The sequence below is a fragment of the Ranitomeya variabilis genome, chromosome 2 (genome assembly GCF_051348905.1).
Source record: "Ranitomeya variabilis isolate aRanVar5 chromosome 2, aRanVar5.hap1, whole genome shotgun sequence".
NCBI lineage: Eukaryota > Metazoa > Chordata > Amphibia > Anura > Dendrobatidae > Ranitomeya > Ranitomeya variabilis.
Window position 1 is genome coordinate 458935998 of NC_135233.1, and position 72089 is coordinate 459008086.

Genomic DNA, 72089 nt, shown 5'->3' on the forward strand with positions numbered 1-72089 from the left:
TGGGGCAGATTGATGGAGACACTGGGGCAATGCTGGAGACACTGGGGCAGATTGCTGGACACACCGGGGGCAATGCTGGAGCACACACTGGGGCAATGCTGGAGGACACACTGGGGCAATGCTGTAGACACTGGGGCAGATTGCTGGACACACTGGGGGCAATGCTGGAGACACTGGGGCAGATTGCTGGACACCCTGGGGCAATGCTGGACAACACACTGGGGCAATGCTGGAGGACACACTGGGGCAGATTGCTGGATACACTGGGGCAATGCTGGAGGACACACTGGGGCAGATTGCTGGAGACACTGTGGCAATGCTGGAGACACTGGGGCAGATTGCTGGACACACTGGGGCAGATTGCTGGACACACTGGGGCAATGCTGGAGGACACACTGGGGCAGATTGCTGGAGACACTGGGGCAATGCTGGAGACACTGGGGCAATGCTGGAGACACTGGGGCAATGCTGGAGACAATGGGGCAATGCTGGAGACACTGGGGCAATGCTGGAGGACACACTGGGGCAATGCTGGAGGACACACTGGGGCAATGCTGGAGGACACACTGGGGCAATGCTGGAGGACACACTGGGGCAGATTGCTGGAGACACTGGGGCAATGCTGGAGACACTGGGGCAATGCTGGAGACACTGGAGCAATGCTGGAGACACTGGGGCAGATTGCTGGACACACTGGGGGTAATATGCTGGAGACACTGGGGCAGATTGCTGGACACACTGGGGGCAATGCTGGATACTCTGGGGCAATATGCTGGACATACTGGGGAAGATTGTTGAACACACTGGGGGCAATGCTGGAGACACTGGGGCAATGCTGGAGACACTGGGGCAATGCTGGAGACACTGGGGCAATGCTGGACACACTGTGGGCAATGCTGGACAATTGGACATACTGGGGCAGATTGCTGGACACACTGGTGGTAATATGCTGGACACACTGGGGCAATGCTGGACATACTGGGGCAGATTGCTGGACACAATGGTGGTAATATGCTGGACACAGTGGGGCAGATTGCTGGACACACTGGGGCAGATTGCTGGACACACTGTCTGGGGGCAATGCTGGACACACTGGGGGCAATATGCTGGAGTCAGACACTGGGGCAGATTGCTGGAGACACTATCTGGGGGCAATGCTGGACACACTGGGGCAGATTGCTGGACATACTGGGGCAATATGCTGGACATACTGGGGCAGATTGCTGGACACACTGGGGGTAATATGCTGGACACACTGGGGGTAATATGCTGGACACACTGGGGCAGATTGCTGGACACACTGGGGGCAGGACTGGAGGCATGGGCAGAATGTAGACACGGGGCAGGATTGGATCATGGGGCAGGATGGATACGATGGAGACAGATGGGGCAGGATGGGGAGATCATACGGTGTAGAATGGATACTCGTGAGGGCAGGATGGGAGAACATATGGCTGGAGCCAGGAATTAGACACACTGTTTTAAATGGGGGGGGGGGGGCGGTCCTGTTACTGTGTAGAGTGACACTATATCGCCTTTTTTTCTCCATGTGGTGTAATGCAGAAATTGTGAAAAATTAAGTAATGTGTTCTGCAAGCAGAGCTCGAGATAACTGTGTTATTTCCTGCAGAGACGAGCCCTGGCTGGAAGAAGTGATGGCGATCTGTGCTGGATGAAAAATGAAGGACTTCACCTAGAGACGTCACTGGTGAGTCAGTGTTACCTATACACTGACACTATACACTGTATACTATATACAGAGGTCTTGTGTACAATGTCATCAGTGATCACTGTATAACCTCCACACAGACAGTGCATACTAAGTACAGATCTCCTGTGAATACTGGCACTTATGGTGATAGTATTGTGTTTTTTGTTTTTTTGTTATTATTACTGATCAGTATTGTAGTATTCAGTCACTATGTGGTGGTAATATTTGGTCTGGAAATGGTGTTGTGGTATTTGTCTCTTGAATGTGCTATTTGGTCACCAAGTGGTGGTAATATGTGGTCTTGACATGGTGCGGTGGTATTTGTTCCTTGTATGTGATATTATTCGATCACTGTGGTTGTAATTTGTGGTCTGGTCATGGTGCGGTGGTATTTGTTCCTTGTATGTGATATTATTGGTCAAAATATACCTAAATTGTATTGCAGATTTTAACAAATATTTAATAGGTTACAGTAGAGTAGGGCCCGGCCATTTTTCTGGAATAATCTGGTTCGGGTATCACATGACCCCCGTCACATGACCCCCGTCACATGACCCCCGTCACATGACCCCCGTCACATGACCCCCGTCACATGACCGGGGGGGGCCCACAGTGTCTGAACAGCCCGGGGCCCTGGCTACCCTTAATCCACCCCTGGTGAAAATTACAATATTTCTGCATTTTCTGCATTCTGTGTGTCATGTGTAGGGCCAGGATAAGGGGTTAGCAGAGCAGGAGAAGCATTGTGGAGGTGGGTGCACAATTTATGGATTCAAAATTAAAATGTATGGAATGGGGAACAGTGAACTTTTCCTTAATTAATTTATTTTAGTTACTCTAAATCACCTTTAACCCCATTATGACCTGAGTGACCTTTAACCACTTTATGACCTTAATGTGTTGTATATTTTTGTGGCTGGTCCACGTGTATGGAGCGGGCACAGGAGCAGAGGCCTCTCCTTACTCAGCAGGTTCTGGCTGTGTTATACAGTCTCCACTTACAATAGCAGCAACTGGAGCGATTTCCAGTCGCTGCTGTTTAACCATGTAGATGTCACTTTTTATTTTATTTTTTTTTTTTACAAAATTCTGAAAAATAATTAAAAATAAAAAGTTATGGCTCCTGGAAGAAGGGGAGGAAAAAAATATGAAAGCGAGAAAAAAAAAAAAAGATTAAATAACAAATATAAAAATAATTTTAATAATTTTGGGGGATTTTACTCCACTTTTAACAACCGGGAAATGAGCGAATATTTACAATGATACTAATTAATTAAAAATAATAATGTAAATATTGCGGGGAAACCTTCACATCACTACAGGAATACTTCATGGAGGGAAATGAAGAGTTTCAGGTAAACACTGCTCTGACTACACTCCATTTCCCAAAAGAAGGGTTGTCAGGCCTGGTAAAAGTAATTCACCAGATAGCCAGGAACCCTCCATGTACAAACAAGCATCATTTCCCAGAAGAAGGCATCTCTGCAGCGAGTTCTCTTCACCTAGAGACTTTCCATTCCACTCTGGAAACTGCAGAGTTAAAAAACAGACGCTTCTAAGCAAAGGGTTTTCCTTTCACTGAGGAAGTGTGCCCTTATAAGGGCATGTACGTCATCGCACTGGGTAATCCTCGGAATGCACCATCTGCAGGGGGAGATGGGGAAGGTCAAATTTCTTACCGTGCTTCTGGGACCAGACTATAAACTTTATAAGTATCCTAATTGATAAAATGATATTTATAATAACGCTGGAAATAGTCAGGGGCAATAATCGGGGTATTATAATAATCTGATGACTGTTTTTGTTTTTCGCTCTCCCCTCTACAAGTTTGGTATTGCCCACTTCATTAATTCGAGGAGTCCCCATTGATAAAAATGAGGCAGCGTAGATCCGTGAGTCAGTGCGAGCGTGACAGAGCGACAATTCACTTCCAGACAATGTACAGAGACTTTTCTGGGACTTTCCCTCTCCAGGATTTAGGGTGCAGCAGGGGCAGCCACAGTCCCAGTGACCCCGGGACTACACAAGTGTTCGGGATGGGTCACAGCATGAGAGCGACACCTCCGGAGGAGCAGCAGCAGGTGAGGCCCAGATTCATGAAGGGGAAAGTGACTTTACTATGTGAAGATGGATGTATACAGTGGGGGGTACATGTGTCAGTCGCCCCCAGGAATGGCAGCAGGGGGCACCTGCTATATCCATAGGTATGATGTAGGCTCCACCATATAGTCCAGTGTATGAGGAGGAGGAAAATGTCGCACAGAATAAGAGACAATTGTAACTGATGCAGTGACACAGAATCCATGACCCTCCCCCACCTGGGAGGACAGGTAAGTAGTGATATTAACCATTCCTGTACCCAGAGCCTGTGATCAGAGTATTGAGGTCCATGTGAGCACCTGAAAAGTTGTTTTTTTTATTATTTTTATTAAATATTCTTCCAATTATATGATCATCAAAGGCTACCGATTCTCCCCCCCCCCCATCACGTGGCTCTAGTAACAATCCCCCCAGCTCCAGGCTTATGTGGACTCTTCGGTCCCACTTTACTTTCCATTTTCCTCATTCCAGAGCCATCTTTTTTTTTTTTTTTTTTTTTTTTTTTTTAATTCAGTGGATAGAGTTGTGATTTTTTTTATGTGTATTTTTTTTATTTTATTTTTTTCAGTACGATCTGTCATTTTTCATAACCGTTTTGGCTCCATGTGACTTTCTGATCTTTTTTTCGGGGGGGGGGGGGGGAGGAAAAGCAACAACAAAGAATATCAGCGATTTTGACGATTTCTTTGTATTAGTTTAATAATTTATTTGTATTAATTTAGGCATAAACATCATATGGCATAATAAATGTCCTGATATTTTATTAGTTTGGACAGTTACGCACGCTGCGATACAAAGGATGGCAGACGCAGGGTTGGAAGGGTGCAACTTTTTAATCGATATTGTCACAACTGACAGCGGTACCTAAGGGGTTAAACTGCAGTGATTGGAGTCACACTAGCAGTATTTGGTCAGTATTTTACATCAGTATTTGTAAGCCAAAACCAGGAGTGGAACAATCAGAGGAAAAGTATAATAGAAACATATGCACCACTTCTGCATTTATCACCCACTCCTGGTTTTGGCTTACAAATACTGATGTAAAATACTGACCAAATCCTGCTAGTGTGACGGCAGCCTCAAGCTCAGGCACAGATGTGAACCCTATCCTGGCATTCAGCTGGGCTCTCCAGGTGCTGGCATCATCTCTGCCCACTGGTCTCTGCCTATTTGCTGCAGTGAACTTTTGCCACACATCCTTCATGTGACCGCTGCACCCGATCACTGGCCCCAGCAGTTACATGCTGGCCTCACAGTTGAGCTCAGTGATCGGCTGCAGCGGTCACATGAATGATGTATGGCATGAGATCGCTGCAGGAGGGAAGCAGAGACGAGCCGTGACCAGAGGAGCAGCAGAGGATTGAACTGGTGAGTAAATTATTAATTTTTTTTTGCTCTTCCCTATTTTATCATAAACCTCCAATAACTCTTTTTAAGGGGGCTTTGGCACGACCAAAAAAATAGTAACAAAATATATATTGTCACCTGCTGGTGCCCCCTCTGCGCTACCGCTGGTCTCTGAGCCCTCCCCTCCATTGGAGCCAACATGTGACTGCTGCATCCAAGATTTGAACATTGCATCACCACTATGGGCAGTGATTGGCTGCAGCGGTCAGAAGTCTTTACAGCTGGAATCTTCTGATACATATTCTGTGTTACCAATTATGCCAGCCGAAAGTATAACAGAGGCAATCAAATGGTTATTGCATGTCCTGACTTGCCCGTCACCTGCCTGGAACTATGGGGCAACAATGCTGAGACAATCAGGATAGGAAACTGCAGACCTGGTGACACTGACAACTCACCGTGACCCCCTCATTGTGTGGTTTTCCATTGGCGTCTATGGGAGTTCTCATAGTTGGGCGATGTATACACATAGACTCAGTTGTAGCGCCCCTCGATGGTCTTTCAGTTGCCAATGACATCGGGGGACCTTTCTCATTGATTGAATTTGCACCCAAAATTTTGCACAATTTGCAACATTTCCTAAACCAAATTGCCCGTGTTTGTACAACATTTATCATTCCCTTTTTTTTAAGTACCAATGCCAAAGCCATAAAATTAGGGTTGGTTAACCTTTTGGCATGAATTGTGACATATTGATTAATGCATTTCTGTCCAAAAGGTGCAGAAAAGTCCCATATTGTAGATGAGTCAATGAAAACTGTGCTGATTGCGCCAAATTTATAAAAGTGTTATACGTTTCTCTTCCTTATGTCGTAGCTTGCGCTTTCATATCATAATAATTGAAATATAAAAAGGAAAAAATATGGGCACAACTGTAAGGTTTTCCCAAAATTGTAAGTGATAACTTGCTGATCTCGAGAATTGGGCTTCTGAATTGCACTGAATTGCATTTCATCATCTCTCCTGATGTCTCTGATGTACTGACTATTAAATTGTGTGACTTTCCTGTGTAATATGATGTTCATGTGATGGCAAATCATCATGTCCTAAGTCTGCACCTTATGTCCATAAAAATCACTTCCCCTAATCTACTGCCATCCACGCTGATTATCCATTGATCTACAATTTAATTAATTAGCATCTATTATTTTCTTGGAAAAGGTTTGATCTCACAAGGGTCTACCTTGGAGCCTTGGGCGCTCAGTGAATAATTGCTGACGTCATTCATGCTTTGTACAGAACGTCCTTCGTGCGTTCGGTGCATTTAGTCTTTAACAGGAACTATTACTCCTGATTACGTAAGATCTTCAAGGTTAGGTGTGACACAGGAGCACGTCAGTAGGTCTGCTACCCTGAGCAGAGATGCCCCATCCTTCTCTCCACCAACATCATCTGTGACTGGAGAGGATCAGGAGGCTTCCATACCCATCAGATGGTGGAAGGGTTCAGCCAAAATCATTTCCTCTTATCTAAAGTTTATGGGCGCCTTTATAGACATTCATGGTCAGTTTGGCCGACTGTATAAGGAGAGGTAGCCAACTGTCGGACACTCCTCCGGAAGCAGGGTTGGACTGGACCACCAGAGAACCGGAGAATCCTCTGGTGGGCCTTAGCTTCTCCTTCAGAAGAATTCATAGTGCAAACCTTGCAATTGCTATGGGGCTTTTAAGTAGGGGAGAAATGTGGGCCCTCAGAATCAAATCCTCCGGTGGGCCCAATGTTCTCCACTCTGACACTGCTTAGAAGTACAAAAGATCCAGTGTTAAAATTCAACTTCGAGAGAGAGAGAGAGATATTCTGGAGCCCTTCATAGACATCGGATGGTCAACCAGATTAGTTTGGCCAACTTATGGGTCTATGAACCTTTAGTTTCATCCACCCCAACAACATCCAGAACATAATCATTTTTAGGATTCAATGTGGACAACACCAACCATTTATTTCAAATGAATGGTAAAGGTTTGGTATGAATCCTTCGGAGGATAAGAACTCACCATGACCACCTTGAAATTCCCCTCTGTTCGCAATTGAAATATTTTAATCTGATGGTCGCTGGTCGCATCAATGGTGACCTCATGAGATCTCTGCTACGCCAGTGCCATGAAGGTTTCTAGACTTCGACCTGGCCACCACCAAGACCCACCAGGCCATGAGTATACTTAAGTGGTGGGTCTTGTGTCCATCATGTCCAGTCCTCTTCCCTGTTAGCGGGAATGTCTTTACCAGGGAAAACCGTTGAGATGTTCTCAGATCAAGTGACCAAAAACGGGGCATGGATGATGAAACATGAGCCAATGGAAGCTGTGCTCACATAAAAACCCCTCTGGTCACCTAATCTGATGACTCCCCAACACAGAAGGAAGGGGAGCAACCTTTTCCCTGTTGAAGCTGCAGAAGACAGCAATACTTTTGGAAGTGATGGAAGCAGCTGAAAATTTTTAATAGAGATGCAATAGACAAATGTGAACTGTCACATTCCAAACCTTTTTCCAAACTGAGCAACACCTTTAGTTGATGCACCAACTGATTTGCTTTTCTGGGGGATATTACATGCAGAAATCATCCATGTGTTATTTAAAATGAATATAAAAAGTTAAAACCACAAAATATTAAGAATAAACCGTAAATGTAATCTTCCAGTAGCACTGACCCGCCCACAATGCACTCCTAGCCTGATTTGCATATGCCTTCTATGTTAGATTTCTCATGATGGGCTGAGATCTCTACAAAAAATATAATTTTTTTCTTGAGGGTAAAGCATCCATACAGCCATACTACTAATTCCATATGTAAAAAAAAAAACGTACTGAATGTGTCCCTTTAAGAGGTTACACATAAACGTGCAATGTTACATCTTTCCACAAAAGTCATCCAGGTCCTTAATTACATTTATTTAATGACTCCTTTAATACTGCATCCTTCAGTAGCGAATTCCAAACTTTCAGTCTTCTTACAATAGAGAAAAACGTAAGCGGTCATGACGAAAGATCTCTACATTTTCTTTTGATATATTTTTTATATTTATTAGGTCGGCTCTAAAATTGGGCTTTTCTGGGAACTGCATTGCTCTTTGTTTATGTCTTTTTTAGATTTATTATTCCATGTGCAGTCTACAGTAGTTTTTTTTATTTTAACCTTTTATAGATTTGCCCTTTCAGCAGCCACCTGACACTGGTTGCTCAATGTCATTTTCCATTTTATTTTTTTATGCCTGTTTTTTTTTCCCCTGATTTGGCCCCCAGCAAATTTAAAGAGTATTCGTCGTTTATTTATATTCCATAAATCAATAGTACCTTTAAAAATAAGCAACTTTGTAATATATCTTATCAGATAAATCTTCTTCACTCTCCTCCTGGAACTGATCGTTTAGTCTAAATTCCGGAGTAAAATCTGTATTCAGTGAACGCAAATTTTCCCATTACTGTGACAGAAGATGGCAGTTGGTGCCCATAAAGGTCTATGGAGAACTGTGCAGTAGAATGTCTGGGTCCGCCTCTAGCTCCTCCCCATCTCCATAGAATCTTAAAAGCACCAACTGCCATCTCCTATCTCAGTAATGGGAAAATCTGTCTTCGCTGAATACAGATTTAACACCCGATTTGAGTATGAAAGATCAGTCCTGGAAGAGAAAGAAGCAGATTTCTCTGATAAAATGTATTAAAATTTTGCTTATTATCTATCATGTGTACCATGATTTACAAAAGATAATTAATACGACGGTTATCTTTGAGGGCTCATTCCTAAGGCTAGATCATCAATGTTAAAGTAGTGGACAACCCCTTTAAATTGATCGTTTTCTACCTTAGACTCCTATTTTCATTATTAGCGTAGTTTTTAAAGAAAAGCTTATTCTTAGTCATTATGTTGTAACGGTTGGTCCGAATTTCGAGATACCTCCCTATTACATGCAAATATAATCTCATTCTGATAGAAGACCCTGCTCTGTCCTCACAGTCTCCAGCTTTTGTGGGTTTTGTCCCCTGGTACAGTCATGTGCCTAGGTCCTGTACTTATTGATATAGGTCATTTATTAGAACATCCTCTTTTATGTGATATTTTATTGATTGCTTCCCTAGAATCTAGATATACATTATCCATAATCTCCTCTATATCCCCAGAAGTGAATATTGGTTCGCTCGCAGACTGCCCAGGGCTAAGGCTGTGTCATACATTTGCTTTTGCTCTGTGTGGTTTAGTCATTTTACCTAACAGGATATTATATCATACAGTACACTGACACATACTTTTGATGTTTCATATTTATTTATTCATTCATGATTTAAAAAATAAATAAAAAAAATATATATATACATACATGCATGTAACAGTCTGCAATGATTGCTAAGAGAAAGGTATGTCTGAATGTTAGGAAAGCATTGCATCTCTGCGCAAACTTTGTGCTCAGTGGGGGAATACGGTGACTAATGCAGCACAATGACTACAACTCCACTAAGTCCAAGTGTGTAAAAGTTCACTAGGTGATTAGTGGCTGCTAAATATTGTAGCAAAGCCAGGTAGGACAGGGTTAAATCCTTGCGCTGCAGGTCTTCATTAGATACACCTGGCTAGCTTTGACTAAGATCCAGCTCATGCTTTCACCTGAGATCTCTCAGTCTGTTGGGGATGTTGAGGAGTGTGTTGAAGCTGGTGAGTGACCAGCCAAAATGTGAGCTGCAGCTGGGAGAGAAACAAGCCAGAGTCGCTCTCTGAATGGAGACTGCACGAATCAGCTAGGAAAGCTGAGCAGTCTGTGTGCTGGAGCTCAAACGTAAGGTGATACCGAGACTGGTAGGACCTAAAGTGTGGTCCGGGAGAGAAAGGACTATAATCTGTTCTGGAAAGCTCGCACTGACATATATGTGCCTACTGAATGAACTGTTTATTTGCTGTGATCCCTTTGTGCCTGGAAGAGGCTGTTTTTTTTTTTGTATTGAATCCCTTGGAGTTTTATGAAAGCAATAAAACTGCACATGATTGGATCAAAACACCTAATGCCTGCCTGAGAGCGTGACTCTCGTAGCGTAGTGTCGGACATTTTGTGCATATACACTTTCTTCATAAGTGTTCAGATTTGTCACATATGACTCTTAATGAAATTCTTGTCGTTCTCTTTTACAGAAATATCCCATCCATACGTCGTCTGGTCCTTTCATCCCAACAATAAATGCAATAACTTCAAGCCAAGACCTTAACTGGATGGTACAACCAAGCGTCAGACCACTTACCCTACCACCCTACCATAGTCCGCGCCATGGGGTCATCAGAAGCATGGGCGGAGCATTAAGCATGGGACGAAGAAGGCAAGGTGACCATGTAAGTCACTAAAATGGTTAATATAATGTGCTTGTCCAATTTTAAATATAATTTTTAAAGGTGTTTTTCCAAAAAGGCAAGTTATCTCATATCTATTGCTGATTAGTCGGAGTCCGAACACTGAAACTTCCTTTGATTCCAAGAATAGGAGTCTGGAACGAGTCAAGACTAAGGGTCTGGAAGGAGGCAAGACTAGGGGTCTGGAAGGAGGCAAGACTAGGGGTCTGGAACGAGGCAAGACTAGGGGTCTGGAACGAGGCAAGACTAGGGGTCTGGAACGAGACAAGACTAGGGGTCTGGAACGAGGCAAGACTAGGGGTCTGGAACGAGGCAAGACTAGGGGTCTGGAACGAGGCAAGACTAGGGGTCTGGAACGAGGCAAGACTAGGGGTCTGGAACGAGGCAGGAATAAGGGTCTGGAATGAGGCAGGAATAAGGGTCTGGAACGAGGCAAGACTAGGGGTCTGGAACGAGGCAACACTAGGGGTCTGGAACGAGGCTATGGAGAGACCCATTCTGAATGGAGCATGCTTATGAGTACACAAAAGGTTAAAAAATTGATCGTTAGCCTGATTTTTTTTCCCTAAACTATCTACACATGTGACGGAAACAGTTGACGGGCGACTCATAGACCTGTGGCATGAGTCAGAAGGAAAAGGAGCTAGGAAATGAGGGCCAAACCACAACTTGAAGCGGGATAAGCATTAATGGCTGACTCACCGGGTCACACACACTGCCAATCCTTCTATTCATAAAGAAATCAGACATCATTCACTCCAGGGTTCACAAATGCAGCACGACCTATGTGCAGAGCGAGGGCATCGGCTGCTGGGTAAAGGTGCCATCTTTCCACCCAAATGGCCTTAAAAAGTTTAGGATGAGGGCAGGGTGGCTTACTAGCGAAATAGGATAATGGGATCTTATTTTTAGTATTGTTATCAGTAGTAGTAAAAGTTGTATTTCTTATCAATTTTATTTATTCTAAAACAGATGTCACAAGAAGAAGAAGAAAGGCGAAGAGTGCGGAGAGAGAGGAATAAGATCGCTGCTGCCAAATGCAGGAACAGGCGCAAGGAGCTGACGGATTACCTACAGGCGGTAAGTACACTGAGAGGAGGCCTAATTCAGATTTAGCTTAAAAACAGGATAAATATTGTTTCACGCTGGGCGATTTTAGGCAATCAATGTGATGGAAACATGACTATTGTAATTTTTTTAGTCTGTTGGGCGCCAATGTAGTCCATCAAGTGATGGATCCCGCACTTCTATTCATTTCATCGATTTTCTGCTGTGACAAAGTAGAACAATGGATTTAGAAACTCTGATGTCAACATAGACAATGCCTATGATACGGAATTTGGAGCTCGTAAACTTAAAAAAAAAAATCAGATGTTTGTGGAAACTTTCTATGATGGGCGGTGCTCATCTTGAGCGTTTCCCCTTTGTCTTGAGAAATATGATGGAAGGGTAGAAAATACCAAATGTGACAATGATTGCTAAAAATTAGGAATTGTTTCTCTTCTATCATTTTAGGAGACCGATAAACTAGAAGATGAGAAGTCATCTTTACAAAAGGAGATAGCCGAACTGCAGAAACAAAAAGACAAGCTGGAACTGATCCTGGATGCCCACCAACCTATCTGCAAGGTGCCTCGAAATCACCTACCGGCCCAACATTCAGACTCTTACAAGCTCCTCAAGGAAGAGCCACATGAAGAATCGTCAAGAGGTCCCAAGGTGAAGCTCCCGAGAATTGAGCTCAGCAGCACGGTTCTGGAACCAGAAGCTCTTCACACTCCGACATTGATGAAAACTCCTTCCATCACACCCTTTACGCCAAATCTAGTCTTCACCTATCCCGGACCTCAGGAGTCCTGTTCCACGGCCCACCGCAGGCTCAGTAGCAGCAGTAGTGGTGGCGACCAGAGTCCAAGCTCCCTCAGCTCATCCTCATTATTGACTCTTTAAGGAAACCCTTGCCGAGAGGTTACGTTCCCAAGTGTTACACTAGAGTTTTAGAATTGACTTTTTTGCCAGTATGAATATTGTCGTATAGGATCTAATTCACTCACTCTGTAAAGCATGATATCACGCTCTCTTAAAGGGTTTTCCTATGCTTCCTTTAAGGGATATGTCCGATGCGTGACCTTTTCTTTTTACATGGTCACAAGTTTATTCAGTAATAGAGCTATATTAGACCACGGGGGTCACAAATGAGGGCAGAGCCAACATTTAACTGCATGAATGCGGTAATAAAGTTATTAAAAAAGAAAAAAAAAGTCGGCAGAGCCGAAATTAGTTTATGTAGTTGTGGGTGATGTGTAAAAGTAAGAGCAGAGCTGGTCTACTGTGTTAAAGTATATTTTTCTATGATTGCTTGAGATGGCATCTGTACATTTTGATAATGTACATTTATGAAGCCCCTCAGTGTTGTTTTCTTGTTTTTGACCTATTGTGCACTTTCAACTCACAAAATCTACATTTAATACTGTATGAAATAGATAATATATATATTAAATAGAAAACTGTTGTATTTGTGTAAAACGTGTGATACAATTCTTTGGGATACTTCAGTACTGCCAAAGCCTTAGGACACTAGTGGAGCAAACATGTCCTAACGAGCGGCCAAAGTTACAAACTAATGTCTTAAAAGGTGTCATCCAGACCCCTCGGATGTGGCTATTTCTCGCTCCTCTTTATGGTCAGGAAAAAGCATCAATGCTCCTCTACTCGTCTCCTTCTTGTAATGGTTGTTCCTTCATCCAGGTGGGCTGGACTCTTCCACCCGGGACAATCATTACTGACTGCAGCTTTGGCAGGGGCTTCTTGATCCATTAAGGAACCCTTCTGAAAAGAAAATCTTAAAAGGGTTGTCCAGGACTTTAATATTGATGCTGTCAATTTTGATGGCCTATCCTTAGTTCAGTCTTTTTCAAGTTTTCTTCAACCACTTCAAAAGCCACAAAGTGGTTAAATGAATTAGCCTGACCACTGTTAAGGTGGCTAAAGCTTGAAGCAGCTCAATAGTTTATATCAAAAAGTCCAAAAAAAAAAAAAAAAAAAAAAAGAAAATGCCAGCAAAAAGGTAGAACAAAACAATCGAAAAGATATCATCATCTATTGGGCTATTCAAACATCCAACATAGGGGCCACAAAAATGATGGACGTTTTCAAAGACTACTTGTTAGGAGACACTTGGGAAGCCTCTTGCTTGGGACTGTCTACCATAATTTTAATGAAAGTGAAAAACAGATGGTAGTAATGGGCACATAGATATAAAATTGAACCACAACGTGGATAATAAAAAAAAATAAATGGTCACACGCATAGGATGAAGGATTTATGGGGTGTTTACAATGTCCAACCTAAACTACCAAACATACAAGCTGATCATTGGTCATCTAATACAGGCTGACTGTACTTCAGAACGATCGTTAACAGCATCTTTCTGCGCATATAGAACAACATTGTTCTCGGCAGCACATGTCCTACTTACACAGGACGATGTGCTGCCGAGAACGATGATTTGTAAGCAAGCCTGAAAATCATGTTTCACAACGAAAGAGCGTTTTGCTTATTTGTTGGGTGATTGGAAACCTGTTTGTACAGGCTGATAATTGGTAAATGAGATTTCTTTCATACCGGACATTTATCTTTTGCCTGTGTGAAATTTTCAGCAATTTTGCTACAGATTCTAAACCGAAAACACATGAAATTCAACCAGTAAATGCAGCCGGACGGGAGCATATACTTGTCCTGACCATTTGGTCACAATTGTCTGCTAGTCACTGTAACACAGTGTCAGACGGGAAGATCATGAATGATCCCGGAACGTCGCTTGCTCCATTTTGCCATTGTGTTCACCATTGCAGAAACACGAATGTAACACATGAGATCACCGCTGATCTGTAAAGAGATTGCTGAGCTCTAAAAAGCACAGAGGCTTTATCCCAGGATTATGGGGGGTGAATGAAAACACTGAATGTGAAAATGTGGGTCGTGTGACCGTGGATTACTGGCATCATTGGTAAGATGGCATGAGAACCGTAAGGTCCCTCCCTAGATAATGGGATCAGGGTCAGACAAAAGCGTAAAAAAAAAGAAAATAGAAAAAAAAAGAACATCTTGGACCTTGTGTACAATCCATTTGAAAAAATTTGTTGCAAAAAAATGGCATACAAATACAATAAAAATGAAGAAGTCACAAAAATAAGTAAATGATCATTTAAGGCTTCTGTGTCCTGTCATTTATTAGACAATTATTTTAATTAATATCTCATTTTTGGGAGCCCGCTGCTCCTCTCATTAAAGGGGATGTTCTGTACTTTTATATTGATGCCCTAACAGTAGGGCGCAGTAAATCGGAGCGAGACCGGAGTGCAACGCATGGACTGGCCGGCGGCTCTCCTGACCTGAGTGTGACAACTTCATGTATTTCTGTGCAACTGGTTAGGACAACCGCCAGCCAGTCCGTCCGGTCTCGCTCGCTCTTTATACGGCCGTCTGACTGCGCCCTTACCATGGGTCATCAATATCAGATCAGTGGGGGTGTGACACCCGGCACCCCCACCGATCAGCTGTTGCCAGTGCTGGATATATAGAGGGGAACAGCCACTGCATGGTGGCCGTATCTGGGTACTGCACATCTGCCCACTATTCGATTGAGTAGCGGTGGGTCTGCAGTACCTCGCTGCGGCCACTATATAGGTGACGGCGCTGTGCTGTGCCGCTCTGCAACTGAGCACATTGGCACTGGGAATGGCTGATCCCCCACCAATCTTATATTGATATTCTATCCTAAAGGCCTGTCCATTAATATAAAAGTACTGGACAACCCCTTTAAATAGTAAAAGCCTGGATTAGGCTGCTATTTACACAACCATCATCAATAAGTGGCTGAAAATGTAGAAATAAAGAAACGGAGAGGTCGAAGCACCACTTGACTTGCTAGTTCCTCCATTAAGGAAAATGCCGTTTGCATGTACGGCAGATGTTTATGTGAACAAGACCTAATAATCCTTTGTATCCTGCAACATAATATATCTAGCCACTAAGTGGCGCTGTTCTTCTAGAAAATCTGACCTGGTTCTGTACAGAGAAATTACTATTATTGATAGTCACTTTATGAAGAAAAATTACTGGTTTATGAAAATTTACTTTAAATTTAAAGTTCTGTAATAGAAAATGCCCCGCGCATCTTGGAAGCATGAAAGAGAAATTTGCCTTGCAGTCATGAGCTGCCATCATGCCCCAATAAATACCGACCGCCACCAACACATTCACCTCGCCGCTGATAGTGCACACGGAAGATGGAGCATGATGAGAACAGGGCACTAGCATGGAAACACTAGGCAGTGGTTGGTGAGGAATGTTGGCAATAGTATTGAGTCTTTGAACTTTATTTCGGTTTCACAACTTTTATTTTTTTTACTTGGTAAGCCAAATAAATTTCCTATTTTAAATCATTCATGTTTGTTAGAAGGGTCCTCCAAAGACGCAGGGAACCTCAGTGATCAGCTGTTATTTTTTGTGGGGAACCTATCAGCAAGTGTCCAATTTTACAACAGCACCCCTATAGGAGAAGTTCAGTATTGCACTGTTCTCATTGAACTTAATGGTGGAAAATTCTTAAGACCATGTTCTAACAAGTTTATGTTTAAAGTAAAAAAAAGTTAAGAAAAGCAACTCAAGAAGGTGCAGGTTTCATGTTATGAGCCAAAGATGCATCAAAAATATGACGGGGCGTCCTTCTCTCACATATTTTACTGCAATGCAAATCAGTTTAAAACTTTTAGATTCACTAAAACTCCAGTCTTAGTAAAACTCTCACTAAGAGATAATGGCAGGTCTGTGTCATTTCATGAAATATCTACAAAAAGGTTCTTCACTTACCTCCCGTACGTATGGCCAGCTTCAGACTCTGACATTTCTGTAAGGGTCCCCTGATATCAGTCTCCTCCTCCGTACGATTCATGAACTACCCACTCAATACATCTAAGCAAATATATCACACAGATGATCGATTGGATTGATATCTGGGGAATAAGGAGGACAACTCATCACCTTGAATTAGATGCCTTATTTGTTCCCATACTGTATGGAGCAATATATAGGGCTCGTTATCCTGTATTGAGCACTATATGGGGCTCATTATCCTGTATGGAGCAATATATGGGGCTCATTATCCTGTATGGAGCAATATATGGGTCCCATTATACAGTATGGAGCAATATATGGGTCCTATTATACAGTATGGAGCAATATATGGGGCTCGTTATCCTTTATGGAGCAATATATGGGGCTCATTATTCTGTATGGGGCACTATATGGGGCTCATTGTCCTGTATGGAGCAATATATGGGGCTCATTATCCTGTATGGAGCAATATATGGGGGCTCATTATTCTGCATGGAGCACTATATGGGGCAATATATGGGGCTCATTATCCTGTATGGAGCAATATATGGGTCCCATTATACAGTATGGAGCAATATATGGGTCTCATTATACTGTATGGAGCACTATATGGGGCCATTATATACTGTATGGAGCATTATATGGTGTCTATTATACTGTATGGAGCAATATATGGGGCCCATTATTCTGTATGGAGCAATATATGGGGCTCATTATCCTGTATGGAGCAATATATGGGGCCCATTATACTGTATGGAGCACTATATGGGGCCATTATATACTGTATGGAGCATTATATGGTGTCTATTATACTGTATGGAGCAATATATGGGGCCCATTATTACACCGCCGGCTCCTATTACAGGACCGCGCAGGTATCAGTGAGACCTTTACCAACAGGTGTTCTTTCACATGGTAGTAAAGGCAGAAGGGATGGGGGGTCCGGTCCGTCCGGATATTATACACAGGGGGTTTGTAGTGGATGTTATACACAGCGGAGGCAATGGGGCTGGATGGAAAACTGGAATTCAATTATTAAAGTGTGTGTTACAATACTTTTTTCTAGAAAGTGTAGATGCTTAACCTTGAGGGGCGTAACTAAGTGACTACCTGGTATTCTCTAGAGCCTCTGATGGTGAGGATAGGCTGGGCCGCTGGTAAACACCAGGTACCACTCCAGGGCAATGTCCGGGACTGCAGCAACTGATCGGAGGGTCAGAGACTTGGGTACTAGGTACAGGTGGGTGAGACACAAGAGTAATCAAATGGTCTGAGGTCGGAGCAGGCAGCACAGGTTCAGAATTCGGAGCCGAGATCAGAATAAACGAAAAGGCTGAGGTGAGACACAACAGGAATATTCCAATACAGGAAGCTAGAGACTGAGTTACTAGGAACCTAAGTTCAGGCGAGGAATGGATGGCGGAGTCACCTGATATATCATCTGCTGGCCGGAGAAGCAGATCTCTGCGGGACAGAATGGATACAAATTTCTGCAGAGTTCAGCACCCCTTATGACTACAAACAGTTGAGCTGGAAGTTAGCACAAGGCAGCTCAGAGAGATGGTCAGGTACTGGGTGGAGCAGAGCGAAACACGCGGTGAGTAGGGCAGCGATTAGAAGATGTGCGAGTGGCCGGCGGCGTAGGAGTATCAGACTGCTTTTCTATGCTGTCACACAGTGCCAATGGTGCTTCAAGCCTCGCTGGTTACTTGGCATGTGCTGCCGGACAGCTACACTTTTTTATACAGAGCTGTCAATTAGAATGTCCTGAACAACCAGGATGTCTCAGGATACACAAATATGAAGCTGAATTGGTACAGTTTAGACAGAGGAAGAACAGTTTGGCATTACAGATGTCATCCGAGTGCAGTCTGATTTTTTTTTACTGACCCATAGACTTGCATTAAGTCCCCTATAAACCTTAGACGGCTGTCAGCTAAACAATGACATTCAGTAGGTATTTATCGCGGCCGTCTCTCATATACAGGAGCACTCTCTCTGCTGAGCGCTCCTGTGTTCACTATGAAAGAGCAGCTGCCAGACATATCTGCCGGTGGCTTATCTCGGGGAGAGCAAAAAAAAATGGCACTGCAAAATCAAACTTGTTGAATCCTTAACTCCCTCGACAATCATCTGTCAGGGGTCACCATACATATTAGACTGTCGGCCAAACCTGCTGATATTGACTAAATTAGTCTAATGTGTACGTGGGGAGTTAATGATAGGTCAATATCATGGTACAGCACAACCCATTTCCATTTTTTAGAATGTGATTTCATAATTTTTTTCAGAGTGGCAGGAACTCCCTTTTCTGATAAAAGCAACTTCTTCTTGTGCCATCATGCCTCCCTTGCAGTGTCCCAGACGCTGATCTGTCCTCATTGTCTTGAAGTTCCTTCCTGTATGATGTCACTCAGATATTATCATCTTTCCCCGCAGCTGCTCATTGTCTATGGTATGGCCCACTACTGCACCTAAATACTGGGCAATACCAAATAAATATTGGGCAACACGAAGGCAGGCAAGATACATTGATCAATGCTTCCTTGAGTGTTATAAGGAGTCATTAAGAGAGTGTCTGCAAATTGAGATCCTGATTTGGCCTTTATCCTAAGTCATATTGCAAGGCTCGTTAAAGGGCCGATAATGACTTTTAGGATCGCTGCTTCCAACAGGTGGCACTATAGAGCTCCAGTCCTCTTCCTTTCTGAAGAGGCAATTTGCATATTACATTTCCCAGAGGAGCATTGCATGATGAATAAGCCTCCTTACCTTGGCATGCCAGAGCCAGAATGTCACTTTCCACAAGGCGAAACGTTACCCCTTAGACCTCTATGCAGATGAGGACACCATTCCTGAAGCACAAGGATGCTGCTCTGGTCACTAACGATGGTAGAAATCTGGTCGCTGACCATGTGCTCTGAGGAGGGTGCACGCGGGATCTTGTCAATAGATGCGGAGATCCTACAGATAAAGACATTGTGCACACAGACTGATACATGCACAGACGTGTGAAAACTCAAATACTTGACTGTCATAATCATGGACCTTATATTGTTCTTCTGTTTGTGTCTGCTCCTTAGAGTATGTTCATATCAAGCCTTTTTTTGACCGCATCTATCGAACATCTAAAATTGTCGGGCAAAGCACTAACAAAATCCTCAAAAGAATAATCCTATTCATTTCTATGGAAAAAAAAAACACTTTGCTGTTCATATGTTCAGGCTTTAAATCGTGCATGTGACTTCTTTGAAATGGCTCATGTAGAAAAATGCTTCAAACTAGGCACTAAGGAATCAAAGCCTCTAAAAAGACATACTAATAGGGAATTTTTGATTGTGAGCCTCAATAATGTTATCTGTAAAGTGCTGTGGAAATCAATGGCGCTACATAAGAGAGTAAAATAAATAAATAAAAAACATTTCAGGAAAAAAAACTGCAAAAATGCTTGAAAAAGTCTTCATCAAGAAAATAAAAACTCCTCCAAAAACTCTTCAAAGAAGGAGAGTTTCCTGAAGCGGTTTTCCATTAGAAAACTCAGTTTTTGACAGACTCGACAAAAAAAAAAATCAGTGTGAACACAGCCTTTTCAACAATATCAGAAAAATCACCTTCATTTGTTTACATAGTATAAAAATAGAGGGTTCAGAGATGAGGTCTTCATCCTCTAAAAAAGGCAAAATTACTGGGAAACTTCTCTTTAATAAAGCCACCGCCCATGCAGAACAGATTTTTTGTGTTACAGATTCAATTCCCCTTTTGTGTATAGAAGACCATTTATTTTCACGGTAATCTGAGTTGCTTGTCTCAAAGAGGTTTCACTGTGTTCTAATGTACGAGGAGTCTCGAAAGCATAGAAATGCATAAATAAAAATAAAATGGTTTGGCCATGTCACCAACTTGAGAGCCGCCATGTTGGATTAAACTTCAGTAACTCAGTATGCGTAATTTTACTTATTCTTATCCTAAAACAGTGATATCCCAAACAGAACATGTTGAGATGATCCTCATTTTTCAATGAACAAAGCACAAAGACCATGAAAGAAGATTTCAACCAACAACACCCAACCAGGCCTCTCATCACCAAGTGCTAAACGTCCTGCCAACGCTGGACAGGATAGGGAACAAGAGGATTTATTTGAAGCTGTTGTGTCACCAATTTTGCAAATTCCGTCTGATGGCCTGAGTTGTCTTTGGTCAGATGTTGCAGCTTATGAATTTTGTAAGGGTGTCGTATTGGCCGGTTTCACACAGCAATGCTTCATGGATGAAGTACGAACTGTCCTAGGACATAAGAGGCTGGTGCTTTCAGGTCAAGAGGTTCTTGGCCAGTCTATCCATCGCAGTTACTTCTCAGACCATGAAACACGGATGTGTAACCACCCTTGTTAAAAGAAAAAAAATTGGCTGGCCTTAGGCCCGACTGACAAGTGGACTCTTTCTAAAGGAAGCCTGAACTGCAGTTGCTGTTGCCTCCACTTCATCCGTAAGGGTTTTTGAGTTGTCCAGATTTTGTTTATCGGCAACAGAACCCTTTTCTTATAACGTGGCAAGAAGTTTGGCAAATTAACTTTAGATACTGGGTCACCTGTTTGGGTGGTGTTGGTTGAAATTTTCTACCATGACACATCTTCATCAGAAATGTTGATGATCTCAAAAAATTCTGGTTAGTCTAACACCCTTCACATAATCTGTACAGAAGAAAAACACTCCTTCAACATGAGAAGGAATTGCTGACTTGTCTGGGTTTGTCTGCAGCTGGGTGCGCTCAGCCGTATCCTGGACAGGTTCAGGAAAGTCCTTGTCATTGATTTCCCATCAGGAAGTATTAGAGTATATGCATGGTATATAGGTGGGGAGAAAGCTTGGAAAAAGTGGCTTTAAAGAGTGGACACCATTAAATATCATATTAGCTCTGCAGTATGGCAGGCTGTCTGCATCTTCACCAAGAGATGTCAAGAAAATCGGCAAATTTTCCAGCTGTCAGACCCCCGGTGATCAGGTGATCATTATGGCAAGTCTGCATTTACAGAAAGGATTGCGCTGCAACAATCCGCAATTCAGCTCCAAGCAAGAATTTAAAGGCATGATTTTCCAGAACAATTGCCATATATACAGTTCACATCCTAACATCCGAACACTAGAATTAAAATAATATTAAAACTATTATACTTAGGGGTGTTCACAAACATCAACGGGACCAGCTCAAGAACAGTAAAAGAGGGTCTTGGTGGCTTATGGCTCAAAAGCTCTGTCCCATACATGCAATCTAAAATTACAGGAGTTGATTTTACGGTATCAGTGGACCCCTCTCTTACCGGGCCCTAGTACAGCTGCACGGTTGCAGATATGGTATGGCCGCCCTTGAGTATATCACTATGTCAAGAGCAGCCAGGTCGGGGTCTTAGTATTTCCTGATTTGCTATTAATAAGTTTGAAGACAAGTCTGAAACAATGGGAAAGGAAATGGGTGTGAAATTCTGAGAGCTACGTATGACGAGGAGGAGGTAGAACATATAAACAGCCTTATAAAGCCAACTGCGAAAGTATAGAGGTCATCAGTCTCTTACATCATTTCCATAGGGCGCGGTAGGGACCTACACCGTAAGCTGTAATACATACTTGTAGGACTACCCGCTACTAGCCCATATCGGTCAATTTCTTTATGATTCTTTATAATTTCATTGGTGAATTATTACATGCATTTGTCAGACCACAACATATAAACCCCCAAATATATATTTATTTGATCACGTGAAACAGGTGAAGATATCCAAACCACACACACACGTGTATGTGAGCGCAACTATGTTTATATACACATTAGTCATGAAATAAAATTAATATATACAAAGAGGACCATTGCTCCAATAATACAGTACATAGACCTATATCTATCTTTAGAAAAATCTGATTATTATGGCAGAAAAATCTTCAGGGACATCTGCCTTGATACGATATGAGATAACCTGCAGACTTCTGGGGATTCGACTGTTGGGGTCCCCAGCGATACTGAAAGTGGGACTCTATCTCCTTAGGTTATGTCATAACCTACTGAATGCTGGGTATTCAACCGCTAGGACCCCCAGTGATCCTGACAGCGGGTCTCTATCTCCATTGGATATGAGATAATCTACTGACTGCTGGGGATTTGACTACTAGGACCCCCAGTGATCCTGAGAGTGGGACGTTGTCTCCATAGGATAACCTACTGACTTCTGGGGATTCAACCGCTGGGACCCTCATTGATCCTAAGAGAAGGTTTCTATCTCCATAGGATAACCTACTGACTGCTGGGGATTTGACCGGTGGGATCCTCTGCGATCTTCAGAGCGAGAATCTGGAACACAAAATTGTATTTGCAGATTCTAATCTGGAATGAAGCAACCTCTGCTCCATTCATTGTCTATGAGACTGCCGGAGAAAGCCTAGTGCAGTGGTCGGTCCACCAGCGATCAGTAAGTTATCCCCTAGCCTATTGTTAGGGGATACCTTACAATTTGGGTTAATAGAGGGAATAATTAGATTTTTCTAAAAATAAATGTAAGAGGAGAATCTATAGCAATATAAAAACTATACATTCCAACACTATCCAAGCACTTTCATTTATTTGGCAACATTTTATATGTGAAATGACGTATTTTCGACTAAGAAGACCGGCGGCAGGTAAGAGTAGAGCTGCGATATGTTTCTACAACTGCATCAATATAAATCCCAAGCAGTCACCAGCTATCTCTTCATGCTAGAAACCTCCCGGAATGAATATCCAACATGGATTCACATTTTATGACCATGGCAAACCATACACTGATAAAGTCATGGACCACTTTTAACACTACTCTGGAAGGAACAGAATAGGGCATACCCTGTCCTTCCTCTGTATATATAGAAAAACTTGGAAATGAGATCTCCAACGTCATTTTATTCTTTGGTTCATATATTGTGCTTCCCTGGTTGCCAGAGAACGTTCCACTTAGACTAGATGTAGAAGCATTATGTCTGAGCTAATAGAAGAAGAAAGTTAGCTCTATAGTGAATCCTATTGGAGGTACAGTGGCCCCTACACCTTCATTATAGGCCTTTCAGAGAAACAGTACCCTGTAATAGCTGTCTACATTTGGCTAATTGTCTTAGGTCAAGAGATAAGGGTTAACAATTGACCTATAGTGCTTCTACCTCCAACTGGTGGTACTAGAAAGCCAGCTTTCTACCCCTTGGAGGAGAGGATTTTTTTTTTTGCATACCTCTTTCCCAGGGTTTCCAACACTAGTTGGCGGTCCAGCCAACCGGTACCTAGTACCCTACTCTACACTGATGAGGGGCAAGAACCCTGAAACAGCTGTCTGTAGATAGAGGTCTTTTCTTTTGGGAGAATACTCTGGTTTGGCCAAATAACCTATGTCATGTGTTAAGTTTATTAATGAGTTAGATACTGATGTAAAGACTGGATATCTCCAATAGGTGGCACAACAAAAACTCTCCTCCAAGGGGAAGAAAGATGGTTATTTGAACATCTTTTAACAAGGGAACATTGCCTGATCTATGAGCCTCCAGAGTCTAGCTAGCGTTATCCACGAGGAGAAACATTACCACCTAAATTTTCATCAAAAGCCACTCATCTAGCCAACAAGTGCCGTACTCTGCACCAATGAGGGGCAAGAACGCTGAAACAGCTGTCACAGATAGCGGTCTTTTCTTTATGAAGAAGACTCTGGTTTGGCCAAATATCGTACATCATATGGTAAGGTTACCATCCCTGTGTGACCCATTAAAAAAAAAAAAAAAACATAATCAGGTTCCTCTCATCATGTTCTCATACACTTTATGCAGTTAATAGCACTCTGTGTCTGTACTGCTACATACTTAGGCAGTTAACTGGTTCATGCAGCTTTACATGAACACCCGAGCCTTACACTATGGCTGGTCCGAATAACTAAAGCAATTGTTACCATCCACCTCTCGTGTCTCCCCTCTTCCTCATAGATTGTAAGCTTGCGAGCAGGGCCCTCATTCCTCCTGGTATCTGTTTTGAACTGTGATTTCTGTTATGCTGTAATGTCTATTGTCTGTACAAGTCCCCTCTATAATTTGTAAAGCGCTGCGGAATATGTTGGCGCTATATAAATAAAAATTATTATTATTATTAAGGTTTATTAATGCTTTGGACATTGACATAAAGGGTGGGGGTGGGTGGATAGCTTCAACAGGTGGCACCATAAAGCCAGCTTTCTTCTTCTTGGAGGAAAGTTTATAATGCATACCTTTTCTCCCAGGATGCATTGCCAGGCCTTCAAGTCTCCTTACATTAAATGGCAGTCTCCATAACGAGAAACAATACCACCTAGACCTTCACCAAAGGCCACTGATCCAGCCAACCAGTACATTACTCTGTACTGATGAGGGGCAACAGCCCTGACACAGTTGTCTATAGATGATGTATTTCGATTTTAAAGAAGACTTTGATTTGCTAACTATCATTCATAAGTCATGTGGGTGGGACATTGACTTATAGAGTGGTTATCTCCATTAGGTGTCATTTAAGAGCCAACTTTCTTACTTTTTAAGGAGAGCTAATACTTTTTCCCTAGGTTACGTTGTCTGGCGTATATGTTTTTTTATGCCAGCTTGATGGTCTCCCCAAGGAGAAACAGAACTGCCTTTACGGAATAGAGAAATCCCAGGAATTTTAATCCGGTTAGTATAGTGCACGGGATTGTCTGGACAACGAAACTGTTAACCAGCGGAAACTACACAGAACTTGTATTTTACATTTGAACTATTTTGCAAACTTTCGCAATAATGCAGGGGTGGACATAGACAGAAGAGGGCCCATGGGCAAGAACAGCATATGGGGCCCTTTGCAGTCCAATAACGTGTCTGTGACAAAAGCTGCTTGCTGCTTTGGAGGTGGAAGATGACCCCCTCAGATCTTGGGCCCCTGTGCAGCTGCACAGGTTGCACTACTCGTATGTCCGCCCCTGCATTAATGAAAGAATGTCTATTTACACGCATTATTAAAATGCATCAGGACCAGGATGACAATAAAACGGCAGCGGAAATCTCATTTAGCCATCTGACTTGTATTCACACAAAGATAAGTGACTGTGCCCTCCCCCTCTCTCCTGTATACATATATACACACATCGATCAGTGACTGCGGTGTCCCATTTGTATATACAGAGAGCCATGATTGAGAGCAGACCCCCAAGTGCTCTACCACATGCATATACTGTAACCGGGGCAGCAGGGATCAAGTCTTCCTCCTACTGCTATATTTGCTGACGGGTCATGGTATCTGCCCAATTAGGTAACAGGCTCCATACTAGGCTTTATATACAGTGATTAGTAAATGGAAATTGATGTTTGTAATGCATGAGCCCTCTCACACCTGTCTATATAAAGAGGTTGATGACTGGGGGCAGAAACTAAGCTGTTGCTGGTCTGTACATATACAGAACCTAGTGTCTCCATTGCATCGTGTGCTGTCTTCTTTTCTCATATTTACAGAGACCAAATGGCTTAAAGTTTGCGTGTTTACAATATATACAGAGAGCGTGGTAGATCGGGAAAAAAAGATCAGACTATTTACCCCAAATTCACCCCCCTTTCAGTTGACCCTAGATTCTCAATCTAATGGCCAACAGTTTTGTCATTCATAGCCATATACATTCACAAGTAATTGGTCTAGACGCCCATTCTCAGTCATCGGGTGAACAAACCACGTGGAGTTGATCTGGACTCCCTACACTCCCAGTACTGGAGCTCCCATCTCCCAAGTCTCGTGGTCCACAAGGTAAAAGGCTTAGCTCCGATGAAGCCACAGGGCTAGCATGATGCCTTATGGAAGCCCCATCTTCCTCCAGAGCCAAAAACACTTCCGAAAGGCATGAGTTTTCCCGAACGAGCTCATCCTGACGTCTCTCAAGCTCTGAAAGTTTTTTCAGATACCCACCCAAGTCTTCTCGTAACACTTTAGCTGCATGGTAACCAAAGAGTTGCCATTCGCTAGCCAGCTTCTTGCTTTTCAATCTGTCGTCATCCAAAAAGCAGCAAAGGTCCTTCAACTCTCTGTTCTCTTCTTGAAGACGATGATTGACTTGTTTTAGCTCTCGAATCTCAGTTAAGTGGCCTTGTAGCTGGCGGTTGACCTCCTTGATAAGACGACCTCTTTGGATAAGGGCAGCCATTTTTTCGGCTTCCTCTTCCCTCAGTTTCCGCACCAGTTCCTCTTTGCTGTGAGATAGCATTTCTTCATCTGTCACCTTAGAAATGTCCCGTCCCAGTAGACCACATTCCTCATTCATCCTGTATATCCTCTTTTGTAGCCACAATAATGTATAATCTGATGGATTTTTGGGACTCAAATCTGGTCACGGATATCGTGACAAAGTGAGGCGAGGAAGAAAAAGAAAAAATGCAGAAATATGGAATACAAAATAGGACTAGTGAAGGAGAGCCCGGAGGCTCCTTTTACTGTCTGACAGGATGATGAGCTGAAATGCTGATTATACCCCTTCACGACCCAGGATTGCCCCAGCTTGCTTTGATCTTGCCAGCCGACTGCTTTTAACTGATCCTTTTTTCCACATTCCTCATTTTACTGAACAGATGGGAAAGGTTGAACGTGCCTAAGCAAAAGAATGAGATACATTAACAAAAAATAAAAAAATAAATCATATTTTTATTTCTCTTTGAATTTATGAAATTACAATAAATGTGAAATTTGACTAGATGCCGTAGAATTGTGTGCCCCAAACTAAAAATGCTCTTTTATTTATCAATAAAAAATCTTTTTTTTTTGGGTGGCTGCAACTATAGAATGCGTTTTGTGCTTTTAGCACAGCTCCTATGGGCCTGGTGTGAATACTTAAGTTGATATACATAGTGGGGCCTAGTTTCCTAAACTGCAGAAAGAAAACCTTTCTTAGTCACCCATAGCAACCAATCACAGCTTAGCTTTCATTTCTTCAACTGCTCGGGTAAAATGATAGTTGTGTTGTGATTGGTTGCCAGGGGTAGTTTCTTTTTTAGACAGTTTTCATGAGTCTGACCTAGTATATCCAAAAAAGTTGATGTATGAGCAAGCAAAGCCAAAACGTAATGCCATAAAGATGCAGTTCCCAAAATTTTCACTTGTGTGAAAATGTGTATTGAGGCTCCAGATTCTCCTGGTTGTAGTGCAAAATGTGTAATTATTCACAGCAACCAATCAGCAATCCTCTACGTTTGGTACACTAGTGTAAACATACAGGACAGGGACAAAATGTTGAACCCCATAGTGACCGAGCTAATTTTGACCCTAATGACCAAGCCAATTTTTACAATTCTGACCACTGTCACGTTATGAGGTAATAACTCTGGAACTATTCAACGGATCCTTATGATTCTGATATTGTTTTTTCGTCACACATTGTACCTCATGATAGTGCTAACATTTCTTTGATATGACTTGCGTTTATTTGTGAAAAAAAACAGAAATTTGGCAAAAATGTTGCAATTTTCAAACTTTTAATTTTTGTGCCCTTAAATCAAGAGAGTTTAAAAAAAAAAAAAACAATTCTAACTACAACCCTAACATAACCCTAACCCAAACCATATCTGGTTAGTATGGAAAAACTGACTGTGAGTGCCGGCCGTAAAGTAAAAGCAGAGCGCAGTGGTGACGTCACCGCTGTGCTGTGCTTTACGGCCGGCACTCACTCAATGTGAGTATGTACTGGTTTTTTTTTTTTACATTTACGATGGTAACCAGGGTAAACATCGGGTTACTAAGCGCGGCCCTGCGCTTAGTAACCCGATGTTTACCCTGGTTACAAGCGAACACATCGCTGGATCGGTGTCACACACACCGATCCAGCGATGACAGCGGGAGATCCAGCGACGAAATAAAGTTCCAAACGATCTGCTACGACGTACGATTCTCAGTGGGGTCCCTGATCGCCGCTGCGTGTCAGACACAGCGATATCGTATGGATATCGCTGGAACGTCACGGATCGTACCGTCGTAGCGACCAAAGTGCCACTGTGAGACGGTACCCTATGTAACACACTACGCCATCATGGATTAAAACACAAGGTCCCCCTGCTCACACCACCACATGTCCAGGCCCGTCTGAAGTTTGCCAATTACCTTCTGGATGATCCAGAGAAGGCATGGGAGAAGGTCATGTGGTCAGATGAGACCAAAATAGAACTTTTTGGTATCAACTCCACTCGCCGTTTTTGGAGGAAGAAGAAGGATGAGTACAAACCCAAGAACAACCTGTCCCAACTGTGAAGCATGGTGGGGGAAAACATACTTTGGGGGTGCTTTTCTGTAAATGGAACAGGACGATTGCATCGTATTGAAGGGATTACGGATGGGGTCATGTATCATGAGATTTTGGCCAACAACCTCCTTCCTTCAGTAACAGCATTGAAGATGGGTCTTCCAGCATGACAATGACCCGAACACACAGCCAAGACAATTAAGGAGTGGCTCTATAAGAAGCATTTCAAGGTCCTGGAGTGGCCTAGCTATTCTTCAGAACTGAACCCAACAGAAAATCTTTGGAGGGAGCTGAAATTCAATGATGTCCAGCGGCAACCCTGAAACCTGAAAGATCTGGAGAAGATGTGTATGGAGGAGGGGGCCAAAATCCCTGCTGCAGTGTGTGCAAACTTGGTCAAGAACTACAGGAAACGTCTGACCTCTGTATTTGCAAACAAAGGTTTCTGCACCAAATATTAAGTTCTGTTTCTCTATTGTATCAAATACTTATTTCATGCAATAAAATGCAAATTCATTATGTAAAAATCATAAAATGTGATTTTCAGGAATTTTTTTAAGATTCTGTCTCTCACACTTGAAGTGTACCTACGATAAAAATTACAGATCTCTCCATTCTTTGTAGGTGGGAAAACTTGCAAAATCTGCAGTGGGTCAAATACTTATTTTCCCCACTGTATGAAACACAAAAAAAAAAGAAAAGAAAACTGTCAACTTTTTCAATCTAGAAACACAAATTTAATTAACAATATTGTATGGCTGATTGCTACCTGTAAACTGACCTCAAGAACAATATTAAAAATTATAAAGAGAACTTTAAGGTCCCTTCTACACGGACAGATAATCTGACTGTAATTATTGATCAACAACATAGCAAGTCGATTGGCGCGGCTAACACGTTGGCACTGCAGTGATCGGGGACTAAATAGACTTGTATTGCCGACGGATCGCGACGTATGGCCATATGTTGCGTCCGTCGTGCACTGGATGCGTTGTGTTTTGGTGGACCGTCGGCATGAAAAAACGTTCAACGGAACGTTTTTTCGTACGTCGCGTCCGCCATTTCCTACCGCGCATGCGTGGCCGGAACTCCGCCCCCTCCTCTCCGGACTTTTGAATGGGCAGCGGACGCGTTGAAAAACTGCATCCGCTGCCCACGTTGTGCCACATTTTCACAACGTGCGTCGGTACGTTGCGCTGACGCTTAGCGACGGACCCGTACCAACGCAAGTGTGAAAGAAGCCTAAACAGTGTGTGGTGCTGTGGCCAATAAACAGTGTGTGGTGCTGCTCTGCTCAATGCACTGTTTATATACAACCAGTGGAGATAACAGCTGATCATTGAGAATGTCAGTTGTTGGACCTCTATCAATCTGAAACTGATCACCTGACCTAAGAATAAATCAACAAAATAAAAGTAATAGACAATCACTTTAAATCATGATATCTATAGGCTACTGTAAAATGTAGGCCAAACTAGTAAAGTAGATATCACAAAAAGAAAGGCAACATAGCTTTCGACTTTTAAAAACAAGAAAAAGAGACACAGAGAGCACAGGACATACAGTACATTACTCCCGACATATTTTGATATACCTTGGTGTACACACACAGCTCTGCTACATCAATACATGTAGGTTTGCTACATCAATACATGCAGGTTTGCTACATCATTACACAGCTCTGTTACATCTATAAACACACAGCTCTGCTACATCCACGCACACAGTTTTGCTACATAAATACACACAGTTTTGCTACATAAATACACACATCTCTGCTACATAAATACATACACAGCTTTGCTACATTAATACAAACACAGCTTTGCTACATAAATACACACATCTCCACTATACAACTACATACACAGCTTTGCTACATTAATACAAACACAGCTTTGCTACAGCAATACAGACAACTCTGCTACACAACTACATACACAGCTTTGCTACATTAATACAAACACAGCTTTGCTACAGCAATACACACAGCTCTGCTATATAAATACACACATGCACAGCTCTGTAACATCAATACACATACATACACAAACAGATCTGCTGCATCAATACACATACACACAGCTCTGCTACATAAATAAATATACACACACATCACATGTGCTCTGCAGTCCTACAAGGACTGATCTTAGGATACAAACATATCTGATATCGGAACATACCCCCGACCACCTGGGCCAGAACCACAAATTAGGGACAGTCCCACTGCATCTGGAATTGGTTGGGAAGTATGCTTGCAATATAGATGCCAAATATGTCCATAGCCAATAATGGGCTAAGGCTACAAGGAGACATATGTCGCACAACAGCTATTTTGAGAAAAGCAAAAAACATCTGTGCAAATTGTCTCCTACTTACTTATTTTACAGCTGTGATTTTGCTAAAAATAAAACAGCTAGTCTCATGTCGTTTGCAACTGGCATCGAAGCCTATGGCAAACGAGTCGTTTATAACTTGCAACCAGCGTCAGAAAATCCAACACATTTGGAAACATTTGCAGTATGTCGCAGGCGGCTTCTTGACACCATAGGAAATCACTGCATCCAGTGCAGCAATGTCTTGCTGTGATTTCAGTGTCACGCAACACAGGTCACCGTGTAGCCCTTGCCTAAACATATGCCAAAAGCTTGTACTTTAATCATTGAAACATATCTATCTTTTTACCCTTTATTTATCAATTTCATTAAAAAGTGTAGGGGGCAACACTTTTCACCACTTGGATGTCTGGAATGTTGACTTTTTTTCATGCCTCCATTCTCTGTGCAAACATACAACATTCGTAACAGCGTACCCAGGGTGTCCTTGTCCTTTATGTCCTTGTTAGATATAAAGTTTACAGATTTGTGTAAGTAAAACAAAGAGTTGTTCATTGTAACTAGACAAAAACACATCGCACACATTATACCAGGACTCGAGAAATCTGGAGTCAAGTAAAAATTGCAACTCCGATCCAGGAAAAAGTCGAATGTTCTAGTGATTCAACTGGGTCCAAAGCCTCCAAACGTTTTTTTGCTCATTTTGTAAATTTTTTTTACATATACTAGCCAATTGGTGGATTCTTATTATTAACCGGAAGTAGGACATGAGGTCTAGTAATTGTAAGACTTACGTGTGTGCATTATACCTGCCCTAATGGTTATTTAGGCCTCCCCTCGAGGTATAAATACTTCTCAGGGACAATGCAGATAGAGGGAAGGTTACATGGATGAGGAATGTGATGGATAAAGTTTCAGATCCCAGGTAATTCACACCCAAGGTCAGTTTTCTAATCTGATCTACAGCAGAAAGCGGACAGTATATACTCAGTGTTCATAGGTAGGAATGACCGAACCCAAAAAATGGCATTTTCAAATAAAATGAGAAAATTGGAAATCACTCAAAGTCAAAGATATCTATGATGGAAGGAGAGGAACAAGCACATGGAATAAAAAAAGAGAGGGTAGACAGCAGGCTAATAGACAGGGATGGAGGAAGAATGACAGAGGGAATGGGAGGAAGAGACATGGTAGATAGAAGGATGGAAAAAGGAATTTTGGAAATGCTAAGAACAAGCAATTGCGGAAAGACCCGAGAAAGGCTTAATCATGCAAGGAACAAGCCACGGAGCAAATGGCAAGTGAGGCATGAAAGTAATCCGATAAAATGGAAGATGCCGAGCGGAATAAAAAAGAGAAGGAATCCGACACATAGACGCAGAGCCAGCGTTGTGATTGCAGGGCCACAGGATTGCTAAAAACCTGCCAATGACACAAACAGACTGCATGCAGAGGATATATATATATATATATATATATATATATATATATATACACCATACAGACGCAAGGTGGAGGAAATGGAGAAATACAAAGAGAAAGACAGATGCAGATATAGGAGGAGGAGGAGGGAGGTACAGAGATGAGAAGGAAAAGCGGAGGAAAGCCGAAGGATTCACACCTAGAAAACCAGACATGATATCGAAATGATGGCTTCATGGCAAAACGGAGGATACGAAGGAAGGAGGATCAATATAAAGACACGACTAACCTGCTCCTGCAGCTGATGGGGAGAGAGTGGGAGAGAGAGAGCTGGGGGAGGGGAGAGAAGGGAGATAATGGGAGGTGTGCTACGTCACAGGCTCCAGGAGCTCAGGAAATCCTGTGTACAAGACCCATATAACACACCACACACACCGGGCATGGATTAGGGAAAGTCTAGGGATGCGGATGGGACACACAGAAATGGCGCCCTATTAATAAAGGCTCATTATAAGATGGGAAAAAATGTTTAGTGACCATATCATGATGGGAAAGGTTTTTCTGATAGAGTATTTTGTGTAATGTCTGCATCACGTAAAGAAATTGATACCAAGCGCCACCCTAAAAACCACATAAATCCATCAACTGTCCAATATGCTTCCCAAATAATAGCTGGGGTATACATCAGATGGATTAACATTAATCTTCCAGTCTGACGTATTTGTGTAAGTGCGCATGGCGTTATTTCCCTGCCCAGTGTTTCAAGAACAAGATTTTTGGGTTTTAATTTTTTTAGGATTTTTTGGGGGGTAATTTCCTAAGCTCTTTTCGACATTTTTATTTATTTTGGACCATCAACATTTCTCTTTAGCATTTTTACAAGGTTTTTGAATTGTCTTTTGTACTGGTGTTTTCCAGGTGTTTTTTTTTTAGGGGGGGGGGGGGGGGGGGGCAAATAGCTCAAAAAGAAGCCCGGCCGCTTTTGAGCTTTCCGTTTGACTTCTATTATAAAATATTGAGCAGATACCGTCAGAAGAATGGTCAGCTCATTTCTTTTAACCACTCGGCATCTTTGGAAAACTGAAGAATGTAAATAATCGAATTGAAAGATTGAACATATAAATAGCAAGTTTATAAGTTTATTCAATAATGTTACATATACAGAGCAGCACGTGACACAAATTATTTCTGTTCTTTATGCAATTTTAACACTAATACTTATGAGAAATAAAAAAGTTCTTCGCATCAGCAAACTCTCCCCCTCCAACCTATCCTGAATGCAGCATTCAGGCTCATATTTCTGTCCAGCCACTACACCAACACCTCCAACCTGTCCAGTCATTGCACTGGTTACCCACTGCAAGATAAACTTATCACACAAAGCTCTCCAGTGTTGTAACTACATACATCTCCTCCCTCTTCTCTCTTTACCACCCTTCTTGTGTTCTCCATTCAACGAATGATCTATGACTAACATCCAAGACTTTTCTTGTGCTGCACCGGTCCTCTGGAATGCACTACCTCAGATCATTTGGTTACATTCCCACAGCCACAGTTTTAAAAAAGTGCCCTAAATAGACATCTTTTTAGGCCTCGACCTATCTCTTTTCCATTTCCACCTTTTTTTCTCAGCATCTGGTCCCTTTTTTGAAGTTTCCTACACCTTCCATGCATTCAGTAGCACTACTATCTCTATATCCACAGATACCAGCTCATGCAGTTTTATAAAATATCACCAGACCATTGTATGGAACTTCTTGCCTTTTTTATCTCTCCTTATATGTTCATGTATATGTTTCCTATGCATTGTACAGTGCTGCGGAATAAGTTGGCGCTATATAAATAAAAAAAAAATAACTATTTATATGGACACATACACGACTGATAAGCCCAAAGCTTATGGCGGGTTGTCTCAGTCATCAGGGACCCAACAGCAGCTGTTCAATTTGCCTGCAGCGCCACCACAGGGAAAATTAAGTACTGCATGCTGCTTATTGGAACCTGTCTATTGACGTGTCCACCTTCCCCCAAACTGGAAGGTGTATTTGCAATCTGCTTTAGCCAGTTTAGGTACACTGATCTACATAGCTAGAATATCGTATAGGAGAATGTAAAACTTGATTTTCTGAACCACACAACTCCTTTAAAGGGTTAAATTCTTTTCGGCCATTCTTAAGTGAAACAGTTTCTTCCCTCTGTCTTTGCCACAAGTCACAACAAGAAATGGATCAATCATAGGTGAGCTGAGTAGCTGAATGGCAAATTTGCACAGTGTTCCGTGCGGCTCTGCACTACGGAGCCAATCGGGCATGCTGTGATCTGCATGAAATCTGAGGCACCATATGGTTATGTTCTCACAAAACAGACATATTGCATTCAACCTTATTACAGAGAATGTCAGCCAATTCATGGTGATTGGGCTCTGCACCGGTGTATTACAGAGGAGGTTATATAGTGCGCGGTAGTTGGCGAGTTCCCGGCATCACCATGTACCACATCACCAAATACCACAGTGCAATGAATTAATGCACATTGGAAAACAGAGGTACTACAAGTTATAGAATAGCCTAGAAATGAAGAGATGCACTACAAGTAGCAGCACATCCTAGATTAAATACAGCCCAAAGTTGTGCCTTTACACAATGAGGCTGAGCTTTCTGAGCATTCTATTACTAAGGGAACCCTATTGCACCCAAAACGCGTTAGAGACTTACTTTATCAGCCGTAATCATGACTTTTTTTTTACTTTTCTTATTAATTTTGGCACTATAGAATAATGTTTTTCACCGATACAACATGTACCCATTGTAGTCTAAAGAATTGTTCACATGTCCATGTATTTTTGCGGACTGTGTGTCTGCAAAGGAAAATTACGGAGACGTGACCATTTTTCATCCAAGTTACGGATCAAAATCACCCATACAGAAGTCATCCAGGTGCCATCTGCATGCTGTCCGTTTTTAATATCATAATGGCTTCTACTAGCTTTACTTTTTTTCTTGGCATACGAGAAAAAATAAGTGATGATTAAAACCAAAATCTTTCAAAAATAAACAGTTTAAAAAAAACAACAACACAGGGACAAAACACTGATGAGAACCTGATGCAGAACACTGATGAAAATATACATAGCAGGTAAAGAGGTATACCTCCAGTGTTAAAAGGGTTGCACAAGATTAGAAAAACATGTCCATGGCTGAATGGCTGTGTCTAATATTGCATCTCAGCTCCATAACATAGCTACATCAGTCTCCTAGCCAAATACATAGACAGAGAAGGGGGCTGGCTTAGCTACAGAAATAAGCAGTCAGCCAGCCCCTTTTACTCATAGGTCTGGGAACAAGAAAGAACAAATTGGAGATGCTGAACATGGGACCTCAGGGAATATCTGATGATCAGGAGCGGACATATAATTGGGGCAAATGCACAGGGGCCCAAGAGATAAGAGGGCTCACATCCATCTCCAAAACGGGTGGAATTTTGAATTCTGATGAGCTATTGGACTGCAAAGGGCCCATATACTGTTCTTGCACAGGGGCCCCCCACCAGTGCTGACGATCAAGCACCAGACCATAGCTGGAGTATATTATTAAGCTATGCAACTTTCTTGTTAAAACCAATTTATCTTTTTTTTTTTTTTTTTTTTTTTTGCTGGACGGACTTATTAAAGAAAACCCATAGATGAGGGATAATTACCAATCTCTGCTGTGGAAGACAGGAGAACGTGAGAAATTGAATGTGCCGGTACTATACAGTACTGAGATTTCAATAAAGACACAAGCGCATGATGATTATTTATATAGTTCGCTTTATAAATATATTATTATTGCCTGAACTAATTTGCTGCTAATGATGCTAATAAAGGGAATTTGAGAGCAGGTTTTTTTTTGCTATGTAATCTGAGCGCAGCATGATATAGGGGCAGAGATCCTGATTCCAGTGATGTATCGCTTACTGGACTGCTTGCTGTAGATTTGATGGAATCCCCGTTTTGTCTGCTATAGATGTAGCAGTTATCAGAATGCTGAGCTCTGTAAAACCCCGCCCACACCCCTGATTGGCTGCTCCTTCCAAACTGCCAATGAGTGGTGTGGGCGTGGTTACACAGATAAGCCTGACTGGCCTTCATGTGAGACCTGGTCAGGCAGTGATAATATCCTGCTGATAAAACACTAATAAGTGACACATCCCTGGAATCAGGATATCTTGCTCTATATTATGCTACTCTTAGATTAAATATAAAAAAGTACTGACACATTCCCTTAACAGAGTGTGGCCCTTTGGATATGAAAGTCTTAGGTCCTTTTTAACATTATGGCTCTTGAACTTGACTCTGAGAGGGCAAATAAAGGGATTTTGAGCAGAAAAATGACATTTTGTATTAATATCTCCTTCATTGTAACTGTCACAAAAATATATTAATACAGAAACAAGCCCGCCTGCTTGGACGGGGGCATTATGTTTGCATGGCTTTTGTTTGCTTTTCTCATACGCTGTGCATGGCAGACAATTCCCCGCCTGTGGCATGCCGTGGCATAAATTGTAGAAAGGTAAGCCTGGTAAAGCTTTATCCGCCGACTGTATGCAATTAATCAAAGCCCTTTGTGCGGTTACTATAGTAACAGAGTGCGAATTCTGATGAATTGTGGCGAAATTAAGGCAGCGATGTCGGCTGACTTTTTTTTTTTAAATGAAGGCTATACATTAGAAGTTTTCCCTATGTGTAAGAAGAAAGTTGACCTTTCTACTTGGAACCAGAAAATCAAGGTGCGAGCTGAAGAAATCAGACTGAAAAAGTAAAATATAATGATATTCTCCAAGGCCAGGAGGGCGAAGTGAAGAAATCAGGCTCCAAAAGGTAAAATATAATGGTATTCTACGAGGCCAGGAAGGTGAACAGAAAAAGCACACACATTTTAGTTCGGGAAGTACATGAAAGGCATTCCCTACCGCCCAAACTTACATTTTCGGAAGTTATGAAGACATATTTGCTCTCGGGTTAAAACCTATATGCTATTCTGAAAGTACGGTACACCAGAAAAGAGAGTATAATAACACATTAGCTCTGGGGGCCACGTGCGGTCCCAGATGCCATTTTGTGATATCCTCAACCCAGGGCCGGGACAAGGTATTTTGGTGCCCGAGGCAGATGAAGCCGATGGCACCCCCCATATGAACCCTCAGCACCTATGTAAAGGAATGGGTCAGAGACTAAGGTAACAGGGACCCCCAACGCACCCCCACCCCCCGATGGGTTAGGTAACAAGCGCTGACGACTACGTCCACTAGAATCGTTACCTGTTTCACCAAAAAATACCAGCGTGGTGCACTTTAGAGGTGAGGTCCAACAGTGTGTTTTCATAGTTAGATATGGAATAATTCACAGCTCACAGACCATTTACATGATACCTGGGAAAAATAGAGATATTAATCCCTGACATCCTATATTTTAAATCTTACACCGAAGGACAGTCATGGAAACTAATATTACTTAACTATAATGGGAGCTATTTGGTTTCAGTTAAGGTGTGCAGCATTTAGCGGAAACCCCAATGGAAGCTAAACAGACATTATAAAGAGATAAGTATGATAGTTTTTATATCTGTCATGCAACAAATACAGTTTGTGACAACACTGATGGTGGTTCTGGTGCATATTCCTGTATGGATAGTGGTTCTGGTAATGTATTCATGTACTGATTGTTGTTCTGGTCTCATGTTCCTGTACTGATGGTGGCTGTGGTAACATCCTCATGTAGTGATCGATGTTCTGGTGCTGAACTCATGTATTATTGATGGCTCTGGTGATTTATTCACTTAGTGATGATGGCTACGGTGCTGTATTCATCACCAGAACCATCATTAGTACATGGATATGAAACAAAATAATAATCATTACATTAATACATCACCAGAGCCATCAACAGTACATAAAAACAGCACCAGAATCATCATCATCTGTAAATTAATAAGTCACTAGAACCACCATAAGTACATGAGTACATCACCAGAATCACCATCAGTAGGTAAATGCATCACCAGAACCATGATCGGTATATTAATGCATCATCAGAACCTCCATCAGTACATGAATACATCACAAGAACCACTGTTATGATCCTTAGTGGTTGAGGATCACAAATTACTCCAGCTAAGTAACAAACATAGGACAAGCTCTAGGGAGGTGGCAAACTGGACTGACCGCAAATCTGAACTTATCCAAACACACTAGAAGTAGCCGGTGAACGTGCCTAAAAATCCTAGACCATAATCAAAAAGAACCTAGCACTCAACTTGATGCCTTTAGAGTGAGTTTTATTGTAGTGGTACACAATAAACGTTTCGGTCCTACACCTGGACCTTCGTCAGTAACGTACTGCAGAGTAGAAGGGGACAAAAAGGTCAAACGACACACAGAAGCGGCGTCTTATAGCTGAACCACACAGGAGCGGTGCTGTGGAGACTGTGGCTGGTTGTGGCGGGAGCAGACGCGGATTCCACCGCCGGACCAGCGGTGGAATCCGCGTCTGCTCCCGCCACAACCAGCCACAGTCTCCACAGCACCGCTCCTGTGTGGTTCAGCTATAAGACGCCGCTTCTGTGTGTCGTTTGACCTTTTTGTCCCCTTCTACTCTGCAGTACGTTACTGACGAAGGTCCAGGTGTAGGACCGAAACGTTTATTGTGTACCACTACAATAAAACTCACTCTAAAGGCATCAAGTTGAGTGCTAGGTTCTTTTTGATTATGGTTTAAGAAGGTGTGGGAACCTAACCTTAGCACCACTCCTTCCAGTAGTGCACACGGCAATTTTGTATAAAAATCCTAGACGTCTCGAGCCAGCCTGAGGAACTAACTACCCCTAGAGAGAAAGAAAGACCTCTCTTGCCTCCAGAGAAATAATCCCCAAAGATATAGAAGCCCCCAACAAATAATAACGGTGAGGTAAGAGGAAGGCACATACACAGGGGTGAAAGCAGATTCAGCAAATGAGGCCCACTAATACTAGATAGCAGAAAATAGAAAAGGGAATCTATGCGGTCAGTAAAAAACCCTTACAAAATATCCACTCTGAAATTTCAAGAACCCCCACGCCAACTAACGGTGTGGGGGGAGAAACTCAGTCCCCTAGAGCAACCAGCAAGCAAGGAAATCACATTTTAGCGAGCTGGACTAAAAACATAACGCTGATAATCAAAAAATGATCAAACAAAAACTTAGCTTGTCTTGGAGAGACTGGGAGCAAGGTAGACACAAGGAATCTGAAGAGCACTGAATACATTGATAGCAGGCAAGGAACTGAGTATCCAGGTGGGCTAAATAGGAAACCAACCAAGGATAACGAACCAGCTGATGCTGCAACCTGCAGAAAGACAACACTACACAGTACCGCTTGTGACCACTAGAGGGAGCCCAAAAATAGAGTTCACAACAGTACCCCCCCCCCTTGAGGAGGGGTCACCGAACCCTCATCAAGACCCCCAGGGCGATCAGGATGAGCCGCGTGGAAGGCACGAACCAAATCGGCCGCATGAACATCAGAGGCGACAACCCAGGAATTATCCTCCTGACCATAGCCCTTCCACTTAACCAAATACTGCAGCCTCCGTCTAGAGATACGAGAATCCAAAATCTGCTCCACCGCGTACTCCAATTCGCCCTCGACCAGCACCGGAGCAGGAGGCTCAACAGAAGGAACCACAGGTACCACATACCTCCGCAACAAAGACCTATGGAACACATTATGAATGGCAAACGATGCTGGGCGATCCAAACGAAAAGACACCGGGTTAAGGATTTCCAAGATCTTATAAGGACCGATGAAGCGAGGCTTGAATTTAGGAGAGGAGACCTTCATAGGAACATACTGAGAAGACAGCCACACCAAATCCCCAACACGAAGTCGGGGACCCACACCGCGGCGGCGGTTGGCAAAGCGCTGAGCCTTCTCCTGTGACAACCTCAAATTGTCCACCACATGGTTCCAAATCTGCTGCAACCTATCCACCACAGAATCCACCCCAGGACAGTCAGAAGGCTCAACCTGACCCGAGGAAAAACGAGGATGGAAACCAGAATTGCAGAAAAAAGGCGAAACCAAAGTAGCAGAACTAGCCCGATTATTAAGGGCAAACTCGGCCAAAGGCAAAAAAGTCACCCAATCATCCTGATCAGCAGAAACAAAACATCTCAAATAAGTTTCCAACGTCTGATTAATTCGCTCGGTTTGGCCATTAGTCTGAGGATGGAAGGCTGACGAAAAAGACAAATCAATGCCCATCTTAGCACAAAAAGTCCGCCAAAACCTGGACACAAACTGGGATCCTCTATCATACACAATATTTTCAGGAATGCCGTGCAAGCGAACCACATTCTGAAAAAATAGAGGAACCAAATCGGAGGAAGAAGGCAACTTAGGCAAGGGCACCAAATGGACCATCTTGGAAAAACGATCACACACCACCCAGATGACAGACATTTTCTGAGATACTGGAAGATCCGAAATAAAATCCATGGAAATGTGCGTCCAAGGCCTTTTCGGAACAGGCAAAGGCAAAAGCAAACCGCTGGCACGAGAACAGCAAGGCTTAGCCCGAGCACAAATCCCACAAGACTGCACAAAGGAACGCACATCCCGCGACAAGGAAGGCCACCAGAAGGACCTAGCCACCAAATCTCTGGTACCAAAAATCCCAGGATGACCCGCCAACACCGAAGAATGAACCTCGGAAATAACTCTGCTGGTCCATCTATCCGGGACAAACAGTCTCTCTGGTGGACAACGGTCAGGTCTATCCGCCTGAAATTTCTGCAGCACTCGTCGCAAATCTGGGGAAATGGCAGACAAAATCACTCCCTCTCCAAGAATACCAGCCGGCTCAGAAACTCCCGGAGAGTCAGGCACAAAACTCCTAGAAAGTGCATCAGCTTTCACGTTCTTCGAACCAGGCAGGTATGAGACCACGAAGTTGAAACGGGAGAAAAACAACGACCAACGAGCCTGTCTAGGATTCAGGCGCTTGGCAGATTCAAGGTAAATCAGATTTTTGTGATCCGTCAAGACCACCACACGATGTTTAGCTCCTTCGAGCCAATGTCGCCACTCCTCAAATGCCCACTTCATAGCCAACAACTCCCGATTACCAACATCATAATTCCGCTCGGCAGGCGAAAACTTTCTTGAAAAGAAAGCACATGGCTTCATCACAGAGCCATCAGAGCTTCTCTGCGACAAAACAGCCCCTGCTCCAATCTCAGAAGCATCAACCTCGACTTGGAAGGGGAGAGAGACATCTGGCTGACATAAGACTGGAGCTGAAGAAAACCGGTGCTTCAGCTCCCGAAAGGCCTCCACGGCCGCAGGAGACCAATTAGTCACATCAGAACCCTTCTTGGTCAAATCCGTCAAAGGTTTAACCACGCTAGAAAAATTAGCGATGAAACGACGGTAAAAATTAGCAAAACCCAAGAACTTCTGAAGACTCTTAACAGTCGTGGGCTGAGTCCAGTCATGAATAGCCTGGACCTTGACTGGGTCCATCTCCACAGTAGAAGGAGAAAAAATAAAACCCAAAAAGGAGACCTTCTGTACTCCGAAGAGGCATTTTGAGCCCTTCACAAATAAAGCATTAGCACGCAGGACCTGAAACACCATCCTGACCTGCTTCACATGGGACTCCCAATCATCAGAAAAGACCAAAATGTCATCCAGATAAACAATCATAAATTTATCCAGATATTCTCGGAAGATGTCATGCATGAAGGACTGAAACACAGAAGGAGCATTAGAGAGTCCAAAAGGCATCACTAAGTACTCAAAATGGCCTTCGGGCGTATTAAATGCTGTTTTCCATTCATCTCCCTGCTTAATGCGCACAAGGTTATTCGCACCACGGAGATCTATCTTGGTGAACCAACTGGCACCCTTAATCCGAGCAAACAAATCAGACAATAGTGGCAAAGGATACTGAAATTTGACCGTAATTTTATTCAGAAGACGATAATCTATACAAGGTCTCAAAGAACCGTCCTTCTCGGGCCACAAAAAAAAATCCTGCACCAAGAGGGGAAGAGGATGGGCGAATATGTCCCTTCTCCAACGACTCCTTTATATAACTCCGCATCGCGGCATGCTCTGGTATAGACAAATTAAAAAGTCGTCCCTTAGGGAATTTACTACCAGGAATTAAATTTATAGCACAGTCACAATCCCTATGAGGGGGCAGGGCACTGGACCTGGGCTCATCAAATACATCCTGGAAGTCAGACAAAAACTCAGGGACCTCAGAAGGAGTGGAAGAAGCAATAGACACCAACGGAGTATCGCCATGAATTCCCTGACAACCCCAACTCGACACAGACATAGCTTTCCAATCTAAAACTGGATTATGAGCTTGCAGCCATGGCAGACCCAAAACGACAACATCATGCAAATTATGCAGAACAAGAAAGCGAATCACCTCCTGATGTACGGGAGTCATGCACATGGTCATTTGCGTCCAATACTGAGGCTTATTCTCAGCCAATGGCGTAGCATCAATTCCCCTCAGAGGAATAGGAAATTCCAAAGGCTCCAGAACAAAACCACAGCGCCTGGCAAACGACAAATCCATCAGATTCAGGGCAGCACCCGAATCCACAAAAGCCATAACCGGGTAGGACGACAAAGAACAAGTCAAAGTAACAGACAAAATAAATTTAGGCTGTATAGTACCAATGGTGACAGGTTTAGCGATTTTTTTAAAGCGTTTAGAGCATGCTGAGATAACATGAGTAGAATCACCACAGTAAAAGCACAACAGAAGTTGCTCACATAGTGCGGCTCATCCAGGATGGCACATCAATGCGAGCTGTGACAAGAAAGGTAGCTGTGTCTGTCAGCACAGTGTCCAGAACATGGAGCAGATACCAGGAGACAGGCCAGTACACCAGGAGATGGGGAGGGGCCTGTAGGAGGGAAACAACCCAGCAGAAGGACCACTACCTCCTCCTTTGTGCAAAGAGAAACAGAAGGAGCACTGCCAGAGCCCTGCAAAATGGCCTCCAGCAGGTCACTAACATCCATGTGTCCGCTCAAACTGTCAGTAACAGACTGCATGAGGGTGGTATGCGTGCCCGATGTCCACAAGTGGGTTTGTGCTTACAGCCCAACATCGTACAGGGCAATTGGTATTTGCCAGAGAACACCAAAATTGGCAGATTCGATATTGTCTGTCACGGCGCCGCCGCTCCTGCTGCCCCGCCTGCCTCTGCCATTGCAGATTTGCAACTGGAATATTTCATTCAGTGATATCCAGGATGTGGTATTTTAGTGTTCCATTTACTTTATTGAGCAGTGCATATATATATATAGATTTATTTATAATAACGATAGCCCTTCGAGGGAAAAAAAATTGCCTGCAGCCACCACTAGGGGGAACCTACTGCATACAGATTTATTTGCCTCCCATTTTTTGACCAGTGTATATATGCAGTTTATCTATCTCCTAATTAAGTACTTATATGCCTATTTGTCTTTTTGATATGAATCTGCTGTGTCCCATTTTATATATTATTATTTGATTGAGAATATAACAGTTTGACCAACTCCCTCCCCACATACTACGTTTGTCGCAATTTTTAAGTGTATCACTCCCCACAATTTTAATATACAGTATATATATATATATATATATATATATATATATATATATATATATATATATATATATATATATATATATATACACTCACCGGCCACTTTATTAGGTACACCTGTCCAACTTCTTGTTAACACTTAATTTCTAATCAGCCAATCACATGGCGGCAACTCAGTGCATTTAGGCATGTAGACATGGTCAAGACAATCTCCTGCAGTTCAAACCGAGCATCAGTATGGGGAAGAAAGGTGATTTGAGTGCCTTTGAACGTGGCATGGTTGTTGGTGCCAGAAGGGCTGGTCTGAGTATTTCAGAAACTGCTGATCTACTGGGATTTTCACGCACAACCATCTCTAGGGTTTACAGAGAATGGTCCGAAAAAGAAAAAAAATCCAGTGAGCGGCAGTTCTGTGGGCGGAAATGCCTTGTTGATGCCAGAGGTCAGAGGAGAATGGGCAGACTGATTCGAGCTGATAGAAAGGCAACAGTGACTCAAATCGCCACCCGTTACAACCAAGGTAGGCCTAAGAGCATCTCTGAACGCACAGTGCGTCGAACTTTGAGGCAGATGGGCTACAGCAGCAGAAGACCACACCGGGTACCACTCCTTTCAGCTAAGAACAGGAAACTGAGGCTACAATTTGTACAAGCTAATCGAAATTGGACAGTAGAAGATTGGAAAAACGTTGCTTGGTCTGATGAGTCTCGATTTCTGCTGCGACATTCGGATGGTAGGGTCAGAATTTGGCGTAAACAACATGAAAGCATGGATCCATCCTGCCTTGTATGGAGCATCTTTGGGATGTGCAGCCGACAAATCTGCGGCAACTGTGTGATGCCATCATGTCAATATGGACCAAAATCTCTGAGGAATGCTTCCAGCACCTTGTTGAATCTATGCCACGAAGAATTGAGGCAGTTCTGAAGGCAAAAGGGGGTCCAACCCGTTACTAGCATGGTGTACCTAATAAAGTGGCCGGTGAGTGTATATATATATATATATATATATATATATATATATATATATATATATATATATATCCCCACAATTTTAATATACAGTATATATATATATATATATATATATATATATACACTCACCGGCCACTTTATTAGGTACACCATGCTAGTAACGGGTTGGACCCCCTTTTGCCTTCAGAACTGCCTCAATTCTTCGTGGCATAGATTCAACAAGGTGCTGGAAGCATTCCTCAGAGATTTTGGTCCATATTGACATGATGGCATCACACAGTTGCCGCAGATTTGTCGGCTGCACATCCCAAAGATGCTCCATACAAGGCAGGATGGATCCATGCTTTCATGTTGTTTACGCCAAATTCTGACCCTACCATCCGAATGTCGCAGCAGAAATCGAGACTCATCAGACCAAGCAACGTTTTTCCAATCTTCTACTGTCCAATTTCGATGAGCTTGTGCAAATTGTAGCCTCAGTTTCCTGTTCTTAGCTGAAAGGAGTGGTACCCGGTGTGGTCTTCTGCTGCTGTAGCCCATCTGCCTCAAAGTTCGACGCACTGTGCGTTCAGAGATGCTCTTAGGCCTACCTTGGCTGTAACGGGTGGCGATTTGAGTCACTGTTGCCTTTCTATCAGCTCGAACCAGTCTGCCCATTCTCCTCTGACCTCTGGCATCAACAAGGCATTTCCGCCCACAGAACTGCCGCTCACTGGATTTTTTTTCTTTTTCGGACCATTCTCTGTAAACCCTAGAGATGGTTGTGCGTGAAAATCCCAGTAGATCAGCAGTTTCTGAAATACTCAGACCAGCCCTTCTGGCACCAACAACCATGCCACGTTCAAAGGCACTCAAATCACCTTTCTTCCCCATACTGATGCTCGGTTTGAACTGCAGGAGATTGTCTTGACCATGTCTACATGCCTAAATGCACTGAGTTGCCGCCATGTGATTGGCTGATTAGAAATTAAGTGTTAACAAGAAGTTGGACAGGTGTACCTAATAAAGTGGCCGGTGAGTGTATATATATATATATGCCTCCAATGTGGTCATTCACTTCTGAATTCTATCTTTTACAATTCATAGGCTTCAACTTCTATGAGCCTTAAAGAAGCTTTGTGAAAGAAGTTTCAGATGGATGGTGGGATGTCAATATCAAAAAGAAAAGGTGGCCGTATATTGATAATGGTATAAGGACCTATGTATGTATTAAGATCTAGTATTAAATACTGTAAAAAAAGTTTGAATACATACTTGGACCTATCTGCCCTCTCGCAGGCTCAGGAGCGGATGAGTGACGAGAAGGGAGAGGAAACTATGGACATTTCCTTGGACTCATATACTGTGTGGAGGATACATACCTTTCTCGATTCACCTGGAACAGTATTCTGCAGGACTTTCATTAGCGTCTGGGGTTAAGGTGGGTTTCAGGGATTGTAAATATGTTAAGATCTTTGTACTATGGTGAAAAATGTTCAATAAAAATTATCTGATTTAAAAAAGAAAGGAGCGACATGTAGGCAGGAGAAGGAACAGGTAAATATTAATTGTGCTACGAGCAGCCATTTCTATCATGGGGAGACTTATAGGCCATGCAATGCTGCTCTTCGTATTTAAATATGCAAATAGACCTCATAAAAGACGTAGAGGACAGGAACTTGGAGAGTAACAAGTTGGTGAGGGGAGGGGCATGACCATTACATGGCCTAAAAGTCTCCCTACACCAATTTGGCACTCTTCACAAAGAGAAACTTTACCTCTTAAATCTCCTATCATAGGCCTCTCACCGGCTAAATGCAATCTCCTGCTTTGTGCCGATGAGGGGCAAACACCTCAAAACACATCTGAAAATTGAGTTTTCTAGTAGACTTTTTATCCAAAGTCACATGGGAAGACCCTTTAAAGGGTCGATATTGACTTTTGGTATTACTACTTGCAATAAGTGACACTAGGGTCCCTGTCCTCTTTGTGTTTGATGAGACAACTTACTTATGGCAGTAGGAAAACACATTCTTTTCAGCATCCCCATAAGCTACAATAGACAGAGCTACACATGATGGATTCCTTTCTGGGGTGCCAAAGGGGAAAAAGGGGACTTTCACCTTCCTGAAAGTGAAAGAAGCAGCCATCATATTCTTTCAGCATCACATACATTTCTCGGATGATTATTAAGTTTATTTATGGCTAGTGGGATTGGTTCAATCTCACAATGTGGCCACACAAAAGGATGTGCATAACTGATTTAGAGGGGTGTAAGCAACTCATTAATTAGCGATCCAAAAATATATTCCTACCTCCTGGACCAGCACCACTCCTCAGCTTTCAGCCCTGTTCCTCCGCCATGATAAAAATGGGAAAGGTATACCGTTTGTGTCCCAGGTGATGCCCATGTTGTTTAATTCTTCACTCATCTCTTTAAGTGATAATGTACATAAGAAGCTTGGAAAAGACCAACACCAAAAGACCAAGCACTAAAGGCCAAGCTTTAAACCCTTTTGTACAATTACTGAGGGTCTGACTTGTGGTACCCCCTGACCAGCAGAAGAATGAAGCCAAGGTGCTCCGTTACTGACGTAACTGATCAAGGCATCGACTTCCATTCCTGCTATACTTTGTCACTTTACCCAGCCAAGAAGTAGGACCGAGATCAGGTTTCTGTGTGTCATGAAGGTTGAGTAGTTACTTCATGGATTTGTCTTACCCATTTCTAGGATTAGCAATAATAGGATCAGTCAACAAAACAATCTTTTTTTTTTCTAATTAGTAGGTCCGTACCTGCTTCATTTTTGAGTACTGGTGGTGTTAACTTTCTCAATACTTACCATAAGCACACTGGGACCAGTTCACCATGTTATGTGTCTGGTGGCCTCTTGAATCTCTTCGAAAGATGATGTCAGACTATTGAAAACACTCAACACTACACGTGAAGGTGATGCTTCATATGAATTGATCATACCTCAGATATCTAAGATGTATGCACTAAAAGGTCTTTCCACCAACCCATCATAGCCATAAATAATTGCATTGTGATGCATTTGTCTTCATGCACAAAAAGGAGAAATGGTCATTACTGGAAGCTTACCCAGTAACTCATCGGAGACAGATAAACTAAGTATTTAGTGAATATGATTATGAAAAAAGGCTGACTTCATATAGAAAGCACTCCATCATGTAAAAAACTCTTCAGCAGAGTTATGTTTCTCATGGATCCTTGAAGCCCTTTGCCCGACTGAGCAGTTGCAGTAAAGTACAGATGACCTTGCTGCTGAAGCAGGGTGGTCCAGATGAAACCACGCAGGAAGAAGAGACTGGATGGCAACTGGAGGAATGTAGAAGTATTCCAGTAGGAAGCCAGAGATTTAGCCAAGGCAGACTGAAGAGGCCGAGTCAGGATAGCAGCAGGGCAGAGTAGACTAGCAATGTAGCAGATGGGCACGAGACCAGAGGTGGAATGGAGACAAGATGAGCAAAGTAGAGCAATGCCGCACAGCCCAGCGTTACAGCAGGACCGAGTTGATCAGAGGACTCACATTATTGATATAGCAGAGCCTGGCAGATGGAGCAGAGCTGAGTTAAATAAGAGACTCACAATACTGATGTAGCAGAGTTCGGCAGGTGGAACAGACCCCAACGTCTGAGTTTGTCAGGAGGCTCAGTATCTGGGCTATGAAAGAGCCAGACTGAGAAGTAGTGATGTATATGCCAACTACCTGAATACTCAGGCAACATCCAACCACTTGAGGTAGCCTATAAGGCTAGGTAGCAAGAATCACTGAAGCGCACCTGGTAACTATAATAACCCAACGTGCAGAAAAACAGACGGAGACAGCCGTGGCAGAAGAAAGACAGGGACCATAGCACTAAAATCAGGAGGAAATATAACGGCGTAGATGCCAACTACCTGAATACTCAGTCAGCATTCAGCCGCCTGAGCTGCCCTATAAGGCCAGGTAGTGAGACATCACTCGAGTGTGCTTATTTACTATAGCAACCTAACATGAAGATGAATGGATGGAGCCAGCAATGGCAGGAGAAAGCCAGAAAGCCAGAAGAGGTGAGTAACAAGAAACACCACTACTCTAGATTTACAAACTAATCACCTTATTAGAATATCACATTCCATTCCCAAACATGTAATAGACACAGACATAAGATTACAAAATCAGTAAGAAAGTTTATGAATACATAGGAACCAGCAGAGGCTGGCCATACACATTAGCTGGTACTGAAGTGTAACCACCAAGCACTATACCAACGCTCTTCTGTAACCATCACATTCTGTGCTTCAATACTGAAGTGTAACCACCAAGCACTATACCAACGTTGTTGTGTAACCATATTATTATTATTTATTATTATAGCGCCATTTATTCCATAGCGCTTTACATGTGTGGAGGGGTATACATAATTATAAACAAGTACAATAATCTTAATCCATACAAGTCATGACTGGTACAGGAGGAGAGAGGACCCTGCCTGCGAGGGCTCACAAGCTATCACATTCTGTGCCTCAGTACTGATGTGTAACCAACAAGCACTATACCAACGCTTGTGTAACCATCACATTTTGTGCCTCAGTACTGAAGTTTAACCACCATGCACTATACCAATGTTGTTCTGTAACCATCACATTCTGTGCCTCAGTACTGATGTATAACCACCAAGCACTATACTAGCACTCTTCTATAACCATCACATTCTGTGCCCCAGTACTGAAGTGTAACCACTAAGCACTATACCAACGCTCTTCTAAAACCATCACATTCTGTGCCCCAGTACTGAAGTGGAACCACCAAGCACTATACCAGCGCTCTTCTATAACCATCACATTCTGTGCCCCAGTACTGAAGTGTAACCACTAAGCACTATACGAACGCTCTTCTATAACCATCACATTCTGTGCCTCAGTACTGAAGTGGAACCACCAAGCACTATACCAGTGCTCTTCTATAACCATCACATTCTGTGCCTCAGTACTGATGTGTAACCACCAAGCACTATACCAACGCTCTTCTATAACCATCACATTCTGTGCCTCAGTACTGAAGTGGAACCACCAAGCACTATACCAACGCTCTTCTATAACCATCACATTCTGTGCCTCAGTACTGAAGTGGAACAACCAAGCACTATACCAACGCTCTTCTATAACCATCACATTCTGTGCCTCAGTACTGAAGTGGAACCACCAAGCACTATACAAGCACTCTTCTATAACCATCACATTCTGTGCCTCAGTACTGAAGTGGAACCACCAAGCACTATACCAATGCTCTTCTATAATCATCACATTCTGTGCCTCAGTACTGATGTGTAACCACCAAGCACTATACCAGCGCTCTTCTATAACCATCACATTCTGTGCCTCAGTACTGAAGTGGAACCACCAAGCACTATACCAACACTCTTCTATAACCATCACATTCTGTGCCTCAGTACTGAAGTGGAACCACCAAGTACTATACCAACGCTCTTCTATAACCATCACATTCTGTGCCTCAGTACTGAAGTGGAACCACCAAGCACTATACCAACGCTCTTCTATAGCAATCACATTCTGTGGCTCAGTACTGAAGTGGAACCACCAAGCACTATACCAACGCTCTTCTATAACCATCACTGTCATGATTCTCAATGGCGAGAGAACATAGCCCAGCATATATGAAACTAGCTCTTGGAAGATGGAAACTATACTGACCATGAACTAAACCTGCCGCACAACTAGAAGTGGCCGGGTAGCATGCCTACGTTTTTTATCCCTAGATGCCCAGCGCCAGCCGGAGAACTACCTAATCCTAGCAGAGGAAAAGACAGTCCTGGCTCACCTCTAGAGAAATTTTCCCAAAAGGCAGACAGAGGCCCCCACATATATTGGCGGTGATTTCAGATGAAATGACAAACGTAGTATGAAAATAGGTTTAGCAAAATCGAGGTCCGCTTACTAGATAGCATGAAGACAGAAAGGGCACTTTCATGGTCAGCAGAAAACCCTATCAAAACACCATCCAGAAATTACTTTAAGACTCTAGCATTAACTCATAACACCAGAGTGGCAATTTCCGCTCACAAGAGCTTTCCAGACACAGTAACGAAACAGCAGCTGTGAACAGGAACAAAATGCAAAAACACACAAGGACAAAAGTCCAACTTAGCTAGGAGTTGTCTAGTAGCAGGAACATGCACAGAAGGCTTCTGATTACATAGATGACCGGCATGAAACTGACAGAGGAGCAAGGTTATATAGCGACTCCCACATCCTGATAGGAGCAGGTGAACAGAGGGGATGATGCACACAAGTACAATTCCACAAGTGGCCACCGGGGGAGCCCAGAATCCAATTTCACAACAGTACCCCCCCTCAAGGAGGGGGCACCGAACCCTCACCAGAACCACCAGGGCGATCAGGATGAGCCCTATGAAAGGCACGGACAAGATCGGAGGCATGAACATCAGAGGCAGTGACCCAAGAATTATCCTCCTGACCGTATCCCTTCCATTTGACCAGATACTGGAGTTTCCGTCTGGAAACACGAGAGTCTAAGATCTTTTCCACAACGTACTCCAACTCACCCTCAACCAACACCGGAGCAGGAGGCTCAACGGAAGGCACAGCCGGTACCTCATACCTGCGCAACAATGACCGATGAAAAACATTATGAATCGAAAAGGATGCAGGGAGGTCCAAACGGAAGGACACAGGGTTAAGAATCTCCAATATCTTGTACGGGCCGATGAACCGAGGCTTAAACTTAGGAGAAGAAACCCTCATAGGGACAAAACGAGAAGACAACCACACCAAGTCCCCAACACAAAGCCGAGGACCAACACGACGACGGCGGTTGGCAAAAAGCTGAGTCTTCTCTTGGGACAACTTCAAATTGTCCACCACCTGCCCCCAAATCTGATGCAACCTCTCCACCACAGCATCCACTCCAGGACAATCCGAAGATTCCACTTGACCGGAGGAAAATCGAGGATGAAACCCCGAATTACAGAAAAACGGGGACACCAAGGTGGCAGAGCTGGCCCGATTATTGAGGGCGAACTCCGCCAAAGGCAAAAAAGCAACCCAATCATCCTGATCCGCAGACACAAAACACCTCAAATATGTCTCCAAGGTCTGATTAGTCCGCTCGGTCTGGCCATTAGTCTGAGGATGGAAAGCAGACGAAAAAGACAATTCTATGCCCATCCTAGCACAGAATGCCCGCCAAAATCTAGACACGAATTGGGTCCCTCTGTCAGAAACGATATTCTCCGGAATACCATGCAAACGAACAACATTTTGAAAAAACAGAGGAACCAACTCGGAAGAAGAAGGCAACTTAGGCAAGGGAACCAGATGGACCATCTTAGAGAAACGGTCACACACCACCCAGATGACAGACATCTTCTGAGAAACAGGCAGATCCGAAATAAAATCCATCGAGATGTGCGTCCAAGGCCTCTTCGGGATAGGCAAGGGTAACAACAATCCACTAGCCCGAGAACAACAAGGCTTGGCCCGAGCACAAACGTCACAAGACTGCACAAAGCCTCGCACATCTCGTGACAGGGAAGGCCACCAGAAGGACCTTGCCACCAAATCCCTGGTACCAAAGATTCCAGGATGACCTGCCAACGCAGAAGAATGAACCTCAGAGATGACTCTACTGGTCCAATCATCAGGAACAAACAGTCTACCAGGTGGGCAACGATCAGGTCTATCCGCCTGAAACTCCTGCAAGGCCCGCCGCAGGTCTGGAGAAACGGCAGACAATATCACTCCATCTTTAAGGATACCTGTGGGCTCAGAATTACCAGGGGAGTCAGGCTCAAAACTCCTAGAAAGGGCATCCGCCTTAACATTCTTAGAACCCGGTAGGTAAGACACCACAAAATTAAACCGAGAGAAAAACAACGACCAGCGCGCCTGTCTAGGATTCAGGCGCCTGGCAGACTCAAGGTAAATTAAATTTTTGTGGTCAGTCAATACCACCACCTGATGTCTGGCCCCCTCAAGCCAGTGACGCCACTCCTCAAAAGCCCACTTCATGGCCAAAAGCTCCCGATTCCCAATATCATAATTCCGCTCGGCGGGCGAAAATTTACGGGAAAAAAAAGCACAAGGTCTCATCACGGAGCAGTCGGAACTTCTCTGCGACAACACCGCCCCAGCTCCGATTTCAGAAGCGTCGACCTCAACCTGAAAAGGAAGAGCAACATCAGGCTGACGCAACACTGGGGCGGAAGAAAAGCGGCGCTTGAGCTCCCGAAAGGCCTCCACAGCATCAGGGGACCAATCAGCAACATCAGCACCCTTCTTAGTCAAATCAGTCAATGGTTTTACAACATCAGAAAAACCAGCAATAAATCGACGATAAAAGTTAGCAAAGCCCAAAAATTTCTGAAGACTCTTAAGAGAAGAGGGTTGCGTCCAATCACCAATAGCCTGAACCTTGACAGGATCCATCTCGATGGAAGAGGGGGAAAAAATGTATCCCAAGAAGGAAATCTTTTGAACCCCAAAAACACACTTAGAACCCTTCACACACAAGGAATTAGACCGCAAAACCTGAAAAACCCTCCTGACCTGCTGGACATGAGAGTCCCAGTCATCCGAAAAAATCAGAATATCATCCAGATACACAATCATAAATTTATCCAAATAATCGCGGAAAATGTCATGCATAAAGGACTGGAAGACTGAAGGGGCATTTGAAAGACCAAAAGGCATCACCAAATACTCAAAATGGCCCTCGGGCGTATTAAATGCGGTTTTCCACTCATCCCCCTGCTTGATTCGCACCAAATTATACGCCCCACGGAGATCAATCTTAGAGAACCACTTGGCCCCCTTTATACGAGCAAACAAATCAGTAAGCAGTGGTAACGGATATTGATATTTAACCGTGATTTTATTCAAAAGTCGATAATCAATACACGGCCTCAAAGAGCCGTCTTTCTTAGACACAAAGAAAAAACCGGCTCCTAAGGGAGATGACGAAGGACGAATATGTCCCTTTTCCAAGGACTGCCGCTCGCTTCTGGACAGAATTCTATCACATTGCATATTTTCTGGCGTTTTCTCAGTAGACACCGCCAAATGGTGCACAGGTTTGCGCTCCCGCAGACGCCTATCGATCTGAATAGCCATCGTCATGGACTCATTCAGACTCGCAGGCACAGGGAACCCCACCATAACATCCTTAATGGCATCAGAGAGACCTTCTCTGAAAATCGCCGCCAGGGCGCACTCATTCCACTGAGTAAGCACAGACCATTTGCGGAATTTTTGGCAGTATATTTCAGCTTCATCTTGCCCCTGAGACAAGGACATCAAGGCCTTTTCCGCCTGAAGCTCTAAATGAGGTTCCTCATAAAGCAACCCCAAGGCCAGAAAAAACGCATCCACATTGAGCAACGCAGGATCCCCTGGTGCCAATGCAAAAGCCCAGTCCTGAGGGTCGCCCCGGAGCAAGGAAATTACAATCCTGACCTGCTGTGCAGGGTCTCCGGCAGAGCGAGACTTCAGGGACAAAAACAATTTGCAATTATTTTTAAAATTTTGAAAGTGAGATCTATTCCCCGAGAAGAATTCAGGCAAAGGAATTCTAGGCTCAGACATAGGTGCATGAACAACAAAATCTTGCAAATTTTGTACCTTTGTGGCGAGATTATTCAAACCTGTAGCTACACTCTGAAGATCCATTTGAAACAGGTGAACACAGAGCCATTCAAGGATTAGAAGGAGAGAAAGAGAGGAAGGCTGCAGCATAGGCAAACTAGCAAGTGATTCAATTAAGAGCACACTCAGAACTAGAGGGAAAAAAAAAAAAAAAAAAAATTGTAGCAGACTTCTTTTTTCTCTCCTTTCTCAGCCAGTAATTTAACCCTTTTTTTTGGTCCGGTCAAACTGTCATGATTCTCAATGGCGAGAGAACATAGCCCAGCATATATGAAACTAGCTCTTGGAAGATGGAAACTATACTGACCATGAACTAAACCTGCCGCACAACTAGAAGTGGCCGGGTAGCATGCCTACGTTTTTTATCCCTAGATGCCCAGCGCCAGCCGGAGAACTACCTAATCCTAGCAGAGGAAAAGACAGTCCTGGCTCACCTCTAGAGAAATTTTCCCAAAAGGCAGACAGAGGCCCCCACATATATTGGTGGTGATTTCAGATGAAATGACAAACGTAGTATGAAAATAGGTTTAGCAAAATCGAGGTCCGCTTACTAGATAGCATGAAGACAGAAAGGGCACTTTCATGGTCAGCAGAAAACCCTATCAAAACACCATCCAGAAATTACTTTAAGACTCTAGCATTAACTCATAACACCAGAGTGGCAATTTCCGCTCACAAGAGCTTTCCAGACACAGTAACGAAACAGCAGCTGTGAACAGGAACAAAATGCAAAAACACACAAGGACAAAAGTCCAACTTAGCTAGGAGTTGTCTAGTAGCAGGAACATGCACAGAAGGCTTCTGATTACATAGATGACCGGCATGAAACTGACAGAGGAGCAAGGTTATATAGCGACTCCCACATCCTGATAGGAGCAGGTGAACAGAGGGGATGATGCACACAAGTACAATTCCACAAGTGGCCACCGGGGGAGCCCAGAATCCAATTTCACAACACATCACATTCTGTGCCCCAGTACTGAAGTGTAACCACCAAGCACTATACCAACGCTCTTCTATAACCATCACATTCTGTGCCTCAGTACTGATGTGTAACCACTAAGCACTATACCAGCGCTCTTCTATAACTACCACATTCTGTGCCTCAGTACTGAAGTGGAACCACCAAGCACTATACCAGCGCTCTTCTATAACCATCACATTCTGTGCCTCAGTACTGAAGTGGAACCACCAAGCACTATACCAACGCTCTTCTATAACCATCACATTCTGTGCCTCAGTACTGAAGTGTAACCACCAAGCACTATACCAACGCTTTCCTATAACCATCACATTCTGTGCCTCAGTACTGAAGTGGAACCAGCAAGCACTATACCAGCGCTCTTCTATAACCATCACATTCTGTGCCTCAGTACTGAAGTGGAACCACCACGCACTATAACAACGCTCTTCTATAACCATCACATTCTGTGCCTCAGTACTGAAGTGGAACCACCAAGCACTATACCAGCGCTCTTCTATAACCATCACATTCTGTGCCTCAGTACTGAAGTGTAGCCACCAAGCACTATACCAGCGCTCTTCTATAACCATCACATTCTGTGCCTCAGTACTGATGTGTTACCACCAAGCACTATACCAACGCTCTTCTATAACCACCACATTCTGTGCCTCAGTACTGAAGTGTAACCACCAAGCACTATACCAACGCTCTTCTATAACCATCACATTCTGTGCCTCAGTACTGATGTGTTACCACCAAGCACTATACCAACGCTCTTCTATAACCACCACATTCTGTGCCTCAGTACTGAAGTGTAACCACCAAGCACTATACCAACGCTCTTCTATAACCATCACATTCTGTGCCTCAGTACTAATGTGTAACCACCAAGCACTATACCAATGCTCTTCTATAACCATCACATTCTGTGCCCCAGTACTGAAGTATAACCACCAAGCACTATACCAACGCTCTTCTATAACCATCACATTCTGTGCCTCAGTACTGCAGTGTAACCACCAAGCACTATACCAACGCTCTTCTATAACCATCACATTCTGTGCCCCAGTACTGAAGTGTAACCACCAAGCACTATACCAATGCTCTTCTATAACCATCACATTCTGTGCCTCAGTACTGCAGTGTAAACACCAAGCACTATACCAACGCTCTTCTATAACCATCACATTCTGTGCCTCAGTACTGCAGTGCAACCTCCAAGCACTATACCAACGCTCTTCTATAGCCATCACATTCTGTGCCTCAGTACTGAAGTGTAACCACCAAGCACTATACCAACGCTCTTCTATAACCATCACATTCTGTGCCTCAGTACTGAAGTGGAACCACCAAGCACTATACCAACGCTCTTCTATAACCATCACATTCTGTGCCTCAGTACTGCAGTGTAACTACCAAGCACTATACCAACGCTCTTCTATAGCCATCACATTCTGTGCCTCAGTACTGAAGTGTAACCACCAAGCACTATACCAACGCTCTTCTATAACCATCACATTCTGTGCCTCAGTACTGAAGTGTAACCACCAAGCACTATACCAACGCTCTTCTATAACCACCACATTCTGTGCCTCAGTACTGAAGTGTAACCACCAAGCACTATACCAACGCTCTTCTATAACCATCACATTCTGTGCCTCAGTACTGATGTGTAACCACCAAGCACTATACCAACGCTCTTCTATAGCCATCACATTCTGTGCCTCAGTACTGAAGTGTAACCACCAAGCACTATACCAACGCTCTTCTATAACCATCACATTCTGTGCCTCAGTACTGAAGTGTAACCACCAAGCACTATACCAACGCTCTTCTATAACCACCACATTCTGTGCCTCAGTACTGATGTGTAACCACCAAGCACTAAACCAACGCTCTTCTATAACCATCACAGTTCTGAGTCAATTTTTTTTTCTTTGCAGCCTGTTTTTTCTTTCTTTTCCCCTTAACCTCTGGGTGGTTCAGGACTCAGGTGTAGATATGGATATTCAAGGTTTGTCCTCTTGTGTGGATCAACTCACTGCTAGGGTACAGAGTATTCAAGATTATGTAGTTCAGAATCCGATGTTAGAGCCTAGAATTCCAATTCCTGATTTGTTTTCTGGGGATAGATCTAAATTTTTGAATTTCAAAAATAATTGCAGACTGTTTCTTGCTCTGAAACCCCGCTCCTCTGGTGATCCCATTCAGCCAATAAAGATTATTATTTCTTTGTTGCGTGGTGACCCGCAAGACTGGGCATTCTCCCTTGAGCCAGGAAATCCTGCATTGCTTAATGTGGATGCATTTTTTCTAGCGCTTGGATTGCTTTATGACGAACCTAATTCTGTGGATCAGGCAGAAAAGATCTTGCTGACTCTATGTCAGGGTCAGGATGAGGCAGAAGTATATTGCCAGAAGTTTAGAAAGTGGTCTGTGCTTACTCAATGGAATGAGTGTGCCCTGGCAGCAATTTTCAGAAAGGGTCTTTCTGAAGCCCTTAAGGATGTTATGCTGGTCTGAATGAGTCAATGTCTTTGGCCATTCAGGTTGATCGGCGTTTGCGCGAGCGCAAAGTTGTGCACCATTTGGCGGTGTCCTCTGAGCGGAGGCCTGAGCCTATGCAATGTGATAGGACTTTGACCAGAGCTGAACGGCAAGAACACAGACGTCAGAATGGGCTGTGTTTTTACTGTGGTGACTCCTCTCATGCCATCTCTGATTGTCCTAAGAGGTTCGCTAGGTCTGTCACCATTAGTACTTTGCAGCCTAAATTTCTCTTATCTGTTACCCTGATTTGCTCACTGTCGTCCTACTCTGTTATGGCATTTGTGGATTCAGGCGCTGCCCTGAACTTGATGGACTTGGAGTTTGCCAGGCGCTGTGGTTTTTCCTTGGAGCCTTTGCAGAGTCCTATTCCCTTAAGGGGGATTGATGCTAAGCCATTGGCCAAGAATAAACCTCAGTACTGGACTCAGCTGACCATGTACATGGCTCCCGCACATCAGGAAAATATCCACTTTTTGGTGTTGCATAATTTGCATGATGTTGTCGTGTTGGGTTTGCCATGGTTACAGGTTCATAATCCAGTACTGGATTGGAAATCAATGTCTGTGTCTAGTTGGGGTTGTCAAGGGATACATGGTGATGTTCCTTTGATGTCAATTTCTTCTTCCACTCCTTCTGAAGTCCCTGAGTTTTTGTCGGATTACCAGGATGTATTTGATGAGCCCAAGTCCAGTGCCCTACCTCCTCATAGGGACTGTGATTGCGCTATTAATTTGATTCCTGGTAGTAAGTTCCCTAAGGGCCGACTGTTCAATTTATCTGTGCCAGAACATGCCGCTATGCGGAGTTATGTAAAGGAGTCCTTGGAGAAAGGGCATATTCGCCCGTCTTCGTCGCCGTTGGGAGCAGGGTTCTTTTTTGTGGCCAAGAAGGATGGCTCTCTGAGACCCTGTATAGATTACCGCCTTCTCAATAAAATCACGGTCAAATTTCAGTACCCTTTGCCTCTGTTGTCTGATTAGTTTGCTCGGATTAAGGGGGCTAGTTGGTTTATCAAGATTGACCTTTGAGGGGCGTATAATCTTGTGCGTATTAAACAGGGCGATGAATGGAAAACAGCATTTAATACGCCCGAGGGCCATTTTGAGTACCTGGTGATGCCATTCGGGCTTTCTAATGCTCCATCTGTGTTTCAGTCCTTTATGCATGACATCTTCCGGAAGTATCTGGATAGGTTCATGATCGTATATTTGGATGATATTTTGGTCTTTTCGGATGATTGGGAGTCTCATGTAAGGCAGGTCAGGATGGTGTTCCAGGTCCTTTGTGCTAATGCGTTGTTTGTGAAGGGCTCTAAATGCCTCTTTGGAGTTCAGAAGGTTTCCTTTTTGGGCTTCATTTTTTCCCCTTCTACTATCGAGATGGATCCTGTCAAAGTTCAGGCCATTTATGATTGGACTCAACCTACATCTGTGAAGAGTCTTCAGAAGTTCCTGGGCTTTGCTAATTTTTACCGTCGCTTCATCGCTAATTTTTCTAGTGTGGTTAAGCCTTTGACTGATTTGACAAAGGAAGGCGCTGATGTGGTGAATTGGTCCCCTGCGGCCGTTGAGGCCTTTCAGGAGCTTAAACGTCGTTTCACTTCGGCCCCTGTGTTGCGTCAGCCAGATGTTTTGCTCCCTTTTCAGGTCGAGGTTGATGCTTCTGAGATTGGGGCAGGGGCTGTTTTGTTTCAGAGAAGTTCTGGTGGCTCCTTGATGAAGCCGTGTGCTTTCTTTTCTAGAAAGTTTTCGCCTGCCGAGCGTAATTATGATGTCGGCAATCGGGAGTTGTTGGCTATGAAGTGGGCATTTGAGGAGTGGCGACATTGGCTTGAGGGAGCCAAACATCGCGTGGTGGTCCTGACTGATCACAAGAATCTGACTTACCTCGAGTCCGCCAAGCGGTTGAACCCTAGACAGGCTCGATGGTCACTGTTTTTCTCCCGATTCGATTTTGTGGTCTCATACCTTCCGGGATCTAAGAATGTGAAGGCTGATGCCCTTTCTAGGAGTTTTTTACCTGATTCTCCGGGAGTCCCTGAGCCGGCTGGTATTCTTAAAGAGGGGGTGATTCTGTCTGCCATCTCCCCTGATTTGCAGCGGGTGCTGCAGGAGTTTCAGGCTGATAGACCTGACCGCTGCCCAGTGGAGAAACTGTTTGTCCCTGATAGATGGACTAGTAGGGTTATTTCTGAGGTTCATTGTTCAGTGTTGGCTGGTCATCCTGGGATTTTTGGTACCAGAGATTTGGTTGCCAGGTCCTTTTGGTGGCCTTCCTTGTCACGGGATGTGCGTTCTTTTGTGCAGTCCTGTGGGACTTGTGCTCGGGCCAAACCTTGCTGTTCTCGTGCCAGTGGGTTGCTTTTGCCTTTGCCTGTCCCGAAGAGGCCCTGGACACATATTTCCATGGATTTTATTTCTGATCTTCCTGTCTCTCAAAGGATGTCTGTCATCTGGGTGGTTTGTGATCGGTTTTCTAAGATGGTCCATTTGGTACCCTTGCCTAAATTTCCTTCCTCCTCTGATTTGGTTCCATTATTTTTTCAGCATGTGGTTCGTTTGCATGGCATTCCGGAGAACATTGTGTCGGACAGAGGTTCCCAATTTGTTTCTAGGTTTTGGCGGTCCTTTTGTGCTAAGATGGGCATTGATTTGTCTTTTTCTTCAGCGTTCCATCCTCAGACAAATGGCCAAACCGAACGAACCAATCAGACCTTGGAAACCTATCTGAGATGCTTTGTTTCTGCTGATCAGGATGATTGGGTGACCTTCTTGCCATTGGCCGAGTTCGCCCTTAATAATCGGGCTAGTTCTGCTACTTTGGTTTCACCTTTTTTTTGTAATTCTGGTTTTCATCCTCGTTTTTCTTCAGGGCAGGTTGAGTCTTCTGACTGTCCTGGTGTGGATTCTGTGGTGGACAGGTTGCAACAAATTTGGACTCACGTGGTGGACAATTTGACGTTGTCTCAGGAGAAGGCGCAACGTTTTGCTAACCGCCGTCGCTGTGTTGGTCCCCGACTTCGTGTTGGGGATTTGGTTTGGTTGTCTTCTCGTTATGTTCCTATGAAGGTTTCTTCTCCTAAGTTCAAGCCTCGTTTCATTGGTCCTTATATGATTTCTGAAATTATCAATCCTGTGTCGTTTCGTTTGGCCCTTCCAACTTCTTTTGCCATCCATAATGTGTTCCATAGGTCGTTGTTGCGGAGATATGTGGCGCCTATGGTTCCTTCTGTTGATCCTCCTGCTCCGGTGTTGGTTGAGGGGGAGTTGGAGTATGTGGTGGAGAAGATTTTAGATTCTCGTATTTCGAGACGGAAGCTGCAGTACCTGGTTAAATGGAAGGGCTATGGTCAGGAGGATAATTCCTGGGTTGTTGCCTCCGATGTCCATGCTGCCGATTTGGTTCGTGCCTTTCATTTGGCTCGTCCTGATCGGCCTGGGGGCTCTGGTGAGGGTTCGGTGACCCCTCCTCAAGGGGGGGGTACTGTTGTGAATTCCGTTCTCGGGTTCCCTCCTGTGGTCGTGAATGGTACTTTGGTGAGTTCTGTCCTTGGACACCCTCTGGTGGCTTTGAGTGGAACTGCTGATCTTTGAGGTTGGCTTTCTCAGCTGCCCTCGTTTATTGCTTCTGCTCGCTTCCCTATTTAACTCTGCCCAGGTCGTTAGTCCATGCCAGCTGTCAATGTCTCAGTACTGGTTCAGATCTCTCTTGGAATTCTCAGATGACCTGACTACTCCAGCAGAAGCTAAGTCTTTGCTAATCATTTGCTGTTCATTGGTTTTTTTGAATATATTTTTCAGTACATGTTATGTTTCAGTCCAGCCTGCTATTACGATATTTCCTTGCTAGCTGGAAGCTCTGGGGGTGCAGAGCTGCACCTCCACACCGTGAGTCAGTGTGGAGGTCTTTTTGCACACTCTGCGTGGTTTTTGTAGTTTTTTATACTAACCGCATAGTTCCCTTTCCTATCCTCTGTCTTTCTAGAGAAGATTCGGCCTCCTTTGCTAAAATCTGTTTCATTCCTGTGTTTGTCACTTCCCTCTTAACTCACAGTTAATATTTGTGGGGGGCTACCTTTACTTTGGGGAATTTCTCTGAGGCAAGGTAGGCTATTATTTCTATCTTTAGGGGTAGTTAGCTCTTAGGCTGTGAAGAGGCGTCTAGGGAGAGTTAGGTACGCTCCACGGCTATTTCTAGTGTGTGTGATAGGATTAGGAATTGCGGTCAGTAGAGTTACCACTCCCTCAGAGCTTGTCCCAGGTTTTCTGTTTTAACCATCAGGTCACTTCGGGTGCTCCTAACCACCAGGTCATAACACTCAGTACTGCAGTGCAACCACCAAGCACTACACCAACGCTCTTCTATAGCCAACACATTCTGTGCCTCAGTACTGAAGTGTAACCACCAAGCACTATACCAACGCTCTTCTATAACCATCACATTCTGTGCCTCAGTACTGAAGTGGAACCACCAAGCACTATACCAACGCTCTTCTATAGCCATCACATTCTGTGCCTCAGTACTGAAGTGTAACCACCAAGCACTATACCAACGCTCTTCTATAACCATCACATTCTGTGCCTCAGTACTGATGTGTAACCACCAAGCACTATACCAACGCTCTTCTATAACCATCACATTCTGTGCCTCAGTACTGAAGTGTAACCACCAAGCACTATACCAACGTTCTTCTATAGCCATCACATTCTGTGCCTCAGTACTGAAGTGGAACCACCAAGCACTATACCAACGCTCTTCTATAACCATCACATTCTGTGCCTCAGTACTGATGTGTAACCACCAAGCACTAAACCAACGCTCTTCTATAACCATCACATTCTGTGCCCCAGTACTGCAGTGTAACCACCAAACACTATACCAACGCTCTTCTATAGCCATCACATTCTGTGCCTCAGTACTGAAGTGTAATCACCAAGCACTATACCAACGCTCTTCTATAACCATCACATTCTGTGCCTCAGTACTGATGTGTAACCACCAAGCACTATACCAACGCTCTTCTATAACCATCACATTCTGTGCCCCAGTACTGCAGTGTAACCACCAAGCACTATACCAACGCTCTTCTATAACCATCACATTCTGTGCCTCAGTACTGAAGTGTAACCACCAAGCACTATACCAATGCTCTTCTATAGCCATCACATTCTGTGCCTCAGTACTGAAGTGTAACCACCAAGCACTAAACCAACGCTCTTCTATAACCATCACATTCTGTGCCCCAGTACTGAAGTGGAACCACCAAGCACTATACCAACGCTCTTCTATAACCATCACATTCTGTGCCTCAGTACTGATGTGTAACCACCAAGCACTATACCAACGCTCTACTATAACCATCACATTCTGTGCCTCAGTACTGAAGTGTAACCACCAAGCACTATACCAACGCTCTTCTATAACCATCACATTCTGTGCCCCAGTACTGAAGTGGAACCACCAAGCACTATACCAACGCTCTTCTATAACCATCACATTCTGTGCCTCAGTACTGATGTGGAACCACCAATCACTATACCAACGCTCTTCTATAACCATCACATTCTCTGCCTCAGTACTGAAGTGTAACCACCAAGCACTAAACCAACGCTCTTCTAAAACCATCACATTCTGTGCCCCAGTACTGAAGTGGAACCACCAAGCACTATACCAACGCTCTTCTATAACCATCACATTCTGTGCCTCAGTACTGATGTGTAACCACCAAGCAGTATACCAACGCTCTACTATAACCATCACATTCTGTGCCTCAGTACTGAAGTGTAACCACCAAGCACTATACCAACGCTCTTCTATAACCATCACATTCTGTGCCCCGGTACTGAAGTGGAACCACCAAGCACTATACCAACGCTCTTCTATAACCATCACATTCTGTGCCTCAGTACTGAAGTGTAACCACCAAGCACTATACCAACGCTCTTCTATAACCACCACATTCTGTGCCTCAGTACTGAAGTGTAACCACCAAGCACTATACCAACGCTCTTCTATAACCATCACATTCTGTGCCTCAGTACTGATGTGTAACCACCAAGCACTATACCAACGCTCTTCTATAGCCATCACATTCTGTGCCTCAGTACTGAAGTGTAACCACCAAGCACTATACCAACGCTCTTCTATAACCATCACATTCTGTGCCTCAGTACTGAAGTGTAACCACCAAGCACTATACCAACGCTCTTCTATAACCACCACATTCTGTGCCTCAGTACTGAAGTGTAACCACCAAGCACTATACCAACGCTCTTCTATAACCATCACATTCTGTGCCTCAGTACTGATGTGTAACCACCAAGCACTAAACCAACGCTCTTCTATAACCATCACAGTTCTGAGTCAATTTTTTTTTCTTTGCAGCCTGTTTTGTCTTTCTTTTCCCCTTAACCTCTGGGTGGTTCAGGACTCAGGTGTAGATATGGATATTCAAGGTTTGTCCTCTTGTGTGGATCAACTCACTGCTAGGGTACAGAGTATTCAAGATTATGTAGTTCAGAATCCGATGTTAGAGCCTAGAATTCCAATTCCTGATTTGTTTTCTGGGGATAGATCTAAATTTTTGAATTTCAAAAATAATTGCAGACTGTTTCTTGCTCTGAAACCCCGCTCCTCTGGTGATCCCATTCAGCAAGTAAAGATTATTATTTCTTTGTTGCGTGGTGACCCGCAAGACTGGGCATTCTCCCTTGAGCCAGGAAATCCTGCATTGCTTAATGTGGATGCATTTTTTCTAGCGCTTGGATTGCTTTATGACGAACCTAATTCTGTGGATCAGGCAGAAAAGATCTTGCTGACTCTATGTCAGGGTCAAGATGAGGCAGAAGTATATTGCCAGAAGTTTAGAAAGTGGTCTGTGCTTACTCAATGGAATGAGTGTGCCCTGGCAGCAATTTTCAGAAAGGGTCTTTCTGAAGCCCTTAAGGATGTTATGCTGGTCTGAATGAGTCAATGTCTTTGGCCATTCAGGTTGATCGGCGTTTGCGCGAGCGCAAAGTTGTGCACCATTTGGCGGTGTCCTCTGAGCGGAGGCCTGAGCCTATGCAATGTGATAGGACTTTGACCAGAGCTGAACGGCAAGAACACAGACGTCAGAATGGGCTGTGTTTTTACTGTGGTGACTCCTCTCATGCCATCTCTGATTGTCCTAAGCGCACTAAGAGGTTCGCTAGGTCTGTCACCATTAGTACTTTGCAGCCTAAATTTCTCTTATCTGTTACCCTGATTTGCTCACTGTCGTCCTACTCTGTTATGGCATTTGTGGATTCAGGCGCTGCCCTGAACTTGATGGACTTGGAGTTTGCCAGGCGCTGTGGTTTTTCCTTGGAGCCTTTGCAGAGTCCTATTCCCTTAAGGGGGATTGATGCTAAGCCATTGGCCAAGAATAAACCTCAGTACTGGACTCAGCTGACCATGTACATGGCTCCCGCACATCAGGAAAATATCCACTTTTTGGTGTTGCATAATTTGCATGATGTTGTCGTGTTGGGTTTGCCATGGTTACAGGTTCATAATCCAGTACTGGATTGGAAATCAATGTCTGTGTCTAGTTGGGGTTGTCAAGGGATACATGGTGATGTTCCTTTGATGTCAATTTCTTCTTCCACTCCTTCTGAAGTCCCTGAGTTTTTGTCGGATTACCAGGATGTATTTGATGAGCCCAAGTCCAGTGCCCTACCTCCTCATAGGGACTGTGATTGCGCTATTAATTTGATTCCTGGTAGTAAGTTCCCTAAGGGCCGACTGTTCAATTTATCTGTGCCAGAACATGCCGCTATGCGGAGTTATGTAAAGGAGTCCTTGGAGAAAGGGCATATTCGCCCGTCTTCGTCGCCGTTGGGAGCAGGGTTCTTTTTTGTGGCCAAGAAGGATGGCTCTCTGAGACCCTGTATAGATTACCGCCTTCTCAATAAAATCACGGTCAAATTTCAGTACCCTTTGCCTCTGTTGTCTGATTAGTTTGCTCGGATTAAGGGGGCTAGTTGGTTTATCAAGATTGACCTTTGAGGGGCGTATAATCTTGTGCGTATTAAACAGGGCGATGAATGGAAAACAGCATTTAATACGCCCGAGGGCCATTTTGAGTACCTGGTGATGCCATTCGGGCTTTCTAATGCTCCATCTGTGTTTCAGTCCTTTATGCATGACATCTTCCGGAAGTATCTGGATAGGTTCATGATCGTATATTTGGATGATATTTTGGTCTTTTCGGATGATTGGGAGTCTCATGTAAGGCAGGTCAGGATGGTGTTCCAGGTCCTTTGTGCTAATGCGTTGTTTGTGAAGGGCTCTAAATGCCTCTTTGGAGTTCAGAAGGTTTCCTTTTTGGGCTTCATTTTTTCCCCTTCTACTATCGAGATGGATCCTGTCAAAGTTCAGGCCATTTATGATTGGACTCAACCTACATCTGTGAAGAGTCTTCAGAAGTTCCTGGGCTTTGCTAATTTTTACCGTCGCTTCATCGCTAATTTTTCTAGTGTGGTTAAGCCTTTGACTGATTTGACAAAGGAAGGCGCTGATGTGGTGAATTGGTCCCCTGCGGCCGTTGAGGCCTTTCAGGAGCTTAAACGTCGTTTCACTTCGGCCCCTGTGTTGCGTCAGCCAGATGTTTTGCTCCCTTTTCAGGTCGAGGTTGATGCTTCTGAGATTGGGGCAGGGGCTGTTTTGTTTCAGAGAAGTTCTGGTGGCTCCTTGATGAAGCCGTGTGCTTTCTTTTCTAGAAAGTTTTCGCCTGCCGAGCGTAATTATGATGTCGGCAATCGGGAGTTGTTGGCTATGAAGTGGGCATTTGAGGAGTGGCGACATTGGCTTGAGGGAGCCAAACATCGCGTGGTGGTCCTGACTGATCACAAGAATCTGACTTACCTCGAGTCCGCCAAGCGGTTGAACCCTAGACAGGCTCGATGGTCACTGTTTTTCTCCCGATTCGATTTTGTGGTCTCATACCTTCCGGGATCTAAGAATGTGAAGGCTGATGCCCTTTCTAGGAGTTTTTTACCTGATTCTCCGGGAGTCCCTGAGCCGGCTGGTATTCTTAAAGAGGGGGTGATTCTGTCTGCCATCTCCCCTGATTTGCAGCGGGTGCTGCAGGAGTTTCAGGCTGATAGACCTGACCGCTGCCCAGTGGAGAAACTGTTTGTCCCTGATAGATGGACTAGTAGGGTTATTTCTGAGGTTCATTGTTCAGTGTTGGCTGGTCATCCTGGGATTTTTGGTACCAGAGATTTGGTTGCCAGGTCCTTTTGGTGGCCTTCCTTGTCACGGGATGTGCGTTCTTTTGTGCAGTCCTGTGGGACTTGTGCTCGGGCCAAACCTTGCTGTTCTCGTGCCAGTGGGTTGCTTTTGCCTTTGCCTGTCCCGAAGAGGCCCTGGACACATATTTCCATGGATTTTATTTCTGATCTTCCTGTCTCTCAAAGGATGTCTGTCATCTGGGTGGTTTGTGATCGGTTTTCTAAGATGGTCCATTTGGTACCCTTGCCTAAATTTCCTTCCTCCTCTGATTTGGTTCCATTATTTTTTCAGCATGTGGTTCGTTTGCATGGCATTCCGGAGAACATTGTGTCGGACAGAGGTTCCCAATTTGTTTCTAGGTTTTGGCGGTCCTTTTGTGCTAAGATGGGCATTGATTTGTCTTTTTCTTCAGCGTTCCATCCTCAGACAAATGGCCAAACCGAACGAACCAATCAGACCTTGGAAACCTATCTGAGATGCTTTGTTTCTGCTGATCAGGATGATTGGGTGACCTTCTTGCCATTGGCCGAGTTCGCCCTTAATAATCGGGCTAGTTCTGCTACTTTGGTTTCACCTTTTTTTTGTAATTCTGGTTTTCATCCTCGTTTTTCTTCAGGGCAGGTTGAGTCTTCTGACTGTCCTGGTGTGGATTCTGTGGTGGACAGGTTGCAACAAATTTGGACTCACGTGGTGGACAATTTGACGTTGTCTCAGGAGAAGGCGCAACGTTTTGCTAACCGCCGTCGCTGTGTTGGTCCCCGACTTCGTGTTGGGGATTTGGTTTGGTTGTCTTCTCGTTATGTTCCTATGAAGGTTTCTTCTCCTAAGTTCAAGCCTCGTTTCATTGGTCCTTATATGATTTCTGAAATTATCAATCCTGTGTCGTTTCGTTTGGCCCTTCCAACTTCTTTTGCCATCCATAATGTGTTCCATAGGTCGTTGTTGCGGAGATATGTGGCGCCTATGGTTCCTTCCGTTGATCCTCCTGCTCCGGTGTTGGTTGAGGGGGAGTTGGAGTATGTGGTGGAGAAGATTTTAGATTCTCGTATTTCGAGACGGAAGCTGCAGTACCTGGTTAAATGGAAGGGCTATGGTCAGGAGGATAATTCCTGGGTTGTTGCCTCCGATGTCCATGCTGCCGATTTGGTTCGTGCCTTTCATTTGGCTCGTCCTGATCGGCCTGGGGGCTCTGGTGAGGGTTCGGTGACCCCTCCTCAAGTGGGGGGGTACTGTTGTGAATTCCGTTCTCGGGTTCCCTCCTGTGGTCGTGAATGGTACTTTGGTGAGTTCTGTCCTTGGACACCCTCTGGTGGCTTTGAGTGGAACTGCTGATCTTTGAGGTTGGCTTTCTCAGCTGCCCTCGTTTATTGCTTCTGCTCGCTTCCCTATTTAACTCTGCCCAGGTCATTAGTCCATGCCAGCTGTCAATGTCTCAGTACTGGTTCAGATCTCTCTTGGAATTCTCAGATGACCTGACTACTCCAGCAGAAGCTAAGTCCTTGCTAATCATTTGCTGTTCATTGTTTTTTTTTAATATATTTTTCAGTACATGTTATGTTTCAGTCCAGCCTGCTATTACGATATTTCCTTGCTAGCTGGAAGATCTGGGGGTGCAGAGCTGCACCTCCACACCGTGAGTCGGTGTGGAGGTCTTTTTGCACACTCTGCGTGGTTTTTGTAGTTTTTTATACTAACCGCATAGTTCCCTTTCCTATCCTCTGTCTTTCTAGAGAAGATTCGGCCTCCTTTGCTAAAATCTGTTTCATTCCTGTGTTTGTCACTTCCCTCTTAACTCACAGTTAATATTTGTGGGGGGCTACCTTTACTTTGGGGAATTTCTCTGAGGCAAGGTAGGCTATTATTTCTATCTTTAGGGGTAGTTAGCTCTTAGGCTGTGAAGAGGCGTCTAGGGAGAGTTAGGTACGCTCCACGGCTATTTCTAGTGTGTGTGATAGGATTAGGAATTGCGGTCAGTAGAGTTACCACTCCCTCAGAGCTTGTCCCAGGTTTTCTGTTTTAACCATCAGGTCACTTCGGGTGCTCCTAACCACCAGGTCATAACACTCAGTACTGCAGTGCAACCACCAAGCACTATACCAACGCTCTTCTATAGCCATCACATTCTGTGCCTCAGTACTGAAGTGGAACCACCAAGCACTATACCAACGCTCTTCTATAACCATCACATTCTGTGCCTCAGTACTGATGTGTAACCACCAAGCACTAAACCAACGCTCTTCTATAACCATCACATTCTGTGCCCCAGTACTGCAGTGTAACCACCAAGCACTATACCAACGCTCTTCTATAACCATCACATTCTGTGCCTCAGTACTGATGTGTAACCACCAAGCACTAAACCAACGCTCTTCTATAACCATCACATTCTGTGCCCCAGTACTGAAGTGGAACCACCAAGCACTATACCAACGCTCTTCTATAACCATCACATTCTGTGCCTCAGTACTGATGTGTAACCACCAAGCACTAAACCAACGCTCTTCTATAACCATCACATTCTGTGCCTCAGTACTGATGTGTAACCACCAAGCACTAAACCAACGCTCTTCTATAACCATCACATTCTGTGCCTCAGTACTGATGTGTAACCACCAAGCACTATACCAACGCTCTTCTATAACCATCACATTCTGTGCCTCAGTACTGAAGTGTAACCACCAAGCACTATACCAACGCTCTTCTATAACCACCACATTCTGTGCCTCAGTACTGAAGTGCAACCACCAAGCACTATACCAACGCTCTTCTATAACCATCACATTCTGTGCCTCAGTACTGAAGTGTAACCACCAAGCACTAAACCAACGCTCTTCTATAACCATCACATTCTGTGCCTCAGTACTGATGTGTAACCACCAAGCACTATACCAACGCTCTTCTATAACCATCACATTCTGTGCCTCAGTACTGAAGTGTAACCACCAAGCACTATACCAACGCTCTTCTATAACCATCACATTCTGTGCCTCAGTACTGAAGTGTAACCACCAAGCACTATACCAACGCTCTTCTATAACCATCACATTCTGTGCCTCAGTACTGAAGTGGAACCACCAAGCACTATACCAACGCTCTTCTATAACCATCACATTCTGTGCCTCAGTACTGATGTGTAACCACCAAGCACTATACCAACGCTCTTCTATAACCATCACATTCTGTGCCTCAGTACTGAAGTGTAACCACCAAGCACTATACCAACGCTCTTCTATAGCCATCACATTCTGTGCCTCAGTACTGAAGTGTAACCACCAAGTTCTTTGCTTTTAGTGTATAACTGTCACGTTTGTGTAAACACTGAGAGGCTGTAATCGATCAGCTGCACGGCATCAGTATATATTTGTTTGCCGATTCTCTGTCCGTCAACGTGCCACGCTCATGTAACGAGCAATGCTTGTGGCCAAGGGGCACGCATAAAAACTGAGCAGCTTACATACAAGCCAAGGTAAAACAGATACAACGAATTAGTAGCTCTGTTCCACATCGGTCACACAGGTGCACAGGAAAGGGAAGATGACAAAGATTTAGTCATGGCGGGATGAGGCCAGTGTTAAAAAAGGAGTCAGAGGATCCTACAAATTCTTATACAGTCGCCCTCTGCTGGACACTAGTGGAATACATGGGATATTCGTTTCCCTACAACTACCAGGCGGGTTTATTTACTGCCTGTGTTTTACGGATATACATATATTGTTTTTTTTGTCCCCATTTGCTAAGACCAAGAACTTTTATTTTTAGTTTTTCGGCAATGGAGCTGTGTGAGGGCATGTTATACACACGGTGGGCTGAGGCTTTTATTGATACAGTTCTGGGGTACTTATTACGATCACTTGGATTGCATTTTTTATCAGTAGATTTTTTTTCTTTTCTAAACTGGGGTCAAATCGAAATTTTTCAATTTTCACAATTTTTTAAAACTTTTTATTGTTACTCTTTTTCCCAATGTTCACACAGATTTTTTTTTTTTAAATGAATTGCCACAAAATGGAAAGGAGCGTTTCCTGAGGCGGATTTGTCCTTCTCCGTGTGCACACGGCCTGGCAGCACTAGGTGCCGCAATGGTCGGTCACGTGCTACAGACAGCAGGGTCATGTGACGGTGACGTCACCAAGCTCTTCCGTTTGCGGAGCTGCGAGCTCGGGGAAGGTGAGTGGCGGCAGAGGGAGCAGTGACGGCGGGTGTTCGCTGTGTGCGCGGCTATAGGTGAAGGCTGCGGGTTCCGCTACCGTCCGTACATGACCTTTCTTGGTCGTCAGTACCTGCCGTATCCGTCCTGTTTACCAGTGGCTATGGATTCCAAAATGTCGTCTTCCTGCGCTCTAGTGGCGGCGGCCATTTTCCTGTAGCCCTGTGTGGAGTGCTGGGCACAAGTGCTGCGGTTTCCTCACTGTAATGAATTGTGTTTATGTTGATGCACCATAACTGGAAGCCGCCACACTCCCACTGGACCAACTGTATGTCCTCATCGTAGAGAAGGAGCCCATCACCCTCCATATGGGGCAGCCATGAGCCCCGATATGCGGCCGGGGCCACCCTGGGGTGCTGGGCC

General features: G+C 43.8%; 3 protein-coding genes across 4 annotated transcripts in view; 2 read left to right on the forward strand and 1 right to left on the reverse strand.

Annotated features, from left to right (window-relative positions):
• The first annotated feature begins 3469 nt into the window (after positions 1-3469).
• Positions 3470-13070, forward strand: FOSL1 (FOS like 1, AP-1 transcription factor subunit). The gene is made up of 4 exons (XM_077292634.1): positions 3470-3792; positions 10337-10531; positions 11522-11629; positions 12065-13070. Exons 1-4 carry the CDS (start codon positions 3586-3588, stop codon positions 12497-12499), a joined length of 945 nt encoding a protein of 314 aa, XP_077148749.1. The 5' UTR covers positions 3470-3585; the 3' UTR covers positions 12500-13070.
• A 9100-nt stretch (positions 13071-22170) lies between these two features.
• Positions 22171-32853, reverse strand: CCDC85B (coiled-coil domain containing 85B). The gene is made up of 2 exons (XM_077287412.1): positions 32764-32853; positions 22171-27075 (listed from the first exon to the last, which is right to left on the reverse strand). Exon 2 carries the CDS (start codon positions 26749-26751, stop codon positions 26146-26148), a length of 606 nt encoding a protein of 201 aa, XP_077143527.1. The 5' UTR covers positions 26752-27075; positions 32764-32853; the 3' UTR covers positions 22171-26145.
• A 38716-nt stretch (positions 32854-71569) lies between these two features.
• FIBP (FGF1 intracellular binding protein) overlaps positions 71570-72089 on the forward strand; it is a 21544-nt gene continuing 21024 nt past the window's right edge. The window contains exon 1 of one of the 2 annotated variants that reach the window (XM_077287415.1): positions 71570-71686. The gene's annotated coding sequence lies outside the window, so the exon portion shown is untranslated. Of the gene's footprint in view, positions 71687-71706; positions 71744-72089 lie in introns of those variants that run through there. The other variant, XM_077287416.1, reaches the window with a different exon arrangement.

What these genes read in the sequence shown, in the direction of transcription:
- FOSL1 (XM_077292634.1), top strand. Translation starts at nt 3,586, where the DNA reads ATGAGGCAGCGTAGATCCGTGAGTCAGTGCGAGCGTGACAGAGCGACA. An exon ending in CTCCGGAGGAGCAGCAGCAG is followed by an intron (nt 3,793 to 10,336) that starts GTGAGGCCCAGA and finishes TCTCTTTTACAG; the next exon opens with AAATATCCCATCCATACGTC. An exon ending in TGACGGATTACCTACAGGCG is followed by an intron (nt 11,630 to 12,064) that starts GTAAGTACACTG and finishes CTATCATTTTAG; the next exon opens with GAGACCGATAAACTAGAAGA.
- CCDC85B (XM_077287412.1), bottom strand. Translation starts at nt 26,751, where the DNA reads ATGAATGAGGAATGTGGTCTACTGGGACGGGACATTTCTAAGGTGACA.